Source organism: Eretmochelys imbricata, chromosome 19, assembly GCF_965152235.1.
Source record: "Eretmochelys imbricata isolate rEreImb1 chromosome 19, rEreImb1.hap1, whole genome shotgun sequence".
NCBI classification, from domain to species: domain Eukaryota; kingdom Metazoa; phylum Chordata; order Testudines; family Cheloniidae; genus Eretmochelys; species Eretmochelys imbricata.
The window spans coordinates 12,119,195-12,181,923 of NC_135590.1; the positions used below are offsets into that span (position 1 = coordinate 12,119,195).

Consider the following 62,729-nt stretch of genomic DNA (forward strand, 5'->3'; position numbering starts at 1 on the left):
GACCCTAAAGTGAAGCGTGGAGGCAGAGCCAGGAGTTATCCGCACCTAGCAGCAGCAGCCCCGGTCCCCGTCTTCTGCCGGAGGAGCCGCGGCGGGCGAACCATCCAAAGGAGCTTTTCTCGCTAATCCGGGGTGACTCCGGTTCCTTCTCCGCTCGGCTTCCGCTTTTCGTGTTCACAGCGGACCTTGATTTAATTTCATACAATTAAGGCACGCGGTGAATGCCAAGAGAGAAGCCGGACTCAGACGCCTCTCCCCTGGCATCGCTCCTCGGGGAGGAGATGGATCCTAACACCCGGGACAAGCCAAGGAAAGGAGGGTAAGGCAGAGAGCGAAGATCTCCTCGCTCGGGAGCCGGGTTTGCGCAATAAATACTGTCTGTGCAGTTACAATTCCCAGGTTGTTTGTTTTTGCTCGATTTGGCCGCTCTGCCCTGGGCACCTCTTGCGCTTGTTGTGAGCTGGGCTCCGGTGACGGACAGGGATAGCCCGTGCGGAGCGACCCACTGGCCAGCCAGGGGCTCGCCAACCCGGGGGACATTCGGAGCGAGGTGCAGAGGATGGCCGGCGGAGGAGGCGTGTGTCCATGTGAACACACTGGGAAAGGGGCTGCTCCCTTCCAGGCAGCCGATCCCCCGCTTGCGGCATTGTCCTGTGCACACAAAAAGGGGGGAAATGTTGCTTTGTCCGTGGCGGGGCTGCCGTGTGAGGGGTTTGCTGCTGCCTGCCGGCGGGCGGCTCTACTGGGGGTCCCGGGGTCCCCCTTTCGCCGGCTGGGGTGGGGAGAACAAGGGGAGAGGTTAAGTGGGATTTTTTAAAACAGGATTTCCCTGGATTTAAAGCGCCAGAAGATGGGGACGCCTCCCGGGGGTGAGACCGACAAGAACCGACCTGTGTCCTAAAGCTGCCGGGTGTGTGTCTTGTCAATTGCAGTCAGCGGGAGCGGGAAGGGGGCTATTTAATTCCTAGGATTTAAGACCAACACGATCTTTGTCCCTCCCTTAAGGGAAACGCTAGCCGCGCTGGCTGAGGTTCCCTCTCCGCTTTCCAGCAGCCTGGGCAGGTTATTTTAAACCCATTGAGGCAAATGGTGTTAACTGCAGCTTTCTGGGGGCTGGGGTTCCCCCCGCACCCCTTCTCTCAGAAATCCTTACCACGAGCAGCGAGACGTACCTCTCAAGTCGGGGGGGGGGGAAATAGTCCCAGAAAGCTGCTCCTGCTCTCCGGGGTTTAGGAGAGGCAGCTCTCGGAAAGGAGCCTGTCATCCGGGGTGCCCTGGCTCCATGGTTCCCCAGACCTTTCACCTTCTCAAGGACAGAATGACGGGGGGAAATTTCCCTGGTTGGGGTGAGTCAAGGCCAGAATCACACAGCTGCACCGGGCTGGGTTCAGCCATGGACCGGATTTAAATGGCTGGTATCCCAGCAGCGCCCCCCCTCCCCCAACCCACACACCTCTCCCCTACACTCAGGGGCACCAACAGGCAAAGAGAAAAGGAGGACTTGGGGCACCTTAGAGACTAACCAATTTATCTAAGCATAAGCTTTCGTGAGCTACAGCTCACTTCATGGATGCATTCAGTGGAAAATACAGTGGGGAGATTTATATACACACAGAACATGAAACAATGGGTGCTGGTAATAGCTCATCTTAAGTGATCACTCTCCTTCCAGTGTGTATGATAACACCCTTTTTTCATGTTCTGTGTGTATATAAATCTCCCCACTGTATTTTCCACAGTATGCATCTGATGAAGTGAGCTGTAGCTCACAAAGCTTATGCTCAAATAAATTGGTTAGTCTCTAAGGTGCCACAAGTCCTCCTTTTCTTTTTGCGAATACAGACTAACGCGGCTGTTACTCTGAAACAGGCAAAGAAACTCTCCCTTTCTCGGGGCTTGTCTTCACAGGGCCAGCTGGGAAAATTAATCCAAATTAAGGCCCATGTGAAGTGGATTAAACAAAACCCAGTTAAGGCCACTTTAATTCTGCATAACAGCATCCTCACAGGGATTTAAGGTGGTTTCACTAAATGCCCTCAACTTCACACCTTTAGTGAATTCGGATTAGATGACCCCCATGCAGACAAGCCATCCATAAATACACTCATCACTGCAGCCACACATATGTATTCACAGCCGCCCACCCTATGAAATGCACATGCAAATTCACACTCAAACACACGCACACACACAGATTCCTAGCCCCTCATCCGTACACACTCACACCTGCAAACACAGCCATGCATGTACCTGTGACCTTGACCAGCCCTACAAAAAATGACTGGTGGGTCCCTCCCCCCCCCCCCCCCCCGCCTTGACTAACAAGGGGTTTGAGCATGTTTCAGTGGAAAGTTTTTAACAAAAAACCCTGTTCTTTTGTCTGTTTGCATCGGTCTCTCTTACCCTGTGACTTTTATTTATAGGACTCTTCCAAGAAAGGGAAAGAAGAAGCTAAAAGACAGAAAAACAGCATTGGACTTAAACATAAGGGGTGAAATCCTGGCCCCCTAGAAGCAAAATTTCCATTGCCTTCAATGGAACCAGGAGTTTACCCAGCAGTGGGTGAAAATGAGCAAATGCCCACTGCCATTAGACGTAGTTCATGGCAGGGTAGAGCCTGATGACCAAATGATGGAGCGCAGAGGGGGCCTGATTCGCCAAACACTGGTACAGCCGAGAGTGCAAAAACACCAAGCCCCAGCCTGATCTGCTGGCATTGGGTACATACATTGAGCCAGCGTCAGTGACTGTGCCGGCGCAGGCCAAGGGTGACTCACCGCCCCACTGGGGCTTTATTTACTTAGTGGTGTTTCTGACCCAAAAGCCCCTGCAAAGGCTCCCAGGAATGAGGTTTGGATCAGGCCTTGATGAGAGTCATTAAGGAATGCGGCAATTCTGTAAATGACTTCGCGGGTGCCCCTTTGGAATGCAAAGTGCAGGTTTTTAAGGTTGTGATTTTGCTCAGGAAAAATAAATGCCTCTTCCCACACCCCCCAGTTTAGTAGGTGACCATCTTCAGATCCTAGGCAAGGCAGAGCTGAGTGCTACCTTTCTCCCTGCATTTCACAGGCATCTCATCTTTAATCCTGCTGCTGGTTTCTTGAGAACTGCGTTTCTTTCCTGTCATTCAGTATTTCCAACCACCCCATTGCCTTTGAAGTAGAGTTAAAATCTAATGGACCTCACTTGTGGATGTCTAGGCCCCAGCCAATTTAAATTGCTAAGAGACCCCACAAATATTTTTATCCTACTGCTAAGGAAATTCATTATAATAAAGCAACCAGGCAGGTGTCAGGCTAGCTCCAGCCTTAGAGATGGAGTGGCAGCTCATTATAAGCCTTAACAGGCATTTTTCTGATATAGGGCTAATTCGATGGTAGGCCATTAGGAAAGTACACCTGGGTAAGGTCACTCATTCTTGACCTCCAGGAGAGGGGGCCAAAGGTCTGCTGCCAGCCAGTCCTGCTCAAGCTGTAGAAGGATCATAATGTGATTGATCAGCCGGTCCATTTTTTTCATAGCTAAACTGATGGCACAAGGCAACACCAGGGAACTATTCCCCTTGAGCTATTCAGCACTAGGCTGAAGCAGGGAGAGCATCCTCAGGAGACTGATCCATCGCCCATTGAAGCCAGTGGGAGTCTGCATATGATGTCAATCACCAGTGGATCAGGCCCCAAACACTAGACCCCTGAAGACTTTAATAAGAGTTTATTTTTTCGAAATAGAAATGGGTTTTTTTTTTTAAATTGGAACTTCACCTCTCCTGCCCTGTATCCCAAATCAGGCTGCAGTTCTGTTATGGAGAAGACCCTGCATTTTTCCACACATGCAAAAAAATCAATTGGACATTGGTGATCAGCTCTTAACAGAAACAGGACAGCACTGCTCAGCCATGGGCTAAGAGGATGGGAAAGGCGGGTTACTTGTCAGTGTTCAGTAACAAACAGTGACAAGTTCAAATCTTTCCAAAGAAGAGATTTTCTGTTTAGAGAGACCTTCACTGAGGGCTGATAAACAGGCGGACACACAAACCATACAATGGCTTAAGGGGCCTTCTTCAAAGCCCACTCAGGTCAAAGGGAGTCTTCCATTCCCGCTCCATTCCTCTGGTGCTCAGCTTTCTCATCTTTCCTTAGGCTGTTTCGCTCCTTTCCTCTCTTCTACCAGGCTCCAGCACGGAGTTTTCCTACAAGTTCTTAATTGATGAAGGAACAAAAAAAAAACAAAAACAAAAACAAAACCAGAAGTGTTTCCTCCCCCCTCAAAGCTGGAGGATGGAAATGGGAAATTGACAAGGAAGGTTAGAAGGACCTTTCACCAAGATCTCCGCACACACCTCACTGAGGCCCCAAGTGCAATGAAAGTGGCTGATCAAGGCTGGTTGGTAGCAGCCAAATTCAATACATTGCAATATCAAGGAGGCTGTTGAGCAGAGGCTAAGCCTACAAAATCAAGGAAAAGAGAAAAATCCATGTGCCTCCAAGATCCTTGTTAAGTGTCACTTGCTGCCCCCCTTGCAGTCTGTGGCAAAACACCTGCTGGCCAATGGAGCAGGCCCCAAGTGCCAGAGAGAGCCTGTTCGACCCCTTGCCAACAGTCCCATACAATGAGGCCAACATCCATCATAGACTTTGAGCTTTATTCTTCATATTATGTTAAATACAAACCAAACCCAGCTCCTGGGCTGATCCAAAGCCCATGGCAGTCCTCAGAAGGACTCCTGATGACTGTAGGCCCTTTGTTACTGAATTAACTGCTGCTTCCATTGGTTACTTCTGTGGCCAATGGTAGCCTGTGGCAACAAACCTCCGAGCCACAGACGTGGGCTCATGCTACCTCACTAAGTGCTGAAGACCACCCCCACACTCACCCCAGGTTTCAGAGCCCCAAGTGAGGCCTGAGGTGCAGCATTTACACAGCTGTTTTCAGTGCAGAAGCACAGGACGGGTGAGCCTGAGCCTGCATTAACATCCCCCTAGAATTCGGTGGTGAAACTCCCCTTGAGCTGGCTGGCAGGAGGATGGGGCCATAATGTGTCAGAGGTGCAGAAATTGAGTGTCACGTGTCAGGTTTCTCCTGCCCTGGCTCTTTCTATCCCACTCTGTACCATGAGATTTCATGTGTGATTCTGGGAACAAACCAAAGCCCACAAAACCACATGCCCAAAGTACAGATGCTCTGAGAAGTTCAAGAGTTGGCCTTTTGTTCAGGCAGATTAATATTTTTACCTTTTCCATACTCCCCTGATGCTCCCTCGACATTGGCTAAACAAACTAGCTAACAAGGATCAATGATGGGACCCAAACCCTGAACCTTCAGTGATCAAAGCCTCAGCCTATACTGCTTGAGTTAAAAGGACAAAGGGCCAGATTTGAAAGGTATTTAGGTGTCTAAAGATGCAGATCAGCACCTAGGCAGTTTCAGGGTTTCTCAATGACCAGTCCGAGGACCAGCCCAGTCCCAGGAGATCTCCCTGACACAGTTTAGGAAGACAGCAAGCCAGTCCATGGTATCCAAAAGGCTGAGAAACCCTGCTCTAGAAAACACCATTAGGTGCCCACCTGCAAATATATTTGAAAATTCGTCCTTAAGACTCCTAAGCAGAGAAATTAGCTCTCAATTACTTTTTAATGACAGGTTTCAGAGTAACAGCCGTGTTAGTCTGTATTCGCAAAAAGAAAAGGAGTACTTGTGGCACCTTAGAGACTAACCAATTTATTTGAGCATGAGCTTTCGTGAGCTACAGCTCACTTCATCAGATGCATACCGTGGAAACTGCAGCAGACTTTATATATATACAGAGAATATGAAACAATACCTCCTCCCACCCCACTGTCCTGCTGGTAATAGCTTATCTAAAGTAATCATCATAGGTTATAAACACAGTACTTACTAAGCAAGGCATCGTCTCCGGACCTCAGCATTCCATCTTGGGGGACACCATAGGAGCATCTGTTCTTCTCGGCATGAGCCTGCAGGTCTGGAGGAAGCAAAGGGAAGATGCTCAACCTGGGAAATGGGTCAAACATGGGGTACGTTTCCTCCAGACAGTTACTGGCACCTGGCCTGTGGTCTGAGCACTCATGACTTACCAGGAAACAACACCTCACACTTTACATTTGCAAAGCACAAGGCAAACTAAGGACCCAGTCTCCTGCCCACTGAAAGCAATAGCAAAACTCGTATTGACTTCTATGGGGCGGTCAGGGCTTGAAGGGCAGAGCACCCACAGCTCCTATAAGGTGCTAATTGATCCTCAAGACATAGCCAAGGGTCACACTGTGGGTCAATGGGAGAGCCAGGCATAGAGCCCCAGCAGGGCCGGGTTGGTCCTGGGTCCAGTCAGTTATATCATGCTACCTCTCAAGCTAATGCAGTTAAACTGAAGGGCTAACACAGCTCAGGCACTGCCTGGCTTTCAATAGCCCTCTAAACCTTGAGCTGATGGGGTGGGCGCATTTGCACAGATTATGTTTTCCAAAGTGGAAACATCAAAGATCAGGTCCACAATTGCTCCTGAGCTGCTCACCCAAGCAAGTCCGGTTTGCTGGCACCGGAAGGATTTGCAGGACGGTGTGTGCATGCTGCTGAAACAAAAGGCACAGGACACATGCCTTTGGCTCTAGGCTGTGTGATGCTCCGCTGCTCACTCAGCCCCACACGCTACAGCCCCAGTTTGGTCACCAACTTGGACACAGCGGCCCCACTCCGTTCCTCAGTTTCCCCACCTGTAGAATGGAGATAGCACTGACACACCACAGTGAAGAGCTGTGAGATGGATGGATAGAAACCCCTCCGGCAGCAGTGAGTGCTATTGTCTTGGCCCTCCCTTTAAAACACCTGGAATTTACATATGCCTTTAGCGTGAGAGACAGATCTGTCCATTTCCGTTTTCACTCACACACTTACCCTTCTCCAGGATGAGACAACCTTGGAAATCAAAGTTTGCTAGGGACTCGCTGTCCTTGTTCCTGCTTGGTTGTTTTTTCCACTTGGCCGGGGCAAAAGCCTGGTTGAGTTACTTACATTTGCAAAATGAAGACAGACAGCTTCCCCGCCTGGGCAGACGGCATGTGTCTCTGTGCTTTGCCCACACACACCTGCTCTGATGCATTTCACATGGAAGCAGACAGAAGCCCCACCCCACTGCACCTCTTGCCCGCAGGAGCCGTGCCATCCAACAAAGGACAGAAAGGGAAAGGAATGACCAAGAGGACTGATGGTGAACTCCCAGTCAGGGGGCTGCTTTAAGAAGCAACCAAGGATGGGAATTCTGGGAGAGGGAATGAAAACGCCGCCATGAATAAGGAACAGCTGCAATTACACCCACTCAGATAAAGCGAGCAGGGCCATCAATCCTCATGCTTTGATGCACACACTGATCACCAGCTGGGGGTAGGAAGACATCTCTCCCCTCCCCCTCACCTCCGCAGTGATACTGGCCCAGATCATCATGCAGTGCGTACTGGCATGGAACTCCCACTAAGCCCCCTGGCACTACAGGCCTGACCCCCCAGTGCTGTACAGTAGGTGCATTACAGGAGATTGGGGGTGTGCCAGGGGAGTGTCAGATCGTAACATCCCAGTCCTGGCTGCTACCAGAGTCCCACTCTGACAGCTCTGTGTCCATTCTGGAATGGAGATTAATTCTCTTCCCTTAAGGCAGTGGTTCTCCACCTATTTATCATTGTGGGTCCTTCCAAAGACCCCTATACGCAGTGCCTCTGGCTCAGAGACCCCTCCACAGAGTGGGGCCAAGAGCAGAGCCCTGGGTAGGGGGCTGTGTGGGGCCGGGAGTCAGCCCTGACCCTGGATCTGGCTGCGCAAGGCCAGGCAGCAAGGCAGCTGGCTGGCAGCCCCAACCCTGGACCCCTGCCAGGCAGTGGGGCCAGGTGGCGATCCTAGACCCCTGCCGGCAGTGGGGCCAGCAAGCGGTGGCTGTCCCGGACCCCTGCCATGCCAGACAGCCAGGAACCTGGACCCCGCCATGCGTCCTGGCGGCCTTTAGCACACAGCTGGGCCACAGGTCAAGAACCGCTGCCTTAAGGCGAAGTGTCTCCAGGGCCACTTGGGGCAGGGACACATGACCATGACTTCCAAATTTAAAGTCAGGCTTGACAAAGCCCTGGCTGGGATGATTTAATTGGGGATTGGTCCTGCTTTGAGCAGGGGGTTGGACTAGATGACCTCCTGAGGTCCCTTCCAACCCTGATATTCTATGATTCTATGAAATACAGTCAAGAGGCTGCACAGAAATTTAGGAGCAGAGGTCCCACCTTTCTCCTCATGTGGCTCACATCTTCAGAGTGAGATTGTCCTGTAGACTCCTGCCAGTTGTGACCATGCACCCACCCATCTCCCCTCTCTCTGGTTATCACATCCCAGCCCTGTGACAACTGCTCAGGGCCGGATTTCCCACAGAGTTCGGCTCCCATTTAGGCAGCAGAGTAAGGACCAGATCTGCACACATGATCAGAGCCCAGCAGCTCCCACTGGGACGAGCATGGTCACATTTTCACAACACGCCGTGTTCTTTTGAGGACCGAGCCCATCACCTCTGCCCCAATGCTCCGTTCAGACACAGCCAGGGCAGATCCGTCACCACAGACAACAGCAGGGGAATCTCGCAGTTGCAGCACCGAGCGGATTTGGTGAAGCCGAAGGTTATGGAGCGATTGGGCTGCTGCCCTTCCAAGCTGCTGCTGTTAGAAGCGAAACCATTTTCGTTAGCCGTAGAGCATCATTCAGTCCTAAAAATCTGGTGAAGCTTTACAGGCAAGACACAAAATGAGAAACCCTCTGATGCCTCGGTACTGCAGCAACAGAAATAGTAACAATACGTTCACAGATTTCTTTCCTATCTTAGCTCAAAAAATCCTTTATAGTTTAAACAGGAGCATCCTCCTAGCCGACATTCTCAGTCAAAACAAACAAGAGACCCTGGGCCTGCTTCTGCTCTCATGAGTGGGATCAATCAGGTGTAACTCCATTAGCATTCGTACTCCGCGTTGTAGAACCGGCAGAAGCAAGATCAGAACCGGTGCCCAGGAGAGACGGGCTTTGCAGAGCTGCATCACTCCAGCGCTGAGCTGGCGGGGCACCACTAAGTCACAGTGACGCCAGGCTGGAATGGCCTCATTCCAGTGGGTGAGCGAGGATCCGCGGCCTGCACTGTGCAGGAGGTCAGACGAGATGAGCACGGTCCCATCCGGCCTTAAAGTCTTTAAGTCAATGGTGTAACTCCAGATTTACTCTGAAGTCCGAATACGGCCTTTAAAGTAAGAGCAAACATAAAAACCACCCTTGGGCTAGATCCTCAGCTGGGGCAAATCACTGAGGTCAACGCTGCTGGAATCCCACTTTACAACAGCTGGTACCTGCCTCCTTGTGCCGCAACTTCATTATTTATTCCTCCGACATTGACACCCATGCTCACGTCCTGACCCACCAAGGGACCGGGCAATCAGCCCCCCACTCTGGCGCAGGGTAAGGCACTTGGTATGGGAATCAGGGATTACACTGGGATTGGAACAGACTCTCAGCCTTTGTGGATCAGGCACAAGCAGGGAACACATGCTGAACAGTGGGTCCCCGCTGAACCCGCTGCAGGGCCACAAGCATACATTGCACGATCCAGAGTGAGCCACATGCGGCTCTGTCTCAGCCCCAGTTTGGTTCTTGGGAGCCCCGGCCCAATGCTGCACTGCCCCTTCAGTTCTGTAGCGCAACGCTCCCCTGTCTTGTAAACAAGGCCAGATTGGAAATAGTCAGCCAGCTGCTCCATTAAAGCAAACAGCATTCTGTGCAGCTTTGGAACATCAGAGAACCTTGTGCTTGATGTCAGTGTCTGTAAAGCACTAGCCACATGTAGAAGCTTTAAATAAAAGTGTGATGTAAAACTGGTTTAGTTAAACTGGTGCAAAGGGCTGTGTGGACACACTTAATTCAGTTCAAACCAGGCTTAGCGCCATTAGGAGCAGGTTAATGGAAACTAAGCCGCTCAGACTGAAATAAGAGTGTCCATCTAGGGAGTCGCACCCAGTTTATTTAAATCAGTGCAAGTTGGCCTAGACAAGGGCTAAGGAACAGGGGTTTGGAAGAGGATTTAGAGCCTTCTGAGGGTGAATCCACTAAAACCAGACTCCTCATGACCTAGCTCCATTTTTTTTTTTAATCCAGATTGTAAAATCCTTAGGGCTCTGTAAAGTGCTATAACCACCCATGGTGCCACAAACAGTTCATATTAAATACATATTTAAAAATAAAAGCTGAATCCCCTAGCGGCTGCACCAGCTGCCTGTGGGTGGGTTTGAGTTAGAGACCCCTACCAAGATCATGGCCTCATTGTGCCAGGTGCCGTACATAGAACCAATGAGAGATGGCCCCTGCCCAGAAGAGCCTTACAGACCAGACAAAGCCTGGGCGGGAAAACAGAGACGCAGCGAAGGGAAGTGATATGTACACGGTCACCTAGTAAAGCCAGGAAGAGAAAGCTGGCCTCCCACGTGCCGGCCCAGCAGCCTTACCACAACCCGACAGCTGGTGGGGAACCTATGTAAGTCAAGGACTTGGGTACGTATCTGAGGTACTTATAGAGCCCCTTCAGTGTAGTCCCTGAGGACTGTAATGTATTTATCGTCATAACAGCCCTGCAAGGTAGGATGCTGCTAGTATCCCCATTGTACAGATGAGGAATTGAGGCAGAGAGAAATTAAGCAACTTGTTGGAACCCATGTCTCCAGCTAGTACCTTAAACTCCTGGGCCATCCTTCCTTGGCCTCCGCAGTTAAACCCAGGATCTTTTACCAGATTTAAAAATAAAAGGGAGGGGGAAGGGGTTGAGACCACACCTGCCCAGGGATTTCTAAATGGAAATGATACAGATCAAGGCTGGGTTTCCAAAGCCTACAGCATTCACATCCCTCAGCTGCCTTTGAAAACGTAAATCAACAAGGAAAGTCAGAAAATGTAAAGTAAGGGGAGGAGGAAAGGGCAAAATGACAAGCTTTATAGCAGCTGCCACGATCCACCCACAGGTGGCTGTATTACCATGAGAGGTGGATCTCGCATGTAGATCGCACAGCTTTTGGGAACGAAAGACCCTGTGCCTAGATATTAATGCTGGCAACAGTGAAAACAGGGCATGGGGGAGGGAAGAGAAAGGCATCTGCAAGTGTCCTGAAGACCCTAAGCCACTTTGGAGTTGGTCAGGATGGACTGACAGATGGACAAGCAGCCAGACACAGCAGAGAATCAGAAAGCAGCTGTTTGCTCAGGAAGGGGATGGGCAGCACCACCATCAGACATATGGTTGCCAGTCTCTGCATTGGGGTACCTGAAAGGGTCCCCTGATAATCCCCATTCCCAGAAGGATGGAGTGGCTAAGAAGGAAGTGTGGGATCAATAGGACAAACAAGGTGCCCCAGCTCCATCCCTTGTCCAGACAGATGGATACGCCCTGTAAGCAGGCAGGTGGGAGGCCAGGGTGAATTGAACCCATCTTACGTGTCCACAGCAGGGGAAGGTGAAGCTAGTCTGAGCCAATGTCTGAAGTTTGACAGGAGCCACTAGCCAGGGACAACTGTAGGTCACCCTTCCCCCACACCTAGTGACTCCTACATCCTCTCCATGACCAGACACTAGAGCAGATTACCAAAGGCCAGCATGCTCCAGCTGGTAACCGAAGTCACCGCACATGTGGCCCAGAGGACACACTGGGGCAACAGCTGTTCTACAGAGGAGATGAAGGGCCAAGCCGGGTCCAGCTATGTTAAGATGATGCCAGCGGGCAGCTGCAGGCCACAGGGTCTCAGCTGCACCTTGTACAAGAAACTCTTTTAAAGTGGGATTGTTGCACTTGGCTGTAGGTTTAGCTCTTGGCCCTGAGCGTTAACAGAAAGGCCCTCACAGCTGATGGGTAACCTTTGAAAGCCTTTGCCACTTGCTGCCCCACTCACTGAGCAATGCCTCCATGGGGAGGGAAATATTTGGGATGTGAAAATGAAGACTTGATCCTAACAGGGCAAAAAGCCAGGCTGCAGCTCCAGGAGTTAACAGGCCAGGTAAAGACAGTGGGGTGGTCCAGTGGTTGGGCTTGTCTGCACGGGGAAATTGACTAGTATAGGTTTAGCTGGCTTCTACTATAAAACTATGCTGGTCAATTTCCCCATGCAGACAAGCCCTTGAATGGAACTTCCTGTATCAGGTGAAAACTATAAACTGACTTGTCTTGGTGTTACTGTGTGTTAATTTGAGCTGGTTAAATTGATTTAAGAGAGTAACTGCTATGCCCATCATTCCTGCTCAACTCTCACCGGAAGATTTAATTAGCTCTCTTCTTTCTCAAAGGATATCATCCCTATTTGTAAGCAGAAGGCTCCAAAACAGGTCTCATTGGCGACTATTTTCAAGTCCCTCCATCCACAGGAGGAAAAGCTCCATGAAGCTCTGCAGAAGAAAGAAACAATTACTCTTGTACAATGATTAAAGGAACAGCAGAGAGATTTCATTCCCAAACACACTTTCCACTGGATTTTATACATTAGAGAATTCAGGTCTTTTCTACCCTGATTTTTCCTTGGAGACATTACAGATGGCTGGAGAGCTAACGGGACTTTATCACAACCACACCTAGGAAATGATACTGGACTGAGGAGACACTTTTATTCAGATTGTATAAACACAAATTGGACTGGATCCCCAGCTACTATAAGCTGATGCAGCATCACTGCAGAGGAGCAGAGCGGATTTATATGAAGTGGGGAATCCAGCCCTTTATTTTTGTCAACACCATTTTAACTCAAATGCCTGAGGAACAGTTAGGAGAAAAATCTCTCTTAACAAGACCAGCCTCATTCCTATTATGATGGATAAGGGTTCTGTGGTAAATGCCCTGGCCTGGGGCTCAGGAGAGCTGGGTTCAGTTCCAGTGATCTTGGGCAATCCGATTAATCTCTTTGGCCCTCAGCTCCTCACGCTGTACAACGGAAACACTAGCACCTTGTCTATTCAGCCTGTAAGCTCCTGGGGCCGGGCTGCCTCTTACTGTACAGCTCCAAGCACAGCAGGGCCATGATCTCAGCTGGACCTCCAAAATGTACATAACAAAGGGCTCCAGCTGTCTAAGGCAAAGCCAAGACTTGCACCTCTTGATACCTCCAGGAAAACATGTCCGTTAAGGCCTGCCTCACATACCATAGAGCAGCAAAACAATGAGGTCGCAAGTCCATCCCCTCACCCAGCAAGTCACCTTTTGCTTCCTAACTTTCAGACTCATCACACAGCTGGGCTGAGCCAAACAGCTGCTCTTTCCTTCTACTCTAATTATTCCAACAAAGGGGGGGGGGTGACCCTGCATCATCCCCAAATGCCCCCTCGGTTCAAGCCCTGCTGATAAATGAGCCATCTGCTTCCAGAACCGCAATGGCCTCCTTTATTAGCGGGACCTTAGGACAGGCTGGGATGTCAGAGCATCATGGAGGGGATTTATAAAAACGCTGCTACGAGCAAGATCTTTGGGCTTAAAATATACTTCGGATGATAAATCCAAATGCTGTGAATTTCATCGCCGGTTACATGCCAACCTCTAACTGCCTGGGGTTAGGAAGAAAGCTTCCCCCAGGTCTGATCACCTAGAGAGACATGCTCTGCTCTGATCACTGTGGGCTCCCTTTCCCCTGCCTCTGGTTACGTCAGAGGTCCAGTGAGCTGGATGGATCCCTGATCCAGTGCAGCAAGGCATGAATGAGCTTTTTCAGGGGCCCTCGCCTGAGATGGGATCAAAACCAGTCTCTGTGACCCCTTCAGAGCTCACACTCTCGCTGCTGAGTGGGGCACTGATTGCAATGGTGAACTGATGCCCAGTGGGAACGGAAATTAGTTCATTTTGGAGAGGCTCGGTCACCCAGGGACACAGCCCAACTGGAGGAGATTTAGCTGGCTGCCTCAGCCCCGAGCACTAGCCGTGACCAAGTGGGTAACATGAAGGACTCATGCAGCTTTTGGTGCCAGCCCTATGGCTTGGGAATTCAACGAGACCAGCTGCCAAAGTTCTGATCTGAGGGACACCAGAGCAATGAGCCCAGGGGGCGTGACTGGGATCAGAACGTGTCCCAGGCAGAAGTGGGATCAGACTCCAGAGGCCTTGGCAGCAGGGGAAGGACAAACCAGGCTGGGGACTAGTCATTACAGGGGGGAGGCCAGGAGCCTATAAATAAATGGATCTCATACATAAATGTATATCGCCAAGCAGCCACGGGCTCAGAGAGGTGTCTCAAGGGAGCAGTGGCTCAAGCACACCAACTGCACCGCTTCCCGCCCCCCCCCAACCCGCGCCACGAATACCATTAGGCCCTTAACACTTTCAGTGCTGGAGCCTCTCCGGAGCCCCCCTTTCCATGGGCCACTTGGAGGCTGGTCTCCCCGAAGAGGCAAACAATAGGGATGGGATCATACAGCTGCACTGGAAGTCAGGGAGCCGGGATCCCCAAACAGAGAGAGCAGCGTGCAGCTTCCAGCTATGGGTGATGCTCTTCCCATGACCCACCACTCGCTGCTTTCCCCATGGATCTTCACCCAGAGCGTGAAGCCCTTGCTGCCTTCCCATGCTCAGCACGGCCAGGGAGGGGGGCTGACTAGTGGTTACAGCAGGAGACTGGGCAGCCCAGAGGTCGGGGTTCTGTTCCCCTCCCCGCAGCGTGATGTGGATGGAATGACCCACCCTCTCTACTCCTCTATTACCCCTGCTGCAGGACGACTATGGCACAGTGACCAGTCAGCAGAGGGGCCCTATGCAAAGCGTCCTTGAGCACAGCGTCTCCCCTGCGGAAGTGGGCCGGGACCTGCTCCCCCAGGAGTTCTATCCACAGCTCAGGGCAACATTCGAGTCCCTGCCTGGGACGTGGGTGGATGCAGTGAATAGCTGAGCCAGCACCTTGGTGGAGACTCTCCCAGGAGCAATGGTGACTTCCCTTCCATCGAGTCACTGAAAGATTGCAGAAGTGGTTCAGTGGGCATTTCAAAGGCTCCCAATGTTGCTTCGTTTGGACCGGAGCCATGGGTCACACACACAGGGCAGGCTGGAGACGCGCTGGTGCATGACTTACTGGGCCATGCTCACCCGGCAACTTCCAGGCAGCCCCTGTACCTGGAGGTGAGCAAGCCTGGAGCAATATCCCTGCGCCTGTTTAGATGTGATGCTGTAGGGGTCTGCTTCTCCCAAAAGCCAGCCCCTTCCCAAGTCCTGCCCTCACAGTCACCCTCATTCCAGCAAGGGCAAATCGGACGAGGCTCCCCTCCAGAGAGTTATCGATTAAAGGGACAGTGAGTTATCGTCAAGCCCTCCATAGGCCCCAGGAGCTGCTCACAGGGCTGATATAGGCCAAGAACTGGCCCCTGGCTCTCCCTTGAGGAAGGACAGAAGCTCACGAAGTGTGTTCAAACACAGAGGTGCTGCCCAGCATGCTCTCGACTGGAGGTTCACAGAGTGCTTTGCAAGACGTGAGTTACTCAATAGGGAAACTGAGGCACAGGCATAGAGAAATCTGAAGCATATTCACAGTCAAAAGAACCAGCTCTCCCAGCCTCTCTCGCTCTGGCCAGGACACTACACTAGCAGCTCCTTTGCAGACTCAAATTTCAGAGCTGGCTGCCTGCAGTCAGAGGGGCATAATGGACGACAGAGGCACCGAACAGAGTGACAAACAAGGCCTTGTTCGCCCTAGGACTGCACCCGTGGGAGCCTCCTCTGCTGCGACGGGCGCTTCCCATCAGATCTACCTCTCGCTGCCAGACAATATGCCTTTGTATTACAGTAGCGCCTAAACGCTTCCACTAAGAACTGGGATTCCATAGCACGAGGTGCTGAACACACAGTAGGAGACAGCCCCTGCCCCACAGAGCTTCCAGATCTAAAATGGCCATCAAGGGCAGGGCTCCACTCTGCAGAGCTGAGCACCGGCTGAATGCCCACGATCCCAGTTCAGACTCTGATCCTGCAGCCTGGTGCTGAGCACCCTTAATTCCTGTGGACCTCAGAGGCACTTGAGGGTGCTCAGCAGCTAGACTGAGCCTTTCCTGCTTTCTAAACCCCTCTGCAAGCCCAGATGGTATCTGCTGTGAAGGGAAGTTTCCACACAGAGAATGAATGGGTCTATGCAGCAGGCTAAATGGTGCAAGGGCTCCCTCTTGTGGTTAGCACCAAAATCACAGAAGGCTTACATGTTGGTGCATCTGGAACGGGTTCGTGACTTCACCTTTCCTAGAGTGCAACGGCTCCTGCTTGTGCTCCCATTTTAACATTCTCTTTTGAGCAGACTGGGCTTTATTTGGATTTCCCCATTTGGCTGAAAAGTGTTAAAAGCTGCAAATTAACCACAATGCCAGGAGAGAGCAAATCTAGAAGGGAAGGTGGGAATGAGTGAGATGTGAGAAAGCGGAAGACTTTCAGATCTTCATTGATCAACCAGATTTGTCCACTGGCCAACTCTGCACATGCTGTCACCTCCTAAAGCTATCAGAGCTAAAAACAAGAAGATCCATTTAAACATCACAATAGAATTTAAAGCAGCAATGCCAGATAAAAGCCAGGATACCAGGCACCTCAGAGATGTCCTCCAGCTTTTTCATTCTACTGACCACACCCCAAGAGAAAGCCTCTGACCTAGCCACCCTGTGTGTCTACCCCATTGCCCAACTCCTTTCAAATCTTAGTTGGACGTTAACATTCCTGGCCCACAACTTTTATCTTCTGCTCTGTTTCTCCATGTAACTAGCATCGGACAAGGGTCTTTCAAGGAGGGGGAAATGGAGGAAGCATGTGGTTGAAGCCTGGGAGAGATCAGGAGGTCAGGGATCTATATTCTAATATGTTAAGGGTTGCTATAAAGACAGTGATCAATTGTTTTCCATGGCCAGCGAAGGCAGGACAAGTAGTAATGGGCTTAATCTGCAGCCAGGGAGATTTAGGTTAGATATTAGGAAAAACTTTAACTATAAGGGTAGTTCAGTTCTGGAACAGGTTGGACCAACACCTGTCAGGGTGGGTGTAGGTTTACTTGGCCCTGTCATGAGTGCAGGAGGCTGGACTAGACCTCTCGAGGTCCCTTCCCACCCACCATTTCTATTATTTGACCTTCAAGTTCACAGATGACACTAAACTGGGAGGTGTGGTAAATATGCTGGAGGGTAGGGATAGGATACAGATGGCCCTAGACAAATTGGAGGATTGGGCCAAAAGAAATCTGATGAGGGTCAACAAGGACAAGTGCAGAGTCCTGCACTTAGGATGGAAGAATCCCATGCACCGCTACAGACTAGGGACCAAGTGGGTAGGCAGCAGTTCTGCAGAAAAGGACCTAGGGGTTACAGTGGACGAGAAGTTGGATATGAGTCAAGCATGCCCTTGTTGCCAAGAAGGCTAACGGCCTTTCGGAATGTAGAAGTAGGGGCATTGCCAACAGATCAAGGGATGTGATCGTTCCCCTCTATTCTGCAGTGGTGAGATCTCATGTGGAATACTGTGTCCAGTTTTGGGCCCCACACTACAAGAAGGATGTGGAAAAATTGGAAAGCGTCCAGCGGAGGGCAATAAAAATGATTAGGGGGGTGGAGCACATGACTTACGAGGAGAGGCTAAGGGAACTGGGATTGTTTAGTCAGCAGAAGAGAAGAATGAGGGGGGATTTGATAGCTGCTTTCAACTTCCTGAAAGGGGGTTCCAAAGAGGATGCATCTAGACTGTTCAGTGGTAGCAGATGACAGGACAAGGAGTAATGGTCTCAAGTTGCAGTGGGGGAGGTTTAGGTTGGATATTAGGAAAAACTTTTTTGCTCGAGGGTGGTGAAGCCCTGGAATGGGTTACCTAGGAGGTGGTGGAATCTCTTTCCTTAGAGGTTTTTAAAGTCAGGCTTGACAAAGCCCTGGCTGGGATGATTTAGCTGGGGTTGGTCCTGCTTTGAGCAGGAGGTTGGATTAGATGACCTCCTGAGGTCCCTTCCACCCCTGATAGTCTATGATTCACCATTGGCTTTGGGATTTTGGCTGTGCCATGTCACTCCTCAGTTTTCATTTGTGAAAAACCCGGGATAACTCGTACCTAGCATACAGGGCACACTGGGAAGCCTGATTCATTCACGAGAGTGAAACAACTATTCACAGAGCAGATGCTAGAGGTGGGAAAATATTCCACTGGTGCCTACTACTAAGGTGGCATTGTCTGGTTAACCTTGTGCTGGAAGCATTCCTTACCCAGTGGTAAGGTGGTAGCTATGCAATCACACAGAGGGCAGCAGTTTCAAAGGTGGGTGCCTAACCTCCACATTTAGGTAAAACTGGTGGCTCAGTAAGTCTGTGATTCAGGCCACTTTATTTCGGTACCTCAATGTGGATCTAGGTGCCTGATATTCAGCCCTCCCCCATGCTTAAAATTTTTTACCTTAATGCACTTTTCGCCCTTTATCATGTTTATATAGTCTTAAAAAAACAAAAAACCCCAAACCATTCAACTTGGACCAGGAGAACAGATTAACCAGTTTCACTTTCTAACCCTGGAGCTAGGACAAGGCAGCAGAGTTTGTTTTGTGAACACCCCAGGGAAATTTCTTAAGTGGAAACCAACACTGAAATCTTATTGAGTTAAAACACAATAGATTCCGTAAAGAGGAAAGCGTTCACTGCTGCACATGGCATGACCAACCCCAAGCCTTCAGAAATCATGAGACTGTTTTTAAAAATGACAAATGTTGGATTCTTTTTATTTACCTTCTGGGTTTTGAGCCTTAGGATTCATGTTTCCCAGCTTCTCAAAGCTAGAAACTTTAAAAAAAAAAAGAAAGAAAACCAAGTGTTAGTTCAGGGCAACTGCACCTGTATTCCCCCTTGATGGTGCAGCAAGGGGACCCAACTCTAGGCTTCTGGCCTCTCAGTTGTGGGCTGTCTTGGGTGGACACACACGTCTTCCTTCTGACTGGGGTATTTCCAGGCTGCACAGTCCCCTGACTACACTGTGAAATCCCCAGCAAGAAGCAGGCTGCCTAAGCAGGCTTCTTTTCACTTCTCTTCGGAGACGGTATACAGTGTAAATACCACAGGTATAAGTTACCACACAGCAAGCATATTTTATTCCTAAGGTAAAAGCATTACAGAGAAAACACATTAAAAACAATAAAAGAACCTACACACATGCAAATGAGCTTACCAGAGATCACCCTGGCTCCAGCAGTCTTTGAAACCACAGGAAAACCCCTCTGCGGGGGGTCAAAGTTCATAACACCCTTTGCTCAGAACAAGAATCCTCGTGAGTTTGGGAGACACTCATTCATCCCATATGGGCCTTTGAGGCGACTGTGAATTGTTAATCAGCCAGACAATGGATTTCTGCTCCAGGCTCAGCTACAAAAGGATGGACTCTGAGGTGGGTCATTTGCATTCCCTTCACCCCAAGTATTGCCCAGGAAATTCACTTCGCACATGTTGTCCCCAGAAGTCCTTTCAAGTTCCTAAATGCTCCTAGAGATTTGCATTCCTCGGGTCTCCTAGTGAAGTTATATACAATTCCACAACACAAACAATTGAATTTTTAATACAATGGACCCCAAAATTAACAACTCCATAAGATTTGTTCAGGAAACTTGCAGGATACTGTCACATCTGTCACAGATTCTCACATAATCACAATAGCCCAGGGGCTGGGGCTTGAAGAGAAACCATCAAACCCCACAAGACTCAGTAGAACACAGTTGGCAACACTGTGACAGAACCTGTGCTCTGGGTCTCAAACTACCTGCCTCTTCTATTTGGTCATTTCTTCTCATGCACCTGGATAATGCTTAACTTCCTGTTGTGAGGCTTAATGGTTTGTATACAGCTTTGAGGCCCCCAGTGAAAGGTACTGTTGTACAGTTATAGCCCCTTCCATGCAAAAATTAAGCCTGGTCTACACCCACTATAATTATTTCAGCTGAGGGTGTTTGTGTGTTTTACAGTACCATGGATACAACCCTGAGTGTTGACAATTATACTGGCAAAAAGGTGCTTTATACCAGCATAGCTATACCCCTTCCCATATGGGAATAAGCTATGCCCGTGTCAGTACATTTGTATCAGAATAATTACATCCACACTGGGCGGGGACGTACACCATTAGATATACCAGTATAGTTAAAGCAGTGCACATTTGTATTTAGACAGGGCCTTATAAGCAACACACAACAGTTGACATTTCAAGCATTCTTGACACCAATTCCCCCTCTTTTCACCCTCTCACTCTACCAAGAGGCCAATCTGAATATCAAGATGCTCACAGGTGGAGAGATCTTCTGATGTACACAGACATTGGGATGTATGTAATTCACATCACCGGAAAGCTTAAAAATCCCCTAATAGCAAGCCGAAAGGATATCAAGGTGATCACTCATTGTGCTCTAGCTCTTGATGAGCATCTTTCTTGGACCATGTGGGTGTGTTCTTGGGATGCTCAGACAAAAAGGGAACACCTGTCCCCCCAGAAATTGAGGCCAGAATCATTCAGTCCACCCAAGCAAGATGCAGCTGATGGAAAAGGGAAGAAGGAGGATCCTGGGAACTACAGGCCGGTCAGCGTCACCTCAGTCCCTGGAAAAATCATGGAGCATGTCCTCAAGGAATCAATTCTGAAGCACTTGGACGACAGGAAAGTGATCAGGAATGGTCAGCATGGATTCACCAAGGATAAGTCATGCCTGACTAATCTAATTGCCTTCTACGATGAGATAACTGGTTCTGTGGATGAAGGGAAAGCAGCGGACGTGTTATTCCTCGACTTTAGCAAAGCTTTTGACACAGTCTCCCACAGTATTCTTGTCAGCAAGTTAAAGAAGCATGGGCTGGATGGATGCACTACAAGGTGGGTAGAAAGTTGGCTAGATTGTCAGGCTCAATGGGTAGTGATCAATGGCTCCATGTCTAGTTGGCAGCTGGTATCTAGCGGAGTGCCCCAAGGGTCAGTCCTGGGGCCGGTTTTGTTCAATATTTTCATTAATGATCTGGAGGATGGTGTGGATTGTACCCTCAGCAAGTTTGCGGATGACGCTAAACTGGGAGGAGTGGTAGATATGCTGGAGGGTAGGGATAGGATACAGAGGGACCTAGACAAATTGGAGGATTGGGCCAAAAGAAATCTGATGAGGTTCAACAAGGACAAGTGCAGAGTCCTGCACTTAAGACAGAAGAATCCAATGCACCGCTACGGACTAGGGACCGAATGGCTAGGCAGCAGTTCTGCAGAGAAGGACCTAGGGGTGACAGTGGACGAGAAGCTGGATATGAGTCAACAGTGTGCCCTTGTTGCCAAGAAGGCCAATGGCATTTTGGGGTGTATAAGTAGGGGCATTGCCAGCAGATCGAGGGACGTGATCATTCCCCTCTATTAGACATTGGTGAGGCCTCATCTGGAGTACTGTGTCCAGTTTTGGGCCCCACACTACAAGAAGGATGTGGAGAAATTGGAGAGAGTCCAGCGAAGGGCAACAAAAATGATTAGGGGTCTGGAACACATGACTTATGAGGAGAGGCTAAGGGAACTGGGATTGTTTAGTCAGCAGAAGAGAAGAATGAGGGGGGATTTGATAGCTGCATTTAACTACCTGAAAGATGGATCCAAAGAGGATGGATCTAGACTGTTCTCAGTGGTAGCAGATGACAGGACAAGGAGTAATGGTCTCAAGTTGCAGTGGGGGAGATTTAGGTTGGATATTAGGAAAAACTTTTTCACTAGGAGGGTGATGAAACACTGGAATGCGTTACCTAGGGAGGTGGTGGAATCCCCTTCCTTAGAAGTTTTTAAGGTCAGGCTTGACAAAGCCCTGGCTGGGGTGATTTAGTTGGGATTGGTCCTGCTCTGGGCAGGGGTTTGGATTAGATGGCCTCCAGAGGTCCCTTCCAACTCCGATATTCTATGAATCACTGATGCTGCAAAGAGGCAGTTAAGAAGATTTAGGAATGGAATATTATTACAGATCAATTCAAGGCCCTGATCCTGCAATCATTTAAGGATATGCTTAACTTCAGGCACATAACTTCTGGCCTTGGGCACTGGTGCACCTCAGTCCCTCCTATTCTCCGTCTAAGGCACAGAGTACTCTAGCGGGCTGTAATACTTCAGAAAAATTTTGACTCTTGGGTTTAGTGTGCGGGTGCTGAGAGGGGTTCCTGGCCTGTGATATACAGGAGGTCCCTTCTGGCCTTAAACTCTGAGACTATAAGCACATGCGTTTGCAGAACGCATTGTTCCCTGAGAATTCTCAAGCAATATATTCTAAGATCGGAAGAGTTTCATTTTACAGGAGAGAGGAGTGGGAGAAAGACACAGCAGGGGAAACAACCTGTCTTGGGTTGCGTTAGCAGGCACAAAAAAGACCAATGACTTTTGCCAGCCAAGAAATGCTGAAACTGCCATGCTGCACTGTCAGGAGGAGCTTGAAATGGAATTCAAACATAAGGAGAAGTCAGATCCACAGCCTGGCTGTTCTAAATGTGCGGATTGATTTTCAAATTCACTTGGTGCTTAGGAGCCCAAGTCCCCTGGAAAGGCAATGAGCTAAGTCACTTTTTGTCACCGTTTTGGCCTCATTGCTGACCAATCTCAGAATGGAACAATTCAGGCAACCAAGGGTCATGAGAGCCCCCTTTCTTCTCTGAAATGGCACCTTCATTTGCTTCAGCAGGGAGGAACTGTGTGACACTCTCCCTCTGGTGGCTGTAAGAAATAAGAAACCAGAGAGGCCTATTTAAAATGGGCTGCTTGTGACTGCTTACAGGTTGATTTTACTAAGCTGAACTCCAGGGAGCCTGGCAGAGAAGACCTATTTTGCATCAAGAGTGGCCTGTTCTCCAGCTCAGCAGAGCCACTTGTTCAGTGAACAATTTGCGGCATACGCTACCAATGAGGTGGAAGAGTGCTATCAACAGAGAATAGAATTTCAGAACTAGGTAATGATCACCCACTTCGCTCAGGGAGAAAGAATTTTCAATGGATTTCCATTGAAAAATTACTGAATTCTACAACTATGGTCCTTGTAAAGTAAAAATATTCCAGCAAATCAACATTTTCACACTTACCTGCACATTACCTGCAAAATATGTCATGCCACCATAGCCTAGGGACAAAACCAAGATTATTCAAACGTAGGGAAAGTTCTTTTGTCCATATCCTGCAACCAGTCCTGCAGGTCACAACACAAAGCACTGCCACAGCTCAGTAGAAAGTAAAGCTTCCCTAGATCTGTAATAAGATCCCTGGATCTGACCTACCGTACAACCTCAGTATCACAGTATAGGAATCCTTTATATCCAATGCCAGAAACACACCCACTCGATGACGAGTCCCCATTTACAGTTACATTCTGAGACCTATCGGTTGGCCAGTTTTTAATCCATTTAATGTGTGCAATGTTCGTTTTGTATCAGTCTCATTGTTTTTAGAATCAAAATGCCATGAGGTACCAAGAGAAGTCTAAATATATCAGATCAACACCGTTACCTTTCTCTACCAAATTCATCTAATCAAAAGATGATATCAAATTAGAAAACAGATCCTGTCAAACTATAAATCCATGTTGATTGGCATTAATTACAATACCCTCCTTTAATTCTTGAGTAATGGAGACCCGGATCAGATACTCCGTTATCTTGCCTAGGAGTGATATCAGATTGACAGGCCTATAATTACCTGGTTCATCCCATTTACCTTTTTTTAAATATTGGAACAACAACTTTCTGCCAGTCTTCTGGAACTCACCAGTGTTAAGTTATTGAAACTCAACATTAATGGTCCGGCAAGCTCCTCAGATGCAAGTTATGTGGACCTGCGGATTTAAAGACGTCTAACTTTAGTAGCAGCTGATTAACATAGCATGGAATTACTATTGGAATGGAAAGAGCATCATCTTTTGCCTGATTACATCATGGTTTTTTCCCCAAATACACAACAGAAATATACATTGAACACTTCTGCCTTTTCTGAAATTATCTGAATTGATAATTCTATTGTTTCCTCTAGTAATGGACCAATACCATGGTTAAGATTCTTTTGGTACTTAATACACTTAAAGTCCTTAAGTCTGCTGCGTCATAGATTTTTCCATTTGTCCCTTCGCTTCCCCCAATAGCATTAGCTCAAAGCAGACTACAGAATTTTTAGTGCACAGCAGCAAGGTCCACACAGCAACTTGGTGAACTGCAGATTTACATCTCTGCTTGCCACGCACTAAGTCTTTATATAGAAAAGCCCTGAGACACCATGTGGAAGTCAGCACCATTGAGTCTGAAGAGCAGATTTAGGTAGCAAGTGTGCGTTATAAAACTGGAAACATCCCTCAAAAGTAGCTAACATTTGGGATTGGTCCTACTTTGAGCAGGGGGTTGGACTAGATGACCTCCTGAGGTCCCTTCCAACCCTGATATTCTATGATTCTATGACACATTTTACAATAGCTTCACCCAAAAGGTTGCAAATCACATCAGCATCTGGAAGGGGTTAAAGCATGTTTAGCCCCATCAGAAATCCCCATTTCTGCCCCCCCCCCGACCTTTTTACTCTCAGCACCACCTGTTTTGTCTTCCTTTCATATTTTCTGTAACATATCAGTGGTTTAAAAATTATATTTGCTCCAATGGTGGCATTTTGCACCCAATAAGACCTTCCATCAGAGAATCCCAAAGTGCCTTACATGCAGCAATCAGACTAAAGTATACCTGGCCTGTGCTTATGAAGCCAGTTTTACTGCAGACGGGTTAAGTGGAGAAATCTGTGAGATCTAGGAAAAAAGCTGCAGCTCCTGATCCCCAGCCCTGTGCCTTAAGCTCAAGACCATCCCTTCCTTACTGAAATACAACTGCTTCATTTCTTCTCCTTGTGGGTAAACCTCAGAGCTGGTTTACAAACCTGGGTCCTAATCCCTCTGAACTACAGGTGGGCTGACCCCTGTGACAAGCAGTGACAAGGAAGACATGTTAAAGTACCAAGTCTAGGCAACTAAGTCAGCTTGGGATCAGAAAAGATGATTTTAACTCTCATGCAGCTAGCACAAGGGAACAAATGCCATCTCAGATTAAATGAGGTACATCAGCTGGGTGCAGCCCCAGACTGTTTAAAGTGATCGTTCACTTAAAGATAATTTTAAAAAAAGAGGCAGAAGTAGTTTCGTGTGTTACATCGGAGTCTGAATCCAGGTCAAGTTTTGGGGGATTTTCAAAATCACATTTTTCTGTTCCTTTAACAGGTCTTTCCCTTGTTACGGTGTGAAGATCCACCCTAAAATGGGATCTGACTATACAGAAGGGAACAATTAAACTGACTATACAAAGTATTGTGAATTGCATGGACTGACCATACAGAAAAACCTCTCTTTTTGGACTTGTGGGACTCGGGTGTTACTGACAGCAGCAGGTAAGACCTCTTCAGCGAAAAAGTATGCTTAAATTGACAGGGCCTCTTCAATAAAGTACAATATATATGCTCCTTCCAGCCATTTTGCTCGTCATAAAGCTTTAAAAACTATGCAGCCTTTCCATGATCAAATGGAACACCCGTCTGTAGAAGGGAACCTCAGATCAATTTGCATTTATACTGCTGAGCTGGGGCAAACAGAGGGAGCAGTCAGTAGGATGGACGAAGAAATCAAGGGACTTTACAAAAACTAGACAAGCCATTTACAACACACACTTTGCTTCTCTACAAAAGAAAAAGGACACTAAACTACTACATGCCACAAGGGGCCACAGCAATGGTTCCCTTAACCCACCCAGCAATATTGTTAACCTATCCAACTATACTCTTAGCCCAGCAGAAGAATCTGCCCTATCTCGGGGCCTCTCCTTCTGCCCCTCCACCCCCACGAACATGATACAGTTCTGTGGTGACCTAGAATCCTATTTTCGACGTCTCTGACTCAAGGAATATTTTCAACACACCTCTGAACAACATACTAATCCACAGAGACCTCCCTACCAACACTACAAAAAGAAGGATTCTAGGTGGACTACTCCTGAAGGTCGAAACAGACTGGACTTCTACATAGAATGCTTCCGCCGACGTGCACGGGCTAAAATTGTGGAAAAGCAGCATCACTTGCCCCATAACCTCAGCCATGCAGAACACAATGCCATCCACAGCCTCAGAAACAACTCTGACATCATAATCAAAAAGGCTGACAAAGGAGGTGCTGTCGTCATCATGAATAAGTTGGAATATGAACAAGAGGCTGATAGGCAGCTCTCTAAGTCCACATTCTGCAGGCCATCATCCTCTGATCCCACTGAGGATTACCAAAAGAAACTACACCATTTGCTCAAGAAACTCCCTGAAAAAGCACAAGATCAAATCCGCACAGACACACCCTGGAACACCTGGGGTATTCTATCTGCTACCCAAGATCCATAAACCTGGAAATCTTAGACGCCCCATCATCTCAGGCATTGGCACCCTGACAGCAGGATTGTCTGGCTATGTAGACTCTCTTCTCAGGCCCTATGCTACCAGCACTCCCAGCTATCTTCGAGACACCACTGACTTCCTGAGGAAACTACAATCCATCGGTGATCTTCCTGAAAACACCATCCTGGCCACTATGGATGTAGAAGCCCTCTACACCAACATTCCACACAAAGATGGACTACAAGCCGTCAGGAACAGTATCCCCAATAATGTCAGGGCAAACCTAGTGGCTGAACTTTGTGACTTTGTCCTCACCCATAACTATTTCACATTTGGGGACAATGTATACCTTCAAATCAGCGGCACTGCTATGGGTACCCGCATGGCCCCACAGTATGCCAACATTTTTACGACTGACTTAGAACAACGCTTCCTCAGCTCTCGCCCCCTAATGCCCCTACTCTACTTGCACTATATTGATGACATCATCATCATCATCTGGACCCATAGAAACGAAGTCCTTGCAGAATTTCACCATGATTTCAACAACTTCCATCCCACCATGAACCTCAGCCTGGACCAGTCCACACAAGAGATCCACTTCTTGGACACTACGGTGCTAATAAGCGATGGTCACATAAACACCACCCTATACCAGAAACCTACGGACCGCTATTCCTACCTACATGCCTCCAGCTTTCACCCAGACCACACCACACGATCCATCGTCTACAGCCAAGCTCTATGATACAACCGCATTTGCTCCAACCCCTCAGACAGAGACAAACACCTACAAGATCTCTATCAAGCATTCTTACAACTACAATACCCACCTGCTGAAGTGAGGAAACAGATTGACAGAGCCAGAAGAGTACCCAGAAGTCACCTACTACAGGACAGGCCCAACAAAGAAAATAACAGAACGCCACTAGCCATCACCTTCAGCCCCCAACTAAAACCTCTCCAACGCATCATCAAGGATCTACAACCTATCCTGAAGGATGACCCATCACTCTCACAAATCTTGGGAAACAGGCCAGTCCTTGCCTACAGACAGCCCCCCAACCTGAAGCAAATACTCACCAGCAACCACACACCAGAACTACTAACCCAGGAACCTATCCTTGCAACAAAGCCCGTTGCCAACTGTGTCCACATATCTATTCAGGGGACACCATCATAGGGCCTGATCACATCAGCCACACTATCAGAGGCTCTTTCACCTGCATATCTACCAATGTGATATATGCCATCATGTGCCAGCAATGCCCCTCTGCCATGTACATTGGTCAAACTAGACAGTCTCTATGTAAAAGAATAACTGGACACAAATCAGACATCAAGAATTATAACATTCATAAACCAGTCACAGAACACTTCAATCTCTCTGGTCACTCGATTACAGACCTAAAAGTCACAAAATTACAACAAAAAGACTTCAAAAACAGACTCCAACGAGAGACTGCTGAATTGGAATTAATTTGCAAACTGGATACAATTAACTTAGGCTTGAATAGAGACGGGCAGTGGATGGGTTATTACACAAAGTAAAACTATTTCTCCATGTTTATTCCCCCCCCCCGCCCCCCAACTGTTCCTCAGACGTTTTTGTTAACTGCTGGAAATGGCCCACCTTATCACTACAAAAGGTTCCCCTCCCCGCCCGCTCTCCTGCTGGTAATAGCTCATCTTAAGTGGTTTCAGAGTAACAGCCGTGTTAGTCTGTATTCGCAAAAAGAAAAGGAGTCCTTGTGGCACCTTAGAGACTAACCAATTTATTTGAGCATGAGCTTTCGTGAGCTACAGCTCACTTCATCAGATGCATACCGTGGAAACTGCAGCAGACTTTATATATACACAGAGAATATGAAACAATACCTCCTCCCACCCCACTGTCCAGGACAGTGGGGTGGGAGGAGGTATTGTTTCATATTCTCTGTGTATATATAAAGTCTGCTGCAGTTTCCACGGTATGCATCTGATGAAGTGAGCTGTAGCTCACGAAAGCTCATGCTCAAATAAATTGGTTAGTCTCTAAGGTGCCACAAGGACTCCTTTTTATCTTAAGTGATCGCTCTCCTTACAGTGTGTATAACACCACCCATTTTTTCCGTGTTCTGTGTGTATATAAATCTCCTCACTGTATTTTCCACTGAATGCATCCGATGAAGTGAGCTGTAGCTCACGAAAACTTATGCTCAAATAAATTGGTTAGTCTCTAAGGTGCCACAAGTCCTCCATCTCCCCTTCTGAGAGATAACCGCCACTGCAACAGCTAGTGCTAATGCAGGAGAATCAGGAAGTGAAACAGACTAGCCCAGTTTCTCTGCTCCAGGTGAAGGAAATCCACAGCAGACAGCTAGCAATAGTGAAAGCCACTTGATAATCAACACCCATTTAATAACCATAAGATATTTTTACTGACATTTTCCCTCTCAACAATATCCCATTTCACTAACAAGAATGAAGTACTGTTCCAGAGCTCAGATGCTAATTTTGTTTGCGGCCTGCTCAGCAGAAAGAAAAAAAGGCAAGCAGGAGACTTGGATTTTTGGATTCTTGATCTCAAACCATTTCACAGGAAAAGGAGATCTTGGACCCAAGTCCACCCTTATGTGTTTGAAGGGCTTTGGTAGGGTCTTCTAACCTACTCACTGAATAGAATTTAGTATCTAATACACCCCATTATTTGACACTGACACTTTTTGTACTTGGGAAAAAGAAGGAATGTTGTAGCGTAGGCTAGAGCCAGGTATAGTGCATGCAACTATTGGAGAGCTATGGCCTTCACGGATCTAACACCGCACCTCAGTCCTGACCTGCGGCATCTCCTGCTGGGCTCCCTACACAGCTGCATCAATGCACTTCAATACCTATCTGCAGCACCCTTGTTCTTCCCATTCTGACCTTCCTAAACAGGGACACGCTGACAAGTCCTGTATTTTGGAGATAAATATCATTTGTAATGTAGGAAAATGTCCACCAGAGATCAAACTTACTTTGCTTGGCACCTTGGAAGTCAGGCCTCCAAATGCGAAAAGCTGGCATGTTAACCAAAGCAGTTGTACTAATGTATCAGGCAAACCTCAGCTGTACCAATCAGTCCCCAGTGCCCATGTTTCATATTTAGGGTCCGTCTACACTAGCATAACTCCTATGTGCCTGAACCTGTTTATCACAGACCATACCCTAATTCTACTTTAACAGGCATCCCAGTGCTGTAAAGGGAGTTAGCAATAGATTAGTTCAGTTTGATCTTGTTCACATACATGAAAAAAATCACTGCAGGATCAGGCCAGTATCATGCTGTAACCGGTTCTGTTATACATGGGTCAAACTGACCTGCTTCAAAGCCAGTCTCAAAACAGCAAGAAGAGGGTTTGGATGAGACCAAGCTCCCACGGATGATTAGCGTGCACACAAATAAAAAGGAAAGTAGCAGTAGTGTGCTGGGTCCCAACAAAGATGTTTAAAACAAACAGGGGAAGCCTAGAGCATTGGCTCAAAACCCTGTAGGGAATCACACAATAGTCAATGAACCAGAAGTTAGGAACTGAAGTATTAGCCTGCTACCTCATTTGCAATTTTATTCTCCCATGTACAGCCTCCTCAGTCACAGCCAGGGCAGCACCTACCACACTGAAAACTAACTGGAACACAGAAGTGATGCTCAACAGGATCTCACGTTTATTATTGAGAAGTGATTAATGGTGAAAAGAAAGGCAATGCCCATTCCTCATTGGCTTAACAAGAAACTGAAGAAACATTCACTACACATTTTACAATATTTTTCGTTCAAAATTCATGTTCCTGTAAACAAAACAAGTTTTTACCACTGTTCTCAGCCTTTAAATCAAATTAATCCAGACTTAATCTGTAATCCATATAATGCACAAGAACAGAACATTTCTTAGGACTCCTAGTACTTGACTTTTGAGTAACAAAGGGTCAGAGGAAAACAAACCACCCTTAGATGCAACCTTGGCAATAATTTCCATTCGATTCTTCCAGGCAAATAAACCCAAATTTTTCATAAAATTCCTCCTCTTCCACTCCAAGGAAAAAACAGTTCTTCCATGTTCTGCGGCAGATGTCCAAAAAAAGTCACAACTCGGTGTTCCAAGTGCAAATGTCAAAACTGGGGGAAAGGAGGCGCGAGGGAAGTGGAAGAAAGGGATGCAGCAGGGTTTAAAAATTAGAGAAAAAAGGCATATGCCACTTATGGACTTTCAAATCCGGAAAACATAGTAAAAAGACAAAAAACAAAGCATATGCTCTGAAATCACAACCAAAGCCAAAAGAAAGGGGACAGTTTTTACCTATACTCTACCTAGAAGGGATTTTTTTTTTGTTTTGTTTTTTTTTAGTCCTATGTCTCTTGTGACATTCCAATACTTTTTTTTTTAAACTGCAAGTTTGTAAGTTTTTGTTTTAAAGTCAATGAAATTAAGAAAAGAAGTCCTAATTCTCTCTGGGGTGTTCTTTTTTCTCCTCTCTCTCTTTTTGAAAGATATCCCGGATGCAACCTCTGCTGCAGTCTCTGTGGGAAGGGTAGCGTTTTACTTGACACGGCCTTGGCGTTCCTGCAGGAGGAAAGAGAAGGTGGTTAGTTTAGGGCAACTCTTGCAAAACTTCCATGGTCAAGAGGATTTTGTTCACTATCATCTCATACACAGATCATCAAAACATAGGGCTGGAACGGATGTCAAAACATCACCCAGTTCACCTCCCCACACTGAAGCGAGATTAGGTATTCCTAAAACCTTCCCTGAGGGGTGTTAGACCACTAAATATTAATGTGGACAGTCTGGTTTACGACAGGAGAAGTCCCTTATAATTAAGTTGAATCTGAGAAACAGTCAGTTTCTGTTCAAGGAGTAGGAGCTCATTTTAAGAGGGCAGCTGCACATGGCTAGTATGACAATGTACTTACATTGTATCGTGTGATGCCTCCCAGTTCTTGGCATTTCCCCTTTATAATAGCAGTTGCCACCACAACCCCTCCCACCACACCCTGCTCCTTTCCTCTCCCTAGCCCCAGCAACATCTTTTGCAGATAGCAAGAGCAGAGGTCCTATCAATCTAATTAATTAAAAAACAGCTCTAACAGATACAACCTGCTCAGATTCCCCCAGTTTTGTACAGCCTGCCAAGTATAATGAAGGGAAGTGGGACACAAACAAGGAGAGGAGGGAAAAAAAGGGCAGCCAGTGAAGAGCTAGTGAAATAAACTATTCACTGCTAATGTTATGTCAATTAACTGGTTGGACACAGTCTGGGGGGCCAGGTAGAGGCAGCCACTGTGCTAGTTACCAGTGAGGGTTTCCAGTGCCTCACTGGTGGGGTGAAGCAGGGCTCTCTTCCCCATTCCTGTAAACAGATCTTCGGAAAGCAGTTCCCAAGAGACCTGCCTCCAGTTCTCAATCCTATCAGGCTAGAAACCAGTCTAGAGACTGAGTAGGTAACAGTGGGGAGGAGGAGTGAACCTGCCCTGGTAAAGGAGTGATTCAGGTGCTTTCAAGAGTGAATTGGTAGCAGGGGTCCATTTGCTGAAGGAGATCAGGTAGTCATTTATGTCTAGTGAGAACAGGAGAAGAGAAACTGAAAACTGTGTTCAGTCCCTCAGTGAACTCGGCACTGAGAAGTTGCTTGCTCAGGGCTACAAAACCAAGCCCCTGTGAGTTCTACCACCACAGAATTCATGCTTCACGAAGACTGGTGATCCAGGGTACAAGCCTTCATTTTAAACACCAATGCTGCTAACCAACATGACAGCAAAAAACGGCAGACTCAGGCTGACACCCTATTGGTTCACACTTCACTTTTTCAAGGCAAACAGAACAAAAGAAGTGCGAATGGCTCCATGCACTGAATGGACTGGTAAGCACTGAAACCTAAAGATGGCAACACATAAGAACAGCCATGCTGTGTCAGACCAATGTTCCATCTAGCTCAGTACCCTTTTTCTGACAGCGTCCAGCGCCAGATGCTTCAGAGGGAATGAACAGAACAAGGCAATTTTGAGTGATTCATCCCGTCATCCAGTCCCAGCTTCTGGAGGTTGGGGGTTTACACCCACAGCATGGGTTTGTGTCCCTGACCATCTTGGCTAATAGCCATTGATGGACCTGTCCTCCATGAACTTATGATTTGATAGACCGCGGTCATATCCCTGCTTAGTCACCTCTCTTCTAAGCTGAGGAGTCTTTTTAATGTCTCCTCCTAGGGAAGCTGTTCAATATGTCTAGTCATTTGTTGCCCTTCTCTGCACCTTTTCCAATTCTAACATATCTTTTTTGAGATGAGGTGACCAGAACTGCAGACAGTATTCACGGTGTGGACAGATCATGGATTTAATATAATAGCATTGTGATCTATTCCTTTCCTAATGGTCCCAAAATTGTTTGCTTTTTTGACTCAGAATTACCCACAATGACTTCCCAAATCTCTTTCTTACGTGAGAGCAGCTAATTTAGACCCCATCATTTTGTACGTATAGCTGGGATTATGTTTTCTAATGTGCATTATTTTGCAACCAACAATGAATTTCACCTGCTGTTTTATCGTCCAGTCTCCCAGCTTAGCGAGATCCCTTTGTAACACATTAGTCAGCTTTGGACTTAATCCTGAGTTTTGCCACCTCATTGTTCGCCCCTTTTTCCAGATTTGTGAATACGTTGAGGAGCACAGGTCTCCATACAGATCCTTGGGAGATCCCACTATTTCTCTCTCCCTTGTGAGCACTGACCATTTATTCCTACCCTTTGTTTTCTATTTTGATCAGTTACTGATCCTTGATAGAGACTTCCCTCTTATCCCATGACTGCTCACTTTGCTTAAGAGCTTTTGGCAAGGGACCCTGTCAAAAGCTTTCTGAAAGCTCAAGTATACCATATGGATTGCATCACCCTTGTCCACGTTTGTTGACCCTCTCAAAAAATTCTAATACATTGATAAGGCATGATTTCCCTTTATAAATGCAGTGTTGACTGTTCCCCAACATATTGCATTCATCTATGTGTTTGATAACTTTTCTCTTTACTCTAGTTTCAGACCATTTGTCTGGTACTGAAGTTAGGCTTACTGGCCTGTAATTGCCAGGATCACCTCTGGAGTATTTTTTTTAAAATTGGTGTCACATTAGCTTCCCTCCAATCTTCTGGTACAGAGACTGATTTAAAGCGATAGGTTATACATCACAGTTAGTAGTTCTGCAATTTCATATTTGATCGCCACCCAGTCCCTTGAGTGACTACCATCTGGTCTTGGTGACTTATTACTGTTTAATTTATCAATTTGTTCCAAAATCTCCTTCTATTGACCTCAATCTGGGACAGTAGAAATGTCAACTATTTCAACGCTGATCACTTTAACAGAAGCAGGTAGTTATTCCAAAATCCCAAACTACCTCCTATAGTTCTCCAGGTGCCAATGCCTTAACAGTCCCCTACCCAGCTGCCAAAACCCCCAACTTCCCCTTGACAACTACTACACTACAATTATGCACTGTCAGGATAAAAATCGACAGCATATTGAAAAACAAAAGAGTGGAAGAGAGTAAATTACATTGAATTTCATATCAAAGAAACCTCAGCAGCTACTGCATTGATATAGTTTGTTTTCATGTTGGATTCATTAACTTTTTAAATGTTAAATGCAGCAGCTGCAAAATTTCCCCATGTTACTTCATAATCAAGGGGCTTTGCCACAGCACTTGAGTCCAGCTTGCCACAAAGGGTTAAAAAAGCAAGCTGGAGAGAGATGCTACCTTAAATTGACTCAAAGCCTTGATTAAACGTCCCTGACAATTTAACATGCAATGTCAATAAAAAGACCAAAAATGTGTCAGATGAGCTCTGCATGAACAATGATGCCCACATTCAGTTACTGATTGCCCCCTTTTCTCCACCTAGTCATTCTCGGTGATCTCTTGCTTGAAGTTCATTGAAAAGACTGGCCCTCGCTGAAACCATTTTTGGATCCAGTTTCTACCCTCAGCACTGGGAAAAATTAACCATTGCCATTGACCAGTAACAACTGGAAAATGACAGCTATGGGTGTCTCGTGAGCCTCAGGCCTTTGTACCCCAGTATAACTCCCTGTGTGGAGAAGCTTAGGCTCGGTCTACACTGAAAAAAGTTTTATTGGCATAGCTACGTTGGTTAGGCATGTGAAAAACCACACCCCTGACCCACACAGTTATGCCAACAAAACACAGCTATGTTGACAGAAGAGTCTTTCCATTGATGTAGCTCATGTCATCTCGGGAGGTGGTGTTCTGCACTGACAGGAAAACTCCTTCTGCCGTAGTCTGTCTTGACACTAGGAGGCTATGCTGGCATAACCTCCACAGTGTAGACACAGCCACATTCTGGTACAAGGGGGCCTTTTCTGATTTAGTTTATGTCGCTTGGAAAAAGGTTTAATCTAAATCTAACCAAAACACCCTTACACTGGAATAAGAGCGTCTACACAGCGAGTTCTGCCTGGATAACTAGTGGAAGTTTCCTGTGCAGGTGTGGACTAAGCGCCAATTGGAAACAATACATTTCCTACCCCCACCAGCCAAGGATACAGTAAGTGGAACGCTGCTTCAGTTTTAAAGCTTCTTCCTCACAATAGGCCTAGTCAACCCACACTTCCCTTTCTCTACAGGACATTTGAGAGATAGCCCTGGATACTTACACGTTGCCTTTTAGATGAAAATTAGGCTAAGGTGGAGCAAATTCTGTTCATGAATATCTGCCATACAAACTGAACAGAACTGAAAACAGCAGAAATCAAGTACCACAACGGATATCCAAAGCAGTTTTGATCCCTTGGCACCACAGTACAAATAAATAATAAAGCCATATGTCTGGGGGAAGCTGCAAATCAAAAAGAAGTTGCCAGGTCTTATTCCTTCCCTGCCTCCTGGTTCTGTATACAGCAAGGTTCAGTAACCAAGGACAGATGGCAATATGCCACACCCACTCAGGAAGAGGCCACAACTGCATGAACTAAACTCCACCTTCTCAGGCACAGATGGGTTTTAAGCTAGCTGCAGGAATACACTGCCTTAGAACTGCCCTCCTCCTCCCCCATTCCAGCTTCAAGTGATAGCCCCATCTTGTCCTGCAGATGGTGGCTGCAGTCCCTGCTGACCACTTCAACTGATTAGCTGACCAGACAGATCCCGAACCATGGGTTTAATTAGTTGCTTTCTCCTTCCCCTTCTGTGAAAGTAAAGCTGCTCCAAAGGCCAAAGCATGGCACAAGGAAAGGAAGACTAGGGGTCTAAGAGGAATAAGAACATAAGCACAGCCATACTGGGTCAGACCAACGGTCCATCTAGCCCAGTATCCTGTCTTCCAACAGTGGCCAATGCCAGGTGCCCCAGAGGGAATGAACAGAACAGGTGATCAAGCAATCCAACCCGTCACCCATTCCCAGCTTCTGGCAAACAGAGGCTAGGGATACCATCTGTGCCCATCCTGGCTAATAGTCATTGATGGACCTACCCTCCATGAACTTATCTAGTTTTTTTTTGAATGGCACAGGAGATGGAGCAAAAAGTTGCAGAATGCAGGAACAAAGGATAACCCAACCCAAGAAGATTCTCAGAAATGGATCCTCCATACAAACTGGAAAAAGGCAAGAGACTGGAGGAAGGAGACTAGAAACAGTTTAATTTCAGGATGGGGGACCATACTGCAAGTTTCTCTCAACTGAATATTCAGCATAATAACCTGAAGAGGCTTGAAGAACTAGTGCCGCACTCTGGCGCAGAGTAACACCAGTACTTTCCCCACTATTGCAGCTTCACGGAATATTTGGGGGTGGGGGGGAAGAAGAGTTCCTCCTAAAGGAATGGTGTAGGGAGTCTATTTGTCCCTGTTCAGATTTTTGGCTCGTTCTGTTGCCTGCTGCAAGTGACTCTTCCCTGCATGGCACAAGGATCTGGGTTTATGCTCTCATCCGTGCATATGTCATGGAGGGATAGCGAGCAGTTTCCTTTTACTCCAGTGCAACCACTTGTGGTCTGAAAGCCCAGTGTGTGTTAATATGAGCACTGCTCTCAGTGCTGAAGGAGATACGGGGCATGATTTCATTCTCTTCATTCATGGCAGGTTTTTTTCCCTGTGCTTTTGTTTGTAGCTGAAGGAGCAGTTTCTCTTGCTTTTCCTTCTAGGAAAGAGGCCTTGGCCTAGAGATGATGTCCCCTCTATACAGTCCAACATTGTCCATGCCCTCATCCAATGCAGTGGGACACCCCCACCCGGCCCGACCCACCTCCCCGGAGAGATATCTTGCTCTGCAGGAGTTACAAGTGAGTGCTGGACCACAAGAGAGAGGTAGATAGATTTTCTGGGGTCAGAGGCAGGGGTTAAGTGCTGTGCACCCACAACATCTCTATTCTTGTTTTCCCTGAGCTCTCAGGAGTGTGGGGGATACTGCTAAGATAACACCCACACAGCCATGCAAAATCCCAGGAAAAGGGCCTGGGGCATGTGTTTCTGCAGGTAATAACCATGATTCTACCCTTTGACATATGAATCCCTGGATGACAAAAAAAATCCACATTGTGTTTTATTAAAGTTTCCCTTGATCAACAAAGGTTGGCTCAAGCATAAAGAAAAATGGAAGATGAGATCGAGGACAGACCAGGAAAAGCCAGAGCTAAAGTGTCAGTGAAGGACTGGTAAGAGCACTGTGGGACTACAATGGGGGGGACTAACTGTACACAGTACTGAGCAACATGGTGGATAACAAGAAATTTATCCTTTCTCCGGTCAAGTGGAAAAGACACCTATGCACTTTTGCAAGCATGTGCGCGGACATGCTGGGTTTACAGGTATCCAAGAGAGTTGCATCAAAATTCTCCATTCCAAGGCTAGAATGTGTAATTAGAAGCCCTTTGTGATTATTCTGCATAATTAATTTTAGCCAGGTCACCACAGTTATAGGGTGGAAGCCGTGATGTCACAAGCTGGCTTGTGACACTACTTAATGAATGAGTGTAGTGCAGTAATCTGATAAGAGGATGCAGTTTCCAGTCACACAGCTTGGGAGCCAATCCTGACAGAAGATTAAAACACTTACCTGAAAGCTTATAACTAGCACCTACATATTATGATGAATGGCACATTAGAAAGGACTATGATACATAGATGCAAATACTATGCTCTTGTATAGCACCTCTCAGAGGTTCTCACATTGATTTACAAGCAGCACTTGCCCTCAACACTCCTGTGAGGTAGGCCAGTATTATTCCCACTTGACAGCTGGAGAAAGATCTATCTAAGGTTACAAATAGGGATAGAACCCGCAGCAGAAACTACTAGTTTCATGCCCTCCCCACCAAGCCAGTGATTGCCAAGTGTGTCTGGCGCAGTTGGTGGTGGGTTGGTCTGATTTCAACACACATTACTTTCCCAATGTTTTTCCATATAACCAACTGCTGTAATGAGCACAAGGGTGTTTTGTATGCCTGAGTGGAAGAAGTGGTGAGACTTGAAACTTTTAGGCTCTGGGCCGCATTATGGAAATTGGAAAACCTTTACATTAGACCACTCTCCTTCCTCTAAGGTCATATGCACGGATGACTAAGTTAGGTCCTCTAGATATGTGCACGTAACTGCAGCAGAGATCAATGGGAGATGTGCACCTTGCCCAACAGCAGAATTCAGCCCCATCTTCAATAACGTTTGCTGGAACGACAGGGATTTTTTAAAATCTAGAATCATTTTGTTCACTTGGAAATAAACCATTTGAGACCTCTCATGTCAGATCATATTCAATCCTAACCAACCAAACTAATACAGTTTCAGGGCTGCCAAAAGTCAAGTCAGAAGTCAATTTGACTTGTGGTGGCATAAATTAGAAATAAGAGTGATGTTTCTACCAATTATATTTTCCCTCTATCTGTATACTGCCAGCCTTTCCAACAAGATCAGCTTAAAATGTGATTATGGCCAGCACAAACAACTTACTAAAATAGCACCTTGTTACTATGCTTATCCGCTCCCTGTGCGGCTTCTGAGTCTTAAAATGCTCAGTTTATATACAAAACATTTTACTACTATTGGTATTGGAAAGCCAATACAACTGCAGAGGAAAGAGCTGCATCCTATCCTAACCTACACCAATAGAAATGCTAGCTCCATTCAGTCTTCAGATTTCTCTGGTTTGTGACCATGGCTGACTTTCAGTTATTTATCACTTTGCACTGCACTTAGCACTCTTGTAAAGGAGCTCCTTAAAATTCAAAAAAAGTAAATATACTAGACACATTGATAACCCCATGCTAGAACTCCTCCTGCTCTGATAAATTAAAATTTAATCAAAATCTTGATTAAACAAAAAAGCCTTACAACTTGACCAGAGGGCAAGCAAAATGAGACCCATCTGTGGGATCATATGCCAAAGGAGGCTATGTAATCAGTCCTGGAAATCTGAATTACATGCACAGACAACACAAGTGTTCCAGCAACCACAACTGCATCCATTGGCAGGATATAGGAGAAGAGGGACTCTCTCAAACAGATCCACATCACAGACTGAAAAGCCGAATCACAATATCAGGCTGAGTTTGCACATCCTGGCAGTTAGAAAGGTCTTGCCTCAGCATAAAAACTGAGCATACCACCTAATTTTTATCTAAGATGCCTATCGCTCTGGTATCTAAACAACAAACCATTATCAAGGCATAAGAGTAAATAGGGAACAGCAAGATGTCCTCTTTCAAGAGTGGTTGTAACCAAAACATGACTAACCTTACAGAGCACCAATCACCACAGGATCTGTGGATTTTAAACCACAGCTTGCATTTCTATGTCAAACATCCAGCTTGGGAGCTAGGGTGTTGGGAGGGACTTCATGGAAGTCTTAGAAAGACGGCCTCTATTTCTGCAGCGGCAGTTACACAGTCAGTTGTTCCTGCTTGTCAGCTGGCTGGCAGACATGCTCAAATCCCATCCCCCAAGACCAGCTTTCAAGGGAGCACCAAAACTGATGCAATCTAGTGCAAAGGATGAACTCTACTGGTCTTCACACTCCGTATCAAAAATGCATTCTGAAGCAACAAGAAGTCCACTTTCCGCAAACAGAGGCACTGTCCTGCAGGAAGCAGCTGCCCTGAAGAGTGTAACTTGCCCAGGAAACAGAATGGTATGTGGTCCTAAAGCAAACATGCTACTGGACACCAACTACCCAAAGCCACATCACAATGAGCTGGTTGGTCCTTTTCAGTGAATATGAGCATTCAGATCCCCTACAAAAACCACAGGTAGTTAAGCTTTGAAAAATTTACCAGCACACCTTACCCATCGGAAGTTAATACAACTTATGGGAGCCTTCTGAGTGGGATTCCAGACACATCTATTAAGTATCACTGGGCTTCCTACCTGGGCATGGTATTTGGACCCGAATCCCTTCCTGGCTTTAGTGTATAGGCAAAATACACTTGTAGCTTCCATTCCAAGATACTGTGAAGGAAACAGGATTCCCTATTCCCACACCCAGCTGTTAACAATAACATTCCCAACACCCTCCTTCTCCCCTGACCATTTGGTAACTATGTGCTACAGCTTTCCTGAACAGCCAAGTATAAAACTTACAAGAAACTCTTTAGCTTTATTACTGCTCAGAAAACTATGGGCAACAACAGTGAAACTAACTATACTCCTGTAAGTGGCTATTGGGGAGGCCCAGAAAAAAATTTCTACTGGCAAGTCCAGTCTTCTTCCCTTGCCCCCAGTCTTACGTCATCAGTTATTCTTGTGTATATATTGGCTCTTATGTCATTACATACATGAGGAAATAAGGACTATTTTTTCAGTTTGCTGGCCCTGTGCATTGGATCTCACTTGGTTACCGGGCAGTTTGACTGTTTGCCTACTTGGGTCTTTCAAGGAGTATGGATTAGACACTTTCTGCACTGACTTATACATTAAAGACTCCCATCCCAGCTTTCATAAAGTCAATGTCATTTACCAAGAACCTTCCTTTGAACATTGTTGTAATGACTGCAATTACAAATTTACTTTAATTGAGGGCTTAACAGTAAAGAGTATGTGAAAGTTCATAAAAATTCACCATAACGTAAAACAAGGGTTAATGTGAAAAGGTGCAAATGGAAGACAGAAAAACTGTCAGTCCAAACAAAAAGACTTGGTATAACTCAAGGACTGTGCTAAGATCATGCCTGGTAAACAAGAAAAATTGTAGAACCAAAAAAATGAATGAACCAAAATTGGTGTGTCGGAAACTAGGTTTAATTGGTAAACAAAATTAAGAGGGAATGGGCTATTCCACCCATCGCTCCCTTCTGGGGTTCTTAAATATTTTGGGGAGAAAAACTGGCTACTGGACGAAGCTTCACCATGATGGCTGGTACCCCCAACATCTCCAGGGACCCAGGGCCTTTGTCACCCTGATTCTGAGACATGTTCTGACCAGACTAGGCCAGACAGAGGGACCCAGATGAGCTCCCTACCTTTACCGACTAACTGAATCTCAACCGCCACCTGGGATGAAAGAGCATTAGACTTCAACAGCAACAGCTCCAGCCACCTCAACTAACTTCCTCTCTTTTCCCCAAAAGGACAGTTATTGCGGTCTTTAATATTATCTAAGAGACTACTGAGCAAGGGGTTTTTTCTTTCTATACGTTTTCTCCAGCTAAAGGGAAAGGGACACAGGATGTTAAAATGTAAGTCTTAAGACTTTACATTTCAAATGCTTTGACTGTTTTTCCTTCTTTAACTTTAATAAAAGGTTTAAATGATTTTTAGAAATAGTGTATTGAGCTTACTTAGTACCACGACAAAGTCTTTGTATATAAAACCCCTGACCTTGCTTAACACTGTTTAATGTTAGACAGTAACTGGTTTATGTTAACACCGTTGGACCATTTATTCCATCTAAATGAATACAACATTATAGTATATCCTTAAGTTTTAATCTGCAATGGTTACAGTGAAGTAATGCACCCTTGGTGCAGACTTGGGATCAAATCTCACTCAGTCACATGAAATGGGTCTGATGACTTCAGCTGACTACATAGTAGACAAAGTGTTAGCACCACAAAATTTGAACCACAAGATGTTCTGGAGAGGGAAGTTCACCCACTTCAAGGATTCAGAATCTCAATTAATGCAAAGCTAATAAAGCATTTGTTGTACTCATCGTCATACAATACAAACGTGACAGCTAGGTTTGAATAATACTGAAGCCTGGACAACTCTACATCCACCCCCATGGAGCCTGGACAACAAGTACTTCATTCTGTAAGCCAGAGGAGCTTAATATTCATTTTAAGATAAGGTCACAGACAACAGGCCATGCCTTCTCCCACTTCCATTAACCAGCCGATACCAAATTTCAGTTAATGAGCTCCAGTAAGGAGGGCAACACTCCCTATTACCGTTTACAAATCTCTATTTCCTAGGTATTTAAAAGGGAATCTTATGTCTCTGCAACAGTAGCTGAGACATATGAATTCCTGCTTAGTTCTTTACAGTTTCACAGTGTTGTCTTATAAACATATTAATACCCAGTATCAACCTGTTTGGGGCCAAAATTTGACCTGTTACATGAGACTCTAGAAAGAATGATCCTCAGGGCTTTAAATCTCTTAAAGATTTACTATGATGCCAAGAAATTCTTAAAGGTAGTCACTTTATATAGGGCCTACACTTTTGTCCTTATAATGACAAAACAGGCCAGGGAGCACAGCAATCAGTAACACCAATGCGCACACAGAAAAGGAAACAAATGCCTTTTAATTTCAAGCTCAATTAGACATACGGGACAGATGAGAAGGGAATTATAGTTTATTCCCCCCCAGTTCCTATCTTGCTATTCTATTACAAACAATAGAAAAGCAGCTAACTCAAAAAACTGCTCAGTACTGCCCTTTTAATAAAGAAATTCTAACAGTATGACACTAGAATTGCTGTCTACATTTTGAGTTCTCTCTACAGAATGGCTCACAAAACCCCCAAATGCTGTTATTAAACTGATCAAATGCATTATTACATGACTTATCCTTCAATTAAAAAGCAGCCTGCCGGGCAGCTACCCATTGGAAAGAGCAACCACCAACTCCCTAGTCTAGTCATCAGCTTGCATAACCACAATTCTTGTTAACCAAGACTTCCTTGGACAACTTTACTGCAGTAAAAGTGCAGTTGCACTATTTTACAAGACAATTGTCCAATTTTGTGCCACTGAGGAATTGGCTTAACTTGTAATGCTGTAAGACTTACTATTACTACTAAGTACAACAGTACATTTTAGAAAATAAGGCAGGGTTCTAATAACTGAAGCGAATATGCTCATACAATGACAAAATAAAAGGACCAAAAGAATCCTCTTAAATTAATACTTGTCACCGGATACCTTATATAAAAGAGACAAAGCAAAAAAAGTGACCTGTCAGACAGAAAAAGGTTGCGGGAATATATTCTAAGAACAAACAGAAATGTAGAGCTGGAAGGGACCTAAAGAGGTCATTCATCTAGTTCATCCCCTTGCACTGAGGCAAATAGCTCATGTAAAGCTAAACCTACTAAAACTCTGAATACAGGAGGTTCATGTGTTCACACACTAATACTTTCCTAGCTCTTCCTAGATACTAATCAGCTTAAGTAGTGTCACCTGACCAATTACAAGTCTTCACTAGGTAGAAAAAGCAGGCAAGAGAATACTGCATCTGCTGAGCGGCACTGAGCTTCAGAAAACAAAATAGACAACCGACATTTAGCTTCAGAAAAACGTAACTTTCCTTGAGAAACTGCTGCTTCTCAGATTATTACAGCTAAATTACCTAGAGTTCTGTAACACTGCCATCCACCAGTGGGCTATCAACCACAGTGTTGTTTAGTTACCAACATTTTTTGCATTTTCCTGCCATGTATCAAAATCTCATGAAGTTTCTGGGGAATCCTCTTCCTAAAGCATCCCAAAAATATTCAAAGAACAACTACACAAACCCTAAACAGCAGCACCTTTAACTTGAATTATTGGGAGAGGGGGAAAAAAATCTGACACGCTACATTAAAAAGGCTTTCATTTTAGTTCACTGTGGTATTAACAGCTGAAGCACGCAGCTTAATGTTTGTTAAACACAAATGCCAAATAAGATAATTTGATATGTTTCAATTCCCTTAAGTTTACTTTGATCAATACGGACAAAGACAACACTGAGTTAGAAAAGAAAGTCTTCTGCAAACTGTCCCTTGCCAGTGTACCCCTGCACTGTTCTGGAGAGATCACCTCCAGCACAACAATGGTCAATTTCCTTGGTCTCTTCACTGAGGCTGCCAGTGACAGTACCAGTTGTGATTAAGCAATCAGCTCACTGGAAAATGGCCTGAGATTAACTCATTTCATGTAGGCCATTCCCTGCTAGAGGGTAATACCTTTTAGTTACTCACATGTACTGCATTTGACCTGGTGACCTAGAGGTGAAAGGCTCTTAATCCGATTACCAATCCTAAAGAAAATTTTAAACTTCTCATCTTGACAACTTCTAGGGATCAGCTTCACAAGCTACCAGTTGACTTTAACAGCCATTAAATCTTGTAGCTTAATGAGATTTATTAACTTGCTAGAACTCAGAGTACATCTATGCTATAAGCACTACCGTGGCACAGCTGCAGCACTGCACTACACCGTTGTGGCATGGACGTTTGCTACAACGACAGAAGGGGTCTTTCCATCACCGTCGTATATCCATCCCCTTGGAAGGAGTCTTCCATCAACCCAGCTGCATCTACACGGGGGGTTATGTCAACCTAGCTATGTCATGCAGGATGCACATTTTTTCACAGCCCTGAGCAATGTAGCTCGGTCAACCTAAGTTTTAGGTGTAGACCAGGCCTCTGTGTCATTGTAGATATGAGAACTGGATTACTTTTCCCAATCTAACTTCCATTTTGTTTGTACTAAGATCACTTCTGGCTATTCTTATTGTACAGCAGAGGAAAGACTCCCTTCTTCTACAGGAGGAAGCATGTTTATGGATTAGAGCATACAATAAAGAGCCATCCCTCTTAAAAAACCCCACAGAATACAGAATGAGGCTCATTTATCAGTTTCAATGAAGTGCCTTTAGGTTGGATAAAAGGCATAATAAATGCAAAATATTACACATCAGCAGGTAGGTACTGAGACAAGCAGAGCAGTTTATCCATTTCCTCTATCATTGTATCATTGCAAATATGTTAACTAGCACACTATTTAGAGAAGGCTGAAACTGTGATGTGCATTTCAGAACTTTAAAGGGTCATAGCAAGGATATTCAGCACTGGCACACCGATCAATTGACCTCATAGTGGCCAGGTTTTTCAGGGGTTTTAGTACAAGTACAGTAGGTAATCTTATGACCTCTGGATGCAAGGAGCCATGTCAGTGCAAGCAAAGTTACTTTACATCATGAACTGCAATACTCAAGCAAACAAAGGAGGAAGTTCTAGCTCTTTGTTTACTCAGAATGGTTTGAACACAACAACAGGCATTAGGCAAGAGAATAGTAACAGAATCATGAGGCTCTCCACCAATCTTTGGAAAATACCTTCCCTCCCCCTTCCCCAGCCAACTACAAAACCAAAGAAATACAAACTACGTTAAACAAAGAGACCAGTGATTTAAAAGTGACCATAAAAAAACCCCAGGTTAGTAAATGCAGATTCAACATTTAGTTGTTTCTCCATAAATTGCATCCCTCAAACTGGCAGTGACATTTACCACTCAGTATTTTAAAGGAGGTTTAATATTCCTCCAAAGCATCAGGTGTCAACCAATGAGAAAAGATAATACACTTCAGGAAATAATGTTCCTGTTTTGAGATTCTGATACATACACCCTGACACCCAAATCAATTCTTCAGTTCTTTTGGACTCAATACAAGCTTGATTCTTACCTTCTGAAAAGTACCTTTACCAATATTGAAGGAAGCACATTACAACACGCGTTGCCACTGGAACTGGAGAATGCAAATCTTTATGCAAACTCCTTTCTAAAGTCCACAGAATGTGTGCACTGTTCACATGGAATTCATAATGCCAAGGCAACAGAAGAGTCATAAAGCCGAGAGCCACTGCAATTCTTTAGAGAGCACTCATGATTTTACCTCCACTGCTTTTGAGTTTGGATTACACAAGGTGCTGCCATTCCAATGTAAGCAGAATCTCATGAAAGCTTATGCTCAAGTTTGTTAGTCGCTAAGGTGCCACAAGTCCTCCTTTTCTTTTTGCAGAATCTCATAAGATTTCCTTACTAAATATGCAGGACCACTTCACTGAAGTCAATGCAACACCTTCTAGAAACAAAGGGTTACTACTAGTTTTAAAATATAAAATAAAGCAGTCCACACACTGCAGCAGTCAGTGACAGAATCTACTTTGGGAGCAATTGTCAAGGGTCTTGAGAAGCCTGAAGCCAGCTTGAGAAGGACTATTTTGGCTATCAGCTTCAGCAGTCTTGGATAGGAGAACATTGAACGGTTTGAAGGAAAATCTAATTCTGGATTGGAAAACACAGAACAAAATCTAACTAAGGACAGAGAAGAAGTGGAGACCAGCATAAGAATGTACATGCAGCAGAAAAGGCCCAGTGGTCTGTTTGTAATAGATTTAGACAAACTCAGCCTTTTAACCTCCCTTTATAAGTGAAAGGACATAGCATGAACACCAAAGTAAAGTACCACTTACATGCCTGTTTAGATATGCTACACAGTGCTCTAAAGAAATCTGTCACTCCCATATATCTTGAATGCAGGCATTCTTAAAGGGATAACCTGAGAAACAGGAAAGAAAACACAGGGAGACCCCAGAATTTTGAGAGGGTTAGGAGAGAGTACATTCATCAGTCACTCTGTACAAGCTGCTCTGCAGAAACGACTGTAATAGAACAGCCTTGGCTAAGTTTGAAACCAAATGAAACAGTTTTAAGCTTGTTAAAAGCTAGGCATCAGCCAAACTTGGAGATGTTTAAGCTTCAAGGAACAAGAATGCAGAACATGTACATACCACCATCTTCCACTGACTGTGACTGCAGAGACAAAGAGCCTTTAGCAATGGGGTTTCTCCAGTACAAAAGAAATCTAACAGACCATGGACAGGCAATCTGCATCATTAACTGCTGTTGGGGCAGTGTTTTAAATTGGTATGTGAATCCTTTTCAGGTGGCCAGCTGAGGTGCTCACAGAATGCTGCACACACAAGATTTGCTTTTGCCAACAATAGTCACATGGCAGAAACACAAGTACCCATTTTATTAATGCCCAACAAAACTGGAAGCCAGGAATCAAAGTCTGCTGGTTCTCACTGAAGTGATGAAACAGTAACTGCAGGAAAACCTAAAGATTTTCAAGGCCACATCAGAAAGTGATCCGAAAGGTCAAGCTGCCCCTGAGATACCGTACTGAAAATGACAGGCTAAGTCACTTCCTCCATACCAGACATTATAGGGCTGGGACCCAGAGCATATACCATAAGAAAATGAGCCAGTAATAAAAAGCAAACATACTGACTTCTCAACCTAACGGAGTTCATTCCTTGCCTATGAATTTCAGAAATACATATTTACGTTCTCACACAAAGAGAGGAAATAATTTCCTTAACCACTTTTCTACTGGACTGGTACACTAAGCTAACTCAAATGTAATGCCAAAAGCAATCTCCAATGCTCTAAACATCTTTTTCAGCTGCCATTTCGGCTCTTAGCATTCTGTGTCACTGGTAACTCTCATGGGAACTGTTTTTGAAGGAAGTAGGGGAAAGAAACTGCAAATACATTTTTAAAAAACTGAAGTTGAGGTTTAAACCAATTTAATTTAAGATGCTTCTCGTATGGACCATTAGTAAGTTACAATTTAACATTTTTACTATCTTAAAAAAGATTCTAAACTTTAAAAATCTAACAAGTTTTCAAATCTGTTTGCGAGGAACTTTCTGCACCTTTGCATTTGTTCTCAATTCTCTGCTGGGTTCATCACAGCCCTTCACACTCTTCAGCTGCCTCCCTTCCCCAAGATGTGACCTTTCCTTGCACTGCAAATTCTGCTGCTCTGCACACATCAAGTGTGAAATGTACTAGGAATCCCAGTTCCTGAAGATCTCCATCCCACACTTCAGTGATCAAATTACTTAACTTCTCCCTCTGCTGCAAGTTAAAACTTAGTCTGGTTGCTGCATTCTGGGCCTCAAATGACATGGCAGCTTTTAGGACCTGAAATCACCCAGAACCTCCAAGCTGCCATCAAGTCTGGCCAAGTTCACATAATGTCAATATAACTATTCCAATGCGTTCCCACACAGACTTACAGGTTTTCTGCTAAATGCTAGTCACGTTTGGTATCCCATCTCTGTATACTAGTAACAAACATTAAAAACAACAAGGAGTCCGGTGGCACCTTAAAGACTTAACGGATTTATTTGAGCATAAGCTTTCATGGGTAAAAACCTGACTTCTTCAGATGCATCTGAAGAAGTGGGGTTTTTACTCACGAAAGCTTATGCTCAAATAAATCCGTTAGTCTTTAAGGTGCCACCAGACTCCTTGTTGTTTTTGTGGATACAGGCTAACATGGCTATCCCCTGATACTAAACATTAAAATGTTGTACTTGAAAAGATGTGCACTGTTTAATTTTTTGTTCCATGATTGTCACACTGAATTGTTTGCAGCTTATGTTTTTATCTCTTCAAATACCAGGTGGAGGATTCCCTGTTGCTGGAACTAAAGAGAGCCTTACAAAACTTGGCAACAAACTAGGAGCTGCTGCTAATTTCTATTTAGTGTTTTGGATCAAATAAGAGTTATATCCCTAAGGGGAGGGAGTCATCCACAGGCAAATTCAACACCCTGATTTGTATCAAACTAAAAATCAAGGCCACTAAATTGCCATCTAATTTCAGTATGGATGGTACTTTTAACTCCACTGGTAAGAATGTTTTGACAACTAAGATTCCTCATTGATGTGTTACATCATCATATATTAATCGATTGCCACTCTTATTGTAGAGCATATACTTGTCAAAGAGGAGTCTTGACAACACTGATCAATTTTATTTTTTTAATCAGGTGAATTTGATACTCAGAAAAAAGTTTGACTTGAAGCACTGACTAGCATCTAGGTTAGCGCAGGCAGGTGCCACACATGTTTCCCCACACAGCTCCACCAGAACATCAGCACTGTTCTGTACAACTCCCTCCTACTCTTGGTCCCATCCAGAGCAGGAGCTGCCATACTAGATAGTGGGTTCATGATGTGGGGAAGTGATTAGCTAGGAACTAAAGTGAGACCTCAAACTCACTTTATGAGCTCAAGTCTCCAGGTTACTTCATCAGTCCATTGTACCACCTAGCTTCTCTATGCTTCCCCATCCCACAAAATTCCTGAAGACAGGTAGGCAGGTTACCTTTTTAACATTTTCCTCCTCCTCCTGGCGTTTCTCATAGTGTGAGAAGTCATCAAAAATGGAGGTGGTGTGCTTGTAGGTGGCAATGATTTTCAACACCTGCTTAGCCTTTTCCAGAGGCACTTCCTGAGTGTCCCTGGAGTTGGTCACTGGTTTATTCTCGTTATTCTCTAGGCGGATGTGCCGCAGCTGGCTGTTGGGAACGTCCTTCACAAAAATCCACCTGACATCAAAACGTCCCTTCCATTTGTCCTGGGACCACACACCTGCACATGTGTTGTAGTCCACAGCAGATTTCATTTCTGCCACTCCACAGAAGTGACCACTGCCGTTGACACTGAACAGTAAGTAAACGGGGCCTTTCCCGTTCATGGAGCGATAAGCAGCATCCAGTCTCTTGTTGCCATGCTCTGTACTGCACCAGATGTTATATTTAATGGAACGGTGGATATCGTCCTCAGAGTAACTCTTAATGATGAAAACCCGGCCATGTTTTGGGTTCCAGTCAAAATCCTTGGGGTTGTAGTTATTGATGGACCTCAACTTCTCCAACACTGGGTGCGGTTCCAAAGGAACAGAACCAGAACTGGCTTGAGACTGTCCCACTCCATTACCATCCACTCCGTTTTGACCAAACCCATTGCCACGGTTACGAGGTGCAACCCAGCGGGTTGGCTGAGCTGCCTGTTGCTGCACCGGTAGCTGGGCTGGCTGTGGTGGTGGTGGGGGCAGTGGCTGCGGCTGTTGCCCTGGGGAAGCCTGTGCCACTGGTGGGCTGTTATTGATCTGTTGGCCCACTGGTTGAGGGGACACCTGGGTTGGCTGCTGACCAATATTCTGAACTAAAGCCTGGGAAGGCGCTTTTGCTACCGACCCTTTGTTATCCCAAGTTCCAATATCCATGTTATGTTTTATTGGAGGCGGTGGAAGACTTGACCCTGCAATGCCATTCTTGGTCTTCAGCTTGGGCTGCTGTTTTGCAGGTTTGCTAGCAATATCAGCCCATGATGTCGGTTTCGGAGGAGCAATGGTAGCAGGAGGCAAACTGTTAGATGCCACGATATTACTGGTAATGGACCCGCTACCAACAGCGGAGCCAACAACTTTTGGGACATTGCTTGCAACATCTGTGCTGCCCAGCTTCAGTGCTGCCATGCCTTGGTCTATGGTATTCATGCCAGGAGCCTTATTCAGAGTCTCATTGGCAAAAGCAGACTGTCCATCAATCATGGCTCCACCCAGTGAGCTTGGTGCATAAGCATAATTGCTACTATATCCAGAGCTTTGAGTGGACTGTCCCTGAGAACTGTTATTCCCCCAAGCTGAAAAGTCAATTCCACTTGGAAAGAAGTTAAAGCCATGCTGCCCAAGAAACGGAGTGCTGCCAAGGGCCCCTGGCTGCCCAAACATTGCATCTGGGAGAAAGTGAGGCTCCCCATTGCTTAGCTGTCCATAGGATGTTAAGTAGGGCATGGGCGGGTCACCTCCTGTAGACCAGGCAGCTTCGCCTAACGAGTAGGAGAATCCAATGGATGGACTGTAGTAGCTTGGCAAGTAGGAGTCAGACATTGCAGTGTATGCATTATTCTGCAAAACAAAAATAAGCACTGAATAGTTAGAATAAGCAGAACCATCAAGGGGCCTGGAATAAAAACCCTTTTATTCTCTTCTCATGCCCCACCCTTCTACCTCAGCTGTTCAAACACATTCAAAGCTTTCAGTAAATAGGATTCATGGCTTTCAAATGTATCCTCTGTCAAAGGTGTATTAAAACAGTTTCATTGCCAGAAAGATTAAATATAAAGATTTAAGACACTATTCATCCCAAAATGTAGAAGCATTAAATTTGCAGATGCACCATGTGGAACTGGGCACGGCTTTTACAGCATGGAGCAAAATGCTTTGGAGCTGTTCAACATTTTATCTAGACTACAAAGAATACCTTCATTTAATACCTGCCTGATGCAGTGGGTTTTAAGGTTTTTTTTTTCGGAGGGGGGGCATTTTATAATCTGCATGGTTGGTGGGGTTTGTTTTCTTTGGGGGGGGGGGGGAGAGAAGAAAGGGATACAGGAAAAAAGGGACCAATAAAAAGCACTATTAAAATTATGAACTCCTCCTTAAACAGTTTTATTAAAGGCCACATTTATTTCTATTGAAATTATCTCAAATTGATTATCCATAAAAATGTCTCCAAAGGTTAATATTAAGTACCCAAAAATATCCCAAGAACTTTAGAACAAACATGGCAATTACTGTATCATCCTCAAAACTCAAACTATTCTGGAGCTACAGCCACATATTAGTGACATACTAAAACAACATAAGAAAACCTAAAGCTTTTCCAGAGGGGCCTTCCCAGCACAGCTACAGAGACCAACTTCAGGTTCGGAAGAAAAACTTGCTGAGTTTTCTACTCTAGATGTTTACATCCAAACAGCCCCTATATTCTACCATGGATGTCTAATTTTACAATTAGGAAATGACATCACTAAGACTTGCTTGCATGAAGATCTGTCATTTCACGTTTAAACCATACCACCAGGGAGTTCTTGCAGTAACACTAATGGGTTTTATCATCCAGTAATTTGAACCTGTACACACAGAGGTCTTCGTGCTACATGACAATTTACATGACAATCCAATGCAGATTAGATGAAAGCCAGGTTGCGTTCCTGTTTAAAATCTTGTCTTACATTAGGCTCCACTCCATTTTTCACTGAATCATGCCTGTGGGTGCCAAATGCAGTTCCTGAAGGACTTCATGCCATATATGCATCAAAACCTATGTAGGCTCAAGATAGCTCTGGCACACTAAAGGAACAGTGGTTCTGTCTCCCTATCTCTTTTTGAATTAAGCGAAAGTAAGCTGCCTAGACTCAAAATTAAAACAGGTTATATTTGGCCTGAAATTTATCTAAAATTAGTAGAAAATTAATTGTAAAGATTCCAATGGCGACAGGTTTTGTTTAAAAACATTCTTCTGAAGTTCTTGTCAACCAAACAATCATATCACCGTGCTACTGCTTGAAAACAGTAATCTGACTAGTCTATTTTCATTTTCCCAGCTGAGAAGAAAAAAAAGTAGCAGCACAATAAAAGAGAATTCATAGATTCCAAGACCAGAAGGAACCATCATCATCATCTAGTCTGGCCTTCTGGATGACACAGTCCATAGAACTTCCCAAAAATAAATCCTAGAGCAGATTTTTTAGAAAAAGACCCAATCGTGATTTCAAAATGGTCAGTAATGGAGAATCCACCACGACCCTTGGAAAGTTGCTTCAATGGTTAATTACCCTCACTGTTAAAAATGTATGGCTTATTTCAAGTCTGAATTTGTCTAGCTTCAACTTGAAGCCATTGGATCGTTATACTGACGTCTCGGCTAAACTGAAGAGCCACTTATTAAATATTTGTTCCCTACGTACATAATTACAGACTAACCAACTCACCCCTAAACTTTCTTCTTTGGTAAGCTAAATAGATTGAGTTCCTTGAGTCTATTAGTTAGTGTGTTCGGATGAACAGTTCTAATCATTTAAGAGCTCGATCCTGCTAAACCTAACTCAGTGAACAGTCTTTACTTAAATAGTCCTGTCAACTTATGTGAATGAGATGCTGCAGGACTGGGCCCTACAGTGTAATGTGTAAAATAAATAAGGATTTTTTAAGATGTTCGCTAAAAATCATACAATGTCCCTTTAAAGGATAGAGGCCTCTCTCCCCAGTTTCACAGGTAATTTAAAATACTCAGAAGGAAGTTGGCCTTACAAATATATAACAAAGACTACATTTAAAGCTTGGAACCATTCTATCCTGGTGATGAGATCTTTGGCTTGACCGATTTCTACCATACAGTGCACAAAAAAAGTGACACTGTCAGATCAAATGTGGTCCCTAATCAAGTCAACATATTCTCTTTTCACCCATTCGCTTATGTTTTGTCTCAAATAATTTTCAGGGGAGGGCTGATTACAGAATAGACTGATATACGGTCTAAATCTGTCGTATAGAAGAGTTATATTTGTACAATAAACCTATGAGCATACAAATTAAAATAAGGGTTAAAACAGCAAATTCAAAGAAGAGAGATCTGTCTGCTCAGTGACGAAATCCTAGCAATGTGCATACGTTATTGAACATGAAGTCCAGTCCTTCTACATTTCACAAACTTGAGTGATAGAATGTTACTGATTAATATGCAAACAGAACTCAACCAGCATACAATTCCCCTGGATGACTAATGCTTTTTGAAAATTCCCCCCCTCAGACTCACTCTTCCTCTGCATCCCTCTCCCCAGGGATTAGAGTTCTAAAGCCTTTTTTAATGTTTAAGTCTCACTTACATACATTTGAGATTTGGAATACAAAGCAACTTAGTCAAATTTAAGGAGATTCAGTAAGTTGCCAAATTAGTTAATAGTGGCTCCTAAAATGGCAGCTCCTACTTGCTCCTGAATTAAAAAGTATGCACCTTGTCATCTAGTTACTTAATGTTTTATACATATTAGCTGGAATGTAGTTTCAAAATGCAGCCACCCCTCATTATTTGTATTACCATAGCCTCTAGGAGTCCTACTCATAAGCAGCTGACTATGTTAGCAAACAATTTAATTTGAGTGTTTTATATAATTCTGCTCCATTTTCCGACAATGAACCTTGACACTGTTTTCCTACCAGCCTGTTCCATTTGTTCATGGGCGCCACAGTCAACTCTGACTGTGTGTTGGTTTCACTCATCTTATATGAACTGAAAATATGAGAGCAGGTGACAAACTATACAACATAGTGAGAAATGAAAGGAAATCATTCTAGTGGGACAATTTTATTTGGAGCTAACCAATTTTGTCTCATCTTTTATTTTTCTTGCTGAATATTTCGAGGACCACCTCAGTTTGAAATTCAGTCCATTTCAGAGTTTCCAGTATTATGCCAGCCAGTGAATTCCCCTACCAATTTCTGTAGTTCTAAAACCAATCATTTTCGTATTTTAAAAAACAGTTTTCCCTGTTTCTTGTGAAATACCTTCACAAAGAGGGAAGTGAGTGACTATTCACAAAGTGCTTATTAAATGTTCCTAATAAACTTTAAAAAAAATACTGTTTTTCTTCTAAATTGTCAGATATAGTAAACTTAGCTGTTTAGTTAGTAGGTAATTTCACATAGAAATGCAACTTGTAAATTGAAAGTCTCTTTAAATGTTCAAAAACCTCTCAGAATTGGTGGTATCAACTTCTATGACAACAAAAGGTGCCAAATGAAGTAGGCATGGACACAGCTATCTTTATCTAGGACTCTGCGAAAGAACCTAGACACGGTCTACACAGATTCTGAACTAGGTTTGCACTTTTCCAGAGAACTAGACTCCTAAGTGATTTTACCAACCAGGTAGGCTGCTAACAATAGCAATTAAGTTCATTAGAGGCAAGGGAGGACAGGGACTGATTAAATAATAAAAAAAACAAACAAGGAGCTGTTAGAAAAGTGTCATACTTGTTGCAAATTAAACAAAGATAAGAAGCCTATTTAGAATTCTCACAACAGGTGCCAATGAAATGGGTATCACTGAAAAAACTCCAACTATAAAAACATGGCTGACAAAACTAAATGAATTGAGAAATGCAACAATTTATTGGCTATTTTTACCTGAACTATGAGAGAAAAGATGAACTGGGATTAACTGAAAAGGTCACTGATACATCTTAACAATATGTATACCTACCATAACTGAACTTATACTGCCTTAAGTCTGCCATATTCCTTCATCTTTTTTGTATGTCACACAATACTCATTTAACAGAATTAACAGTATAAATTGTCCTTAAGAAGAAGCTAGTATCAAAAATACAAAAAGAGTGGTGAAGTCTCTGGTAGTGACAATTTCAGATTTGACTGCAGCCTTTACAGCTCAGTTTCTAATTAAAGCTAAGGTTTCGTTTGCTAGTGCCTTTTCATTTACCAAAACACCTATCCCGGTTTTTGTAAAAAATAGAGCAAAACTTCATGGATTTTCCAGTTTGCTTGGTAAAGAGATAACACTGATAATATCCTCTCTGAAACAAGCCTCTAGAACATTACCACATTTTACCGAGATATTTCACGTTGCCATATAATACACTCACTCATATTGTATAATCAACCAGAAATGAGTAAGGAAGTGACACGTCTTAAGAGTAAAACTGAAAGATCAGAAATGATCACAAGATTTATGAATTCCTTTTATTACTTCTAGCTTCATCAGAAGCACAACATTTTATGTTCAGGATAAATATTTTTGGGTCAAATTCTGCCCACAGCTACATCAGTGCAACCCAAATAAGTTGCAAAAGTGTTAAGGAGCTTCTTACCCTTATGTTTGTTCCCCAACCCCAAGGTATTTTTTTTAATTATTGCTGTTAAAAAACAAACAATATTCATTGTAGCAGCCCTACACCTAAATACAAATATTTAATCAATTAATGGGAACTAATTACCAGTGTTTTCTAATCACAGTACTACCTATTTACTTACGAAATAGAGTATTATTTTAATAGCCATAAAAAGCTAGCAAATGTCAAAACACAATATGGGGTAGAGGAGAGGACATAAAAACAACAAAGAAAAACCAAAGAAAAATTCATTTTAATCAGTCACTGACAGAAAATTATGTAATTGCTTGGCACACCCTACCCCTTAACTAAAGAGAGAAGCTTTGTAGTACTCACCGGCCTGGCCTGAGGACTCAAGTAGGGTTCAAAGTCATCATCATTTAACCCATCCTTCTGATGCACGGATCCATTTTGCACTAAGAACAAAATTCATACCCTTACAAAGAACTCCACAATTCAAACAAGTACACGTATTAACCTAAAAGTATTTAGTGACAAAACAACCTATGTTAGAATACAAAAATGTCTCACTGGTTCCAAATGTTGCCAGCTGAGCCAAAGGGCAAGGTCTCACACACACCAGCATGGTCCTCCAAAGGAAATTTCCTCTGACCCACAGTGGAAGCTAATCTAATTTTCCTGATTCACTGACAATTACTTCGGCTGTATAGCTTCCCAGACATGGCCTGCAGACAGCTCCAATACATAAACTCACCGGGAGGCAACATAGAGGAGAGAAGATTCCTAGAGAAATTCTTGTATCCTAATGCTGAGCTCTCAAAAGAACTTCACTTCCCACTCCTATTTCCCTTTAATATCCCCATTTTCCGTGCTCCAGGGAATCCCCTATATTCCTCACACCTCCGCCCAGCAAAATCCTGTCCTCCTGCAGCTAGGCCGCCATGGGAGCCCCGGACAGTCCCACACGCTGCCTCCAGTCCCCCGCTTTACTCTCCCCCACACCCAGGGATCCGCTATTCCCCTGCTCCTACAGAAATAAAATCCACGCCCACCCACGTCCCCAGGGGCCCGGCTGCCTCTCACCTTTGTTGCCTTGGCCCTTAGGTCTCTGGAGCGGCGACAGGCGGCGGCGCGACGAGACATGGAAGAGAGAGGAGGGAAGAGCGGTGAGCCCGGGGAAGAAGCACCGGGCGCCGCAGACCCCGGCGGGCGGGAGCTGAGGAAGCTCCAAGGTGGGGGCGGGGGGAACCGGGCGGGACGCGGGGGTTGGCCGGGCCCGAGCCGCGGCGCCCCGTGTCCGGGCGGCGAAGCCAGGCCTGGAGCCTGGCGGGCAGGGGAGGCCCAGCCGGACCCAACCCCAGCGCGGCCTGGCCGCAGCCTCCCCGCCCTCGCCCAAGAGCCGGCGCGGCCCTGAACCGCCGCAGGGCTGGGGGAAGCCAACGCCGCCCCGCCGGAGCTAGGCCCGAAACCGGGGCCTTTCCCAGCTCCCTCCCGCGAGCGCGGCCCGGGGAGGCCGGCGCGCGGCGGCCGGTACCTGCTCCAGGAGGCTGCTGGCCGACATGGCTCCGATCGGGCTCCTCGCGGCGGGGGCGGGGTCCGGGCTCTCGCGGGCGGGCGGCGGCGGCGGGCGGGTCTCGGCGGCGGCTTTGTCCGGGGAGCGGGGCGCAGGAACCGCGCGGCTCGGCTTCCTGGCGGACTCTGACTCGCCCGCCCGCGGCTGCTGCGGCTGCCTGCTCGAGCGACGCTCTAGCCAGCTCCTCGCCCCTTCCGCCAGCGTCTATGGCCGGGGCCGCCTGCCTCGAGCTGACACCGTCCGGGCGTCACGAGGGGCAGCGCGCGCTCCACTCCGAGGCACAATGGCGAGAGAGGAAGCGCGGTGCATGGCGGGCCGCTGGAGGACCGAGGGGTGTTGACAGCGCCACCTGCCGGAATATTTAGGTAGTGCAGGTGAAAGGGGGCATTCACTTAGGAGTAGTCCGTGGCTGGGATCTGTTAAAGGGACAGAGTATCTTTAAATGAAAAATAATTTAAACTTTTAAGGCAAATAATTGTATGCAGCTTTGGTGTAGCCATGTCAGTCCCAGGATAGTAGAGAGACAAGGTGGGTGTGGTAATATCCTTTATTGGATCAACTTCTGTTGGTGAGAGAGATGAGCTTTTGAACCCTACAGAGCTCTTCTTCAGGTCTGGGAAATGTACTCAGAGTATCAGAGATGCTGGTCCAATAAAAGTAAAATCATGACATTTGAGTGGAATTACAATTTTAATAAAAACAATACTGTTTAATGCAAAACTATTGTCACTTTTAAATGAAATAATGTAAGCCCCAATCCTGCAGTCCAACCCATGCAGATGGGAATAATCCTGCAACCCTGAAGGCAATGGGGCTCTGCACACCTGCAGAGGTTCACTCCGGGGTCTGCTGGATGGAGGCTTATGTGTTTGCAAGATCTGGCCCTTAATGTTTAATGTATAGGCATTGTTAATAAAATTGAGTATTACAAATGAGCCTCCACTGTGGAGACTACAGCATTTCCCAAGGGAGAAAACATGGCTGTTTGCAATGTCACAGCATTGCAATGTTGATTTTGATGGGAGTTGTAGGTATCTGGCACCTCTTGCAATCAGGTTGTAATAAAGCTGAAGGGATCTTCAGTTGAGTCTCTTCTGCAGAACATAATTGCGCTGACATGAGGCCAGCATATGGTGTGTGGGGAGGAGTGGGTTGGAGGAAGATGGTAAATAAGGGCTTCCTAAAGGTCCAGATTGTATTCCTCCCACCTCAAACCCTAAACATGATGAGTCAGCCAGATTCCTCACCCCCTGGAAGAGCCCTAGCGGTTTGGAGGTGCAGGGAGTATGGATTGCAGGGGAGAGAGCCAGGAAGCATCTGTGTTGAATTGGAACTTTTCCATTTATTCAACTAGTAACAGGTGTTACCAAACTTCACTACTAAATATCTTATAATTCTCTCAATGAATCTCAGGCTTTTTAGTCTGTGCTCATCTCTCATTGATCTGCCAAGTTCCCATTAACCTTCAAAAACGTCTATGCCTTGGAGTTTGGGGTTCTTGATCTACGCTTTGAAGGTTTCTCCACGCAGGGATGGGCTGTAGCCTGCTGGTGATCTGAGGAGTTTCTCCTGCCACTTACCTGCAGACCAAAACTCAACCAAGATCCTAGAGGAGCATGTATTGGTGCCCCCCCGTAGCTGGGATGCCAATTCCAGCAGCACTGTGCTACATGTACTTAGCGTGGTTGCTTGCATTTACTTCCCACAAGAGAGCACAGGCCTTGTGGCGGTTGAAGTGCCTCTGCAGAGAATGAAAAACAGGCAGAGATGCACTCCAGCAGCAGCTGCCAAGCCTGTTGGGGAAGCCGTCCAACTTTACTAGCCCAAGGACTTGGCATCGCCAGTTGCCACCTACTCTTCCCCATCTGCAGCAGTCTGCACTATAACCTGTGAGGGTGCTGGAAGGAGCTGAAGATTTGCCAGCTATTCCACTACAGTAGCATTCCATTCGGAACCATCACTCCGACCTTCCAGAGTTCCCTATGTTAAACAATCACGGAAAGGGAAAGGTGGAGGGGGCACTGCACAGTTGCAATAATCAAACATGAGGCCATGCGCTAACTTCACTAACATGCAGACTTTTCAGTATTAAAGGTGAACCCAGGGACATGAACAGGCTGGATCTCCACCACAGCAGGACCCTGACCCGGGCTGCAGTGTTAAACCCACCTCGTGGTCAGGCTGAGTTTGTCCAGTTTCAGTGTTTCATGGCAGTACCTGTACCAGGCCTTTGCTAGTGATCACTGGCTGCCCCTCCACCCCACTGCCTGCCAGTCTCTAGTCCGACCCACTTTTCTATACGAATGATCAGATCTGGGTCCAGCTGCCCTGCTAAACCCTCCTGCCCTTCCTACTTCCCATTCGAATGGGGGGCATTCTAGCCCACAATGGTGCTGGGTGGTTCCAAATCCCTCTCTGATGCCTCAACTCACTCTGCTTACCACTCACTTGGTCGAGCTCCCACTAAAGTCACTGGAAGCTTTTGCCATTGAGTGCAGCGGTAGTGCAGCTGGCCCTATCCTCCACTGCAGGTAGAACTGGTAAAGACGAGGCTTTAGGCTGGCAAACTGATAGGCCTGGTTTACAGAAGAGAAACTGAGAGTAGCCAGAAAGGTCTCAGGGGAGCATTGTTCTGTGGTTTTCCCTTGTGTGATGCAGAGTTGAGGAAGAGCAGTTAATTCCCTGTAGAGAAACAAATCCAGAGACCCTAGGCTCAGAATAGCTCTTAAGTGAGCATCCCAAGTGCATAGGGCAGGTCAGACACAGACTTTTATAACAAACCTGCAGTCTGCCTGTCATGCTGATCCAGAACTATCCCAAGAACTGACTGGGCAAAGGAAGCTAGACACATAGTGGCCCCCATTTCAATGGATCTTGAGGAGGCTTCAAACTTCGTTGAGAAGGGAGCAAAGCTTGCCTGGGCCCTGCTCCTTAACCTAGCAGAGCAGATGCTGGTCTTCCCGGGTGGGGCTTCAGGAGTGGAGCACAGCATGGCCCAGCCTGGCCTCTCCTCATTGGCCACCTTCCAAAAGCCTGGATGTCACCTTAGTTACCATTTTTCCATCCCCAAGCCCTGGGTGGGGGGAAGGGAAGTGTCTGCAAGTTTAAGATCCAGTGTATAAATGTGTTTTTAAAAAAAGGGTTTTTCTGAACGATCTGAAAGTCAGAAAGGTCCCTGGTGTGAGCAGCGATCTGCATTCAGCTGTTCTCCCATGGAGGCAGAGAATTCTGGGAAAAGGACCTAAGTCCACCTCTCAAGGCCGATGGTGGCCTGCCTGCACATTCCTAGAGGAGAAGGGGAAATCCAGGTAAGACTCCTGGATATGAAAGGGTCTATAGAAGGGGAAAAAAGCAGCATGTAAGAGAAAGGAAATGTGACAAGATAGTGCAACAGCATGCAGTATATTTGGGGCTTATATTGTATTAAATTTAGGAATGGTTTATAGAATCATAGAAATGTAGGGGTGGAAGGGACCTCCAGAAGTCAATCCAGCCTCTGCACTGAGGCAGGACCAAATAAAGCAAAGCCATCCCTGAAGGAGAGCTCTGTGTAAGATCAAAATTTTGTTTTTCTCACCAACAAAAGTTGGTCCAATCGAAGCTATTACCTCACCCACCTTCTCTCTAGACCATCCCTGACAGGTGTTTGTCCAATATGTTCTTAAAAACCTTCAGTGAAGGAGATTCCACAAACGCCCCTGGAAGCCTGTTCCAGAGCTTAACTACCATTACAGTTAGAAAGTTTTTCTAATATCTATCCTAAACCTCCCTTGCTGCAGATTAAGCCCATTGCTTCTTGTCCTGCCTTCAGTAAACACAGTGAACAACTGATCACCGTCCTCTTTATAGCAGCCCTTAATATAGCTGAAGACTATCAGGTCCCCCCTCATTCTTCTTTTCTCCAGACTAAACATGTTGTTTTTTTAAAACATTTCCTCATAGGGCAGGATTTCTAAACTTTTTATCACTTTCTGTTGCTCTCCCCTGGACTCTGTCCAATTTGCCCACAACCTTCCTAAAGTGTGATGCTCAGAACAGAACACGGTTCTCCAGCTGAAGCCTCACCAGTGGCGAGTAAAGCTAGACTGTTATCTCCCATGCCTTACACACAACACTCCTGTTAATACACCCCAGAATATTAGCCTTTTCTTGCAGCTGCATCATGTTGTTGACTCACATTCAATTTGTGATCCATTATAACCCCGTGTCTTTTTCAGCAGTACGATCACCTACCCAGTTAGTCCCCATTTTGTAGTAGTGCATTTAATTTTTCCTTTTTAAGTGTAGTACTTCGCACTTGTCTTTATTGAATTTCATGCTGTTGAATTCAGACCAACTCTCCAATTTGCCAAGGTCACTTTGAATTCTAATCATGGCCTCCAAAATGCTTTCAGCCCCTCCCAGCTTGGAGTCATCTGCAAATTTTATAAGCATGCTCTCCATTCCATTACCCAAATCATTAATGAAATATTGAACAGCACTAGATCCAGGACTGACCCCTGCAGGTCCCACACTAGATACGCCCTCCCAGTTTGACAGAAAACTGTTGATAACTTTATCATCTTTCAACCACTTTTGCACCCATGCTATAGTAATTTCTTCTAGACCACATTTTCGTAGTTTGCTTATGAGAATGGGAAATCATGATATGTCACATCTACTGTTTCTCCTCTAGCCAAAAGGCCAGTAACCCTGTCAAAGACGGAAATTAGGCTGGTTTGGAATGATTTATTCTTGACAAATCCATGCTGGCTATTCCTTATAACTCTATTATCCTCTAGGTTCTTACAAATTGATTAATAGTTTGTTCCAGTATCTGTCCAGGTATTGAACTTAGGCTGACTGGCCTACAATTCCCCAGGTCCTCTTAGTTTCCCTTTTTTAATGATAGGTTCTATGTTTGCCCTTCTCCAGTCCTCTGGGACCTCATCTGTCCTCCATGAGTTCTCAAAGATAATTGCTAATGATTCCAAGATGTACTTCAGGAACTAGCTGAAGCACCCTAGAATTAATTTCATCAGGACCTGCTTACTTGAATACATTTAACTTTTCTAAATATTTTTAACCTGTTCTTTCCCTATGTTGGCTTGCATTTCTTCACTCTTGTTGTTAATATTGTGTTGAGTATCTGGTCACCATTAACCTTTTCAGACAAGACTGAAGCAAAATAGACATTAAATGCCTCAGCCTTCTTGATGTCCAGCCTTCTTGATGTCATAAGTTATTAGCTCTCCTTCCTCACTAAGTATGGGACCTCGTCTTTCTCTTGTTCGTAATGTATTTAAAGAACCTCTTTTTATGTCCCTTCCAAGTTAACTCACTTTATGCTTTAGCCTTTCTGATTTTGTCCCTACATGCTTGTACTGTTCTTTTGTACACCTCCTTAGCAATTCAGTTCTAGGATTCCTTTTTGATTTTCAGGCCTCTTACTATTCTTCCTATATTTTCTTCACATCAGAGTAATTTGCAGTTGTACCTTTAATATTGTCTCATTGAGAAACTGCCAACTCTCCTGAACTCCTTTTTCCCTTAGATTTTCTTCCTCTGGGACCTTACATACCAGTTCTCTTAGTTTGTTAACGTCTGGGTTTTTTTTTAAAGTTTCTGGCCCTTATTCCGTAGCTCTCACTCCTTCCTTTCCTTAGAATCATGAAATCTGTCATTTCATGATCACTTTCACCCAAATTACCTTCCACCTTCAGATTCACTACCAATTCCTTCCTTTTTGGTCAGAATTGAGTTTCAAATGGCTGTCTCCCTGGTGACTTCCTCCATTTTCGGAAACAAAAAGTTGTCCCGAATACATTCCAATAACTTATTGGAAATTGTGTGTGTTGTGGTATTATTTTTTTCCAACAGATGTCTGGGTAGTTAAAGTCCCCCATTACCACCAGGTCTTGTGTTTTGGATATTTCTGTTATTTGTTCTAGAAATTCCTCATCCACTTCCCTGTCTTCCTGATTTGATAGTCTGTAGTAGACCCCTACCAGGTCATCATCCCTAT

The 62,729-nt window shown here is 45.3% G+C and overlaps 1 protein-coding gene across 2 annotated transcripts; it reads right to left on the reverse strand.

The window, feature by feature from the left end:
• Nucleotides 1–30,077: 30,077 nt before the first annotated feature.
• Nucleotides 30,078–57,001, reverse strand: YTHDF2 (YTH N6-methyladenosine RNA binding protein F2). Of its 2 annotated transcripts, XM_077837706.1 has the most exons (6): nt 56,687–57,001; nt 56,236–56,260; nt 55,528–55,607; nt 48,821–50,407; nt 46,111–46,196; nt 30,078–30,996 (listed from the first exon to the last, which is right to left on the reverse strand). In XM_077837706.1, the coding sequence occupies exons 1-5, from the start codon at nt 56,711–56,713 to the stop codon at nt 46,140–46,142; spliced, it is 1,776 nt and encodes a 591-aa protein (XP_077693832.1). In that variant the 5' UTR covers nt 56,714–57,001; the 3' UTR covers nt 30,078–30,996; nt 46,111–46,139. The 2 variants fall into 2 exon arrangements, with proteins under 2 accessions (XP_077693832.1, XP_077693833.1); XM_077837707.1 differs by lacking the exon at nt 46,111–46,196 and having other exon boundaries at nt 56,687–56,996.
• Nucleotides 57,002–62,729: the final 5,728 nt, after the last annotated feature.

Excerpts from the sequence above, each read along its gene's own strand:
- YTHDF2 (XM_077837706.1), bottom strand. The coding sequence starts at position 56,713 with ATGTCGGCCAGCAGCCTCCTGGAGCAG. Across the intron at positions 50,408-55,527 it reads TGAGTCCTCAGGCCAGGCCG|AATAATGCATACACTGCAAT; the intron begins GTGAGTACTACA and ends TTTGTTTTGCAG. Across the intron at positions 46,197-48,820 it reads AGGAGGAAAATGTTAAAAAG|GTTATCCCTTTAAGAATGCC; the intron begins GTAACCTGCCTA and ends CCTGTTTCTCAG.